Source organism: Vipera ursinii (assembly GCF_947247035.1).
Source record: "Vipera ursinii genome assembly, chromosome: 7".
Classification (NCBI taxonomy): Eukaryota; Metazoa; Chordata; class Lepidosauria; order Squamata; family Viperidae; genus Vipera; species Vipera ursinii.
Genome location: NC_139521.1, coordinates 13,529,496 through 13,601,584, shown reverse-complemented (window position 1 = coordinate 13,601,584; position 72,089 = coordinate 13,529,496). Strand labels below are relative to the sequence as shown.

The 72,089-nt window shown below is 38.7% G+C and overlaps 3 protein-coding genes across 3 annotated transcripts in view; 2 read left to right on the top strand and 1 right to left on the bottom strand.

Annotated features, from left to right (window-relative positions):
* Nucleotides 1-24,681: 24,681 nt before the first annotated feature.
* On the top strand, nucleotides 24,682-31,301 carry FGG (fibrinogen gamma chain; the record flags this gene model as incomplete). Its single annotated transcript, XM_083367524.1, has 9 exons — nucleotides 24,682-24,744; nucleotides 24,855-24,899; nucleotides 25,207-25,390; nucleotides 25,487-25,580; nucleotides 26,897-27,027; nucleotides 28,495-28,628; nucleotides 28,717-28,901; nucleotides 29,777-30,054; nucleotides 31,105-31,301. The coding sequence occupies 9 exons, from the start codon at nucleotides 24,682-24,684 to the stop codon at nucleotides 31,299-31,301; spliced, it is 1,311 nt and encodes a 436-aa protein (XP_083223650.1).
* A 7,686-nt stretch (nucleotides 31,302-38,987) lies between these two features.
* On the top strand, nucleotides 38,988-50,882 carry FGA (fibrinogen alpha chain; the record flags this gene model as incomplete). Its single annotated transcript, XM_083368069.1, has 6 exons — nucleotides 38,988-39,173; nucleotides 44,404-44,532; nucleotides 45,557-45,740; nucleotides 46,622-46,767; nucleotides 48,933-49,785; nucleotides 50,173-50,882. 6 exons carry the CDS (start codon nucleotides 38,988-38,990, stop codon nucleotides 50,880-50,882), a joined length of 2,208 nt encoding a protein of 735 aa, XP_083224195.1.
* Nucleotides 50,883-62,884: 12,002 nt separating this feature from the next.
* Nucleotides 62,885-72,089, bottom strand: part of FGB (fibrinogen beta chain) — a 12,076-nt gene continuing 2,871 nt past the window's right edge. The window contains exons 3-9 of the mRNA XM_083366984.1: nucleotides 71,371-71,583; nucleotides 70,247-70,430; nucleotides 68,815-69,042; nucleotides 67,429-67,542; nucleotides 66,494-66,616; nucleotides 64,327-64,612; nucleotides 62,885-63,473 (exon numbers count right to left, since the gene is read on the bottom strand). Coding sequence (XP_083223110.1) covers nucleotides 63,245-63,473; nucleotides 64,327-64,612; nucleotides 66,494-66,616; nucleotides 67,429-67,542; nucleotides 68,815-69,042; nucleotides 70,247-70,430; nucleotides 71,371-71,583 — 1,377 coding nt within the window. The 3' untranslated portion in view covers nucleotides 62,885-63,244. The remainder of the gene's footprint in view (nucleotides 63,474-64,326; nucleotides 64,613-66,493; nucleotides 66,617-67,428; nucleotides 67,543-68,814; nucleotides 69,043-70,246; nucleotides 70,431-71,370; nucleotides 71,584-72,089) is intronic.

The window sequence follows — 72,089 nt, the reverse complement described above, 5'->3', positions numbered from 1 at the left end:
TTCTGAGGTTTTTGCAGGTGTTTGTATGTGGATCTTTGGTCATTCGGGTTTTTCCCCGCGTAGAACTAAAGGTGTAGGAGCAACGTTTCGACAGAATCCCATCCGTCATCATCAGGCTGGTGGCTTCAGTTTCCTTCTTCTGGGAGAAGCATGTGGCTGTTTGTTCCTCTTTTTTAAACTGCCAGAGGGGGTGTGTTCTGTGGGTGGAGGTGTGCTCTGATTGGGTGGGGGATTAAGTGTGTTCTGATTGGGTGGGAGTGTGTTTTGAATGGTGGGTGTGTTCTGATTGGGTGGGGGTGTGTTTTGAGTGGATGGGCTGGTCTATATATTGTGCCTTGATTACTGCAATGCACTGGAGCTGCTCTTGAAGATCACTCAGAAGATTTAACTGCTCCAGAATGCAATGGGCAAGCAATAATGGATCTGCCTCGGTTTGCCCATATAACGTAATTGCTTTTTGAACTGCACCAGGTGTCAGTTTGCTTTCAGGTGCTATTCAAGATGCTAATTGTTGCCTATAAATCCTTACATGACATAGGTAAAGGTAAAGGTTACCCCGCACATGCGTGCTAGTTGTTTCCAACTCTAGGGACCGGTGCTCAATCTCTGTTTCAAAGCCGAAGAGCCAGCGCTTGTCCGAGGATGTCTTCGTGGTCATGTGGCTGGCACGACTAGACGCCAAAGTTGCATGAAGCGCTGTTACCTTCCCACCGTAGTGGTCCCTATTTTTCTACTTGCATTTTTATGTGCTTTCAAACTGCTAAATTGGCAGAAGCTGGGATGAATAACAGGCATTCACTCTGTTACGCGGCACTCGGGATTCGACCCACCAAACCGCCGACCTTCTGATCGACAAGCTCAGCGTCCTAACCCTCTGAGCCACCATGTCCCTCTTACACGACATAGGCCCTGGTTAGTTCAGGGACTGCCTGTCTTCCATAACACCTGCCCAGCCAATTGTATCCTGTAGTTTGTATGCTGAGTTACTTTGATTAAACAATATTATCTATCAACCTCTTTTCTGTAGCAACACCTGTCCTCTGGAATGAGGTTCCCAATAAGGTTTGGATGGGTCTACTCTCTACAGTTCTTTAGAAGAGGCCTTTGGCAAAGGAAAGCGAGATCCTCGCTTCATTCCATCTATGGTGATTGACATTTTTGTTACCTTTATCTTTTATTAATTTTATGGTAATTTCTCTGATTGTTGTTGAGAGTCAGATGGCATATTCAATATTTTTTTTATCATTATTAACATTATTTTCAAAATATAGGTTAGGACTGTAACAAAATTCTATGTTTATTTTCTTCCCAATGTGGACATTTGTAATACAGAATTGATTTTGTACTGAATCACAAAAGCAAGAGTTATTATGAAAAAAAAATGTGATTTGGTTTTGAATTAGCTATTGAATGTACTCAACTGAATCAGTGTGTTTTGCAAATCACAGGTAATGGATTAACGTAGTGTATGAACCAAGCCCATAAATCCTTTCTGAATAAATTAGAGTCCACTAAACCATAGTTTGATCTTATAAATTAATCTAGCCAGTTATTCAGAGTGAATGTAATTAAAAACGATAATATGTAGCTAGCATAGTTCGAATCCAACAAGAAATGCATTTAGATATTGATGCAGCAGTATGGAAAGTTCTTGTGCATCATTTCCTGAGTCACACTGAACACAATATTATTGCTTGCGCTATATGAACTGTAGTTTATAGTTATAGTTTATAGTTTAGTTTATAAACTATATAGTTTAACTATAGATCAAATTCTTATATTACTAATTTATGAAAATTGAGAAATTGTGGCAATCCAGTTAATAAATGTTAATCCATCATTGCATTGGCCTAAAATGTTCCTATCAAGTGCTTGCAAAAGAAGAAAAATGACCCCCAAATGGGATTGAATCCAGGTCAGCAGTAATCTGCTGGACTAAGAAAGGTGGACTCATTTGTCTTTTGTTTTTCAAAAAGAAATTATCTCTGTCACAAAATTACACCTCTGTACATACAATGTATACCCCCCTTCCATTACAGCAGACATGTCAAACACAAGGCTCAGGGGCCAGATCCGGCCCGCAAAGTGGTTTCATGTGGCCCCCAAAGCCATCCTGAAAACAGTGAAGGAACGGTCCCCGCTGCCTTGGCCCTGGCCCAGAGACCCTCCTTCTGCCAGAGACCCCCAGATCTGTCCCACTCCTGCCCAGTCCCCCATAGGCACCCTTGATGCCAATCATGTAGAGCTGGCCATGCCCACCCAGTAGGCCATACGCACTCCAGCTGTGCCCACCCAGTAGGCCATGCCCACCCTGGCCATACCCACCCAGCCCCCCGAGGGCAACCACAATGCTGATGTGGCCCTCAATGAAATTGAGTTTGACACCCCTGCATTACAGCATTCTTTTTTCCTTGTTACTTGTTTTTCCCTTCTAGCTACAGAGCTCTCAATAGATAAGGCAATAATGTACTGAAAGCTAGCTTGGCCTTCTGTAATTGCTGAATTTCATGTACTTCACTCTGCAAAAAAAAACAGTCTTCAAAAAAAAAGTCCTTCCTTTCCATTAGATTGTTACACTGGTAATCCAAATTAACAAATATTTTTTTTCAGTGGAGCATGATGTGATCACACAGACAGTGTGCCTGTCTTGGCAGATGGATATCAGAAAAAGAAAAGATCCTGCTATGCTTTGGCTGCTAGATTGGCAAAGATACTGCAAATGTAGTGTGACTTTTACTGGACTTAGCTCTGTTTATTTGTAGTGCTTGAGGAAACTGTTGATTGTTAGACTAAATCAAGTGTCGTATAGGTTCTTGTAATAATAAATAATAATAATAATAATAATAAAACCTTTATTGTCAAAGTACAACATGTGTACATTGAGATTAGCTGAGCCTCCCCACGTGCTCTCTCCCCACAACACACAGTGACAACAAACCCTCCATCCTACCACACCATGTGAACCAACTACACCACACACCGGCCTCCCAAGTCAATTCTGCATAAAATTATGTCCCATTTAAAAGCCTAACAGCCCACGGATAAAAGCTATTTTTCAGCCTGTTAGTACGGCTGGCTATATTCCTATATCTCCTACCGGATGGTAGAAGAGTAAAGAGATACCGTCCAGGGTGTGAGTCATCCCTGAGAATCTTCCTCACTCTTCCAAGGCAACGAGCCCTGGCAATGTCATCCAGTGGTGTCAGGGAACAGCCCACAATGTCTTGTGCTGTGCTCACTACCCCTCTGTAATACTTTCCTGTCCGTGGCTGTCAGACCAGCATACCAAACCACAATACCATACGAGAGGATGCTCTCTATAGTAGACCGGTAAAAGAGGGTCATTAACCGTTGTTCTACCCTGTTCTTCCGCAAGACCCTAAGAAAGTGAAGCCTCTGTTGGGCCTTTCTATCCACCTGGGTTGTGTTAACTTTACAGGTCAGATCTTCACATAATTTTTTTGTAACAAAAGCAGCCTCCATCTACCCCCATTAGCTCATTTTGGGTGGTGTTCAAATTATATTTTAAGGACTCTTATCATCAAAGCATTTAGATCAGAACATTATGTTTTGCTGCTTGGCTTAATTTCATCTATCAAGTTTCACAAATGCCTTTCACCACTCACCTGAAAATGTTAAGAATACACACCTACTAAATTGTATTTTTTTAAAAAAAAGACTCTTAATATATGTCCAATACTGCCCAGATTTATATTCATCTTTCAAAAATGCAACTTAGGGTCAAATAAATAGAATAATAAATGACTTATAAGGGACTTTAAGTTTCACACTTGCTCTGTCAACTGAAATTCAATCTCTCCACAAAGAGATACCATTTCATCTACCTGATGGTTGTTAAAAATGACAGGTGAAATATCTTCAAGCAGCTTCATTTGGCTCTCCAGAGAACCTAAGTCAAATTCATGGTACTTGCAGCAAAAACTATTGTATGTATGCAAAACTGGAATTGACAGGTTGAAACGAAGTCTCCATAGACTCAGAAAAAATCAACTGAAATCAGTCAAATCCCATTAAACCACAGTGGTTACTTTACACTCATGGTATAAATGACAGAACATTAACTGTTTTTCCCTACTCATATCAATAATTCAGCTAATTTGATGAAAGCAATCACCGTGATTCAGTATTTGTTCCTCTGTGATAATTACTGCTTGGGACATGCTTAAAAGACCTAAGGTCTAATTATAAAATGCCAAGGCAAATTGTGAAGATGATTTTAGGTAGAATATAAAAAAGAGAAATAGATTTCCTTATCTATGATTAATTGTACTTGCTATTAAGCAAGTATGCTGTTGTGCAAGTCTACATAGAAAATGAAATCTGGAAAATAATTGTTGAGCTATGTTATTAGCAGCTGTATCTATTATTTAGGCTGTTATCAATCTGCACAATGATGGGTTTAATAATCATTGAACTCAGATTTATTTCTTAATATAATTGCGAATGATGCAAAGCAGTAAAGCTGACATTTTGTACTAAAGCAAAAGCTACAAACACAATACATGACTGGATAGTTAATTCCTAATTATAGAAACCAAGTTATTGATGAAAGTAAATTGTTCAGTAATCCTTTAAATAGGACAGAAATTGTGCCTTTTCTTGGTTGATTACACTCATAGATTATAGATCTTATGGCTGTTAATGCTGGAGTCTCATACTAGATGTCTCAAAACTTTCCCCCAATGGGGAGAGGGGCGATTAAAACCTTTCTTGTAAGTTGTTACATTTGTTATTAACTATATTTATTATTTGTTATTGACCACTTAACCAGTGGCACTGGTTTCATCCTTATATTGGGACTCATCAGGCATAGATAGCCTTCGTATATGAGATTATCTATCTGTATCTGTAGACCGTTCTCATTTAGCACCCATGTTCTGTTTCAATGACTTGATCATTATATGATATTCACTAAGTGAATACATGACAGACAGAGATGCTTGAAAGATCACTGGTTACTGCTGTCCCATTCAGATAATATTATTTCATACAATGTCCTGTAAATGCCTTGTTCTATCCCTTATTTCATCCTTTGCAAGGTGTAACAATTGCTTAAACTAGCTGTTTCTTCCTGAACTGCCTTTCTCTGAAATGCAGTGCTTCTATAAATTACAAGTTAACATGCTCAGCTCTATGATCTCAATTTGTTGAGATGGCTGGCTCAGCTGCTGCCTGAAACTGACGAGTTTCACAATGAAGCCCTCTGTTAACAGGCATATGAAATTTGATCATAAATGCATATTGGTCAGAAAACGAATGTTTAAATTTTTACTGGTTTGTCACAAAGTCAGCCAGATTTTTAGACCAGATTTGGCATTTTTATCAATCTGTATTATTATTATTATAACCATACTGTAGTATTTTGAATAGTCACTAAAAGAAATAGCCAACAAATGAGGAGTGGCTGTATCCATGTGTATATGTTCGTCTATGTGTGTGTTTAGTTCTTTATTAAATTCTTAACCCTATGTTAAATTATAGTTGGACTTACATTGTAAATAATATTACCTAACATGGCAACAATTTCATATTTTTCTGTCCATATCTGCATTAATAGATCTTTGCTGAGTATGATTGAGGCCCCATTGAAATCTGAGAGAAATTTTCAAGCTTTTGAAAGAGATGTGTAATCTAAACAAATCTTGCCTGATTTTACGACGTAGGTAATACTGAAAACATGAGAGAGTTAATACAATATGCAGTGGTAAAACACCTATGACTTTGGTAAATTATATGTTCCATAACACATATGGATAGTCCTTGACTTACAACAATTTAGTGACTCTTCGAAGTTACAACAGTACTGAAAAAAGTGGCTTATGACCATTTTTCTACACTTATGACCATTGCAACATCCCCACAGGCATATAATCAAAATTTAGATGCTTGGCAACTGACTCATATTTATGACTGTTGCTATTTCCCGAGGACATCTGATCACCTTTTGTGACCTTCTGAGGAGCAAAGTAAATGGGAAAGCCAGATTCACTTAATAACCATATAATTAACTTAACAATTGCACTGATTCACTTAACAACTATGGGACAAGACTCCCTTAAGAAATGTCTCACTTATCAATAGAAATTTTGGGCTTAATAGATAAGATAAAATAAGATAACCCTTATTGTCATTTTTTTACTGTGGGCACAATGGCACACATCAAAAATGAAATTTAGTGGCCCGCTCTCAAAGTGGATATGCAGATGATACTGTTCTAATGGCAGAAAGTGAAGAGGAACTAAAGAACCTCTTGTTGAGAGTGAAGAAGGAGAGTGCAAAAGTTGGGTTGAAACTAAACATTAAGAAAACCAAGATTATGGCATCCGTCCTTCTCAATTCCTGGCAAATAGATGGGGAAGAAATGGAGGTAGTGACAGATTTTATTTTCCTGGGCTCCAAGATCACCGCAGATGGGGACTGTACCCAAGAAATTAAAAGACGCTTGCTCCTCGGTTGGAAAGCAATGGCAAATCTAGACAGCACACTAAAAAGCAGAGACATCACCCTGCCAACAAAAGTGCGTATAGTCAAGGCTATGGTCTTTCCAGTTGCAATGTATAGCTGTGAAAGTTGGACCATAAGAAAGGCTGAGTGCCAAAAAATTGAGGCCTTTGAACTATGGTGCTGGAGAAGTCCTGCGAGTCCCTTGGACTGCAAGGCATTCAAACCGGTCAGTCCTAGAGGAGATCAACCCTGACTGCTCTTTAGAAGGCCAGATCCTGAAGTTGAAACTCAAATACTTTGGCCACCTAATGAGAAGGAAGGACTCACTGGAGAAGAGCCTAATGCTGGGAAAGGTTGAGGGCAAGAGAAGAAGGGGACGACAGAGAATGAGGTGGCTGGATGGAGTCACTGAAGCAGTAGGTGTGAGCCTAAATGGACTCCAGAAGATGGTAGAGGACAGGAAGGCTTGGAGGAACGTTGTCCATGGCATCACGATGGGTTGGACACGGCTTCGCAACTAACAACAACAACTCAAATTGGAACACATACATGACATAGTTAATAACAAATGTAACATATATTGTATACAATATATTATAATATGATATAATAATTATTATATATTATAATATAATTATAATATATAATTGTGGTTGTAAGTTGAGGACTACCTGTAATTGTACATTATGTGTTCCATGTTTCCAAACAACTGTTCTGTGGCAATGTTTTCAAGATTATGAAAGTACTTGTTTTCTTCCAGCTACTGTATGACATCTCTTGGAAAATACATCATGCACAACACTAAGGGTCATAAATGAGTGGCAGAACATGAGGCTTCTATTATGGCAACACATTTAAAGGTAAAAAAAAATCCTATCCAACTCTTCAAAAAGCCACTGCTACTTCCAGTAGAAAATCTTTCTGGCTAAATAGACAAAGGCTGTCATGCCCAAGAATATTATTTAGGAAGGTCTTGGATCAAAGTTCACATGAGCCATCATTCATGAACCTAGTGCTCCTCATTTAGATTTCCTATTCACTGTTTGAGAACATATATATCCAGCAGGTTTATTTCTTTGGTGAATAACATGACCCCTCTTCTTTCCAGTATTTGAGAGGCTGACACAATGAAGAGGGGATCACAATATTCACTAAAGCACCAGAGGGAAGGACAAGAAAAAATGGTTGGAAACTGACCAAAGAGAGAAGCAACCTGGAATTAAGGACAAACTTCCTGACAGTGAGGACAATTAATCAGTGGAACAGTTTGCCTCCAGAAATCGTGGGTGCTCCATCACTGGAGATTTTTAAGGACAGACTGGACAGTCACTTGACTGAGATAGTATAGGTTCTCCTGCTTGAGCAGGGGGCTGGACTAGAAGACCTCCAAGGTCCCTTCCTATTCTATTCTATTCTATTCTATTCTATTCTATTCTATTCTATTCTATTCTATTCTATTCTATTCTATTCTGTTCTGTTCTGTTCTGTTCTGTTCTGTTCTGTTCTGTTCTGATCTGTTCTGTTCTGTTCTAATTTGGAAAACATCATCATCATCATCATCAGAAGAAGAAGAAGAAGAAGAAGAAGAAGAAGAAGAAGAAGAAGAAGAAGAAGAAGAAGAAGAAGAAGAAAAAGTTGGAAGGGACCTTGGAGGTCATGTAGTCCAAGCCCCTGCTAAGGCAGGAAACCCTACACCATTTCAGACAAATGGCTGTCCAGTCTCTTCTTAAAAACTTCCAGTGTTGGAGCATTCACCACTTCTGGATGCAGGTTGTTCCACTGGTTAGTTGTTCTAACCGTCAGGAAGTTTCTCCTTAGTTCTAGGTTGCTTCTCTCCTTGACTAGTTTCCATCCATTGCTTCTTGTCCTGCTTTCAGCTGCTTTGGAGAATAGCTTGGCTCCCTCTTCTTTGTGGCGGCCCCTGAGATATTGGAACACTGCTATCATGTCACCCCTCACCCTTCTCTTCATTAAACTACACATACCCAATTCCAGCAACCGTTCCCGATATGTTTTAGCCTCCAGTCCCCAATCATCTTTGTTGCTCTTCTCTGTACTCTTTCTAGAGTCTCGACATCTTTTTTACATCGTGGTGACCAAAATATTTGGAATATAATTGTAGTGTTTCCCACAAAAGGGCCATTGGCAATTGGGTCCTTCTATTCCTTCCCAGTGACCAGTCCGACTTGGCTCAGGCACAACAACATACCTTAGAGGGAGTTATAGGTTTCAATTAAAAATAATGGCTGTTAAGATAAAAATCAAATTAAACACAATAATATAAAAACATTATGGTGAGCAGGTTGCTCAAGCTAAAAATGTCCCAAAGGCTGTTCTTTTTGGCCAATGAGAAACCTATTGAGTCCACCTCTCATGGCAGCCAGGATACAGTCTCTCTATATATAACAGTGTGTTATGTATTTAATGTTATACTGTTATGTTCAATAACACACGTTAGAAATGTATAATCTGTGAGGAAAAACCAATGACAGGAACACACGCGGCAGCTTTTGATAGCTGTGAAAAGCTGCCGCAGGCAACTGCGCATGCGCGGCAGCTGACAGCTCTCAGCTCTTAGCTGTCAGCTCAGCTGTGGATGTGTCTGGTGGTGAAAGGAAAGTCCGATGCTGTAAAGATTTTTTCTCCATAGGAACCTGGAATGTAAGATCCATGAATCAAGGAAAGCTGGACATGGTCAAACAAGAGATGACAAGACTGAACATCGACATCTTAGGTATCAGCGAACTAAAATGGACAGGAATGGGTGAATTTAATTCAGATGACCATCAGGTATACTACTGCGGACAAGAATCCCTCAGAAGAAATGGAGTAGCCTTCATAGTCAATAAAAGAGTAGGAAAAGCAATACTGGGATACAATCCCCAAAATGACAGAATGATCTCAGTTCGAATCCAAGGCAAACCATTCAATATCACAGTAGTCCAAGTCTATGCCCCAACCACCAGTGCTGAAGAGGATGAAATTGACAGGTTCTATGAAGCCCTACAGCACCTTATAGAACTAACACCAAAAAATGATGTCCTTATCATCATGGGGGATTGGAATGCTAAAGTAGGAAGCCAAAAGATAACTGGAATAACGGGCAAGTTTGGCCTTGGAGTACAAAATGAAGCAGGGCACAGGCTGATAGAATTTTGTCAAGAGAATACAATGGTCATAGCAAACACTCTTTTCCAACAACCCAAGAGACGGCTCTACACATGGACATCACCAGACGGTCAACACAGAAATCAGATTGACTATATGCTCAGCAGCCAAAGATGGAGAAGCTCTATACAGTCAGTAAAAACAAGACCAGGAGCTGACTGTGGCTCAGACCATGAGCTTCTCCTTGCAAAGTTTAGGCTTAAACTGAAGAAAGTAGGGAAAAGCACTAGGCCACTCAGGTATGAATTAAATCATATCCCTGTTGAATATACAGTAGAGGTGACAAATAGATTTAAGGAATTAGATCTGATAGACAGAGTGTCTGAAGAACTATGGACAGAGGTTCGCGACATTGTACAACAGGTAGCAACCAAAACCATCCCAAAGAAAAAGAAATGCAAGAAAGCAAAATGGCTGTCTGACGAAGCTTTGCAAATAGCTGAGGAAAGGAGGGAAGCGAAAGGCAAGGGAGAAAAACTTAGATATGCCCAATTGAATGCAGAATTCCAGAGAATAGCTAGAAGAGATAAGAATGCCTTCTTAAATGAACAGTGCAAAGAAATAGAAGAAAACAATAGAATAGGGAGGACCAGAGATCTTTTCAAGAAAATTGGAGAGATGAAGGGAACGTTTAATTCAAAAATGGGCATGATAAAGGACCAAAATGGCAGGGACCTAACAGAGGCAGAAGAGATTAAGAAGAGGTGGCAAAATTACACAGAAGAACTATACAAGAATGAGCTTAACGTCCCAGATAATCACAATGAGGTGGTCACTGACCTCGAGCCAGACATCCTAGAATGTGAAGTGAAGTGGGCCTTAGAAAAGCTGAGCAACAACAAAGCTAGTGGAGGTGACAGTATTCCAGCTGAGCTATTCAAAATCTTAAAAGACAGTGCAGTAAAAGTGCTACACTCAATTTGCCAGCAAATTTGGAAAACTCAACAGTGGCCACAGGATTGGAAAAGATCAGTTTACATTCCAATTCCAAAGAAAGGCAGTGCCAAAGAATGTTCAAACTATCGCACCATTGCACTCATTTCTCATGCTAGTAAAGTCATGCTTAAAATCCTACAAGCTAGACTTCAGCAGTATGTGGATCAAGAACTACCAGAAGTACAGGCAGGATTTCGAAGAGGCAGAGGAACTAGAGATCAAATTGCCAACATACGCTGGATCATGGAGAAAGCTAGGGAGTTCCAGAAAAACATCTACTTCTGCTTCATTGACTATGCTAAAGCCTTTGATTGTGTGGATCATAACAAACTGTGGCAAGTTCTTAAAGAGATGGGAGTACCAGACCATCTTATTTGTCTCTTAAGAAACCTATATGCGGGTCAAGAAGCAACAGTGAGAACTGGACACGGAACCACTGATTGGTTCAAAATTGGGAAAGGAGTCCGGCAAAGCTGTATACTGTCGCCCTGCCTATTTAACTTATATGCAGAGCACATCATGAGAAAGGCAGGACTAGATGAATCAAAAGTTGGAATTAAGATTGCCGGAAGAAACATCAACAACCTAAGATACGCAGATGATACCACTCTAATGGCAGAAAGTGAAGAAGAACTAAAGAGCCTCTTGTTGCGGGTGAAGAAGGAGAGTGCAAAACTTGGGTTGAAACTTAACATTAAGAAAACCAAGATCATGGCATCTGGCCCTCTCAATTCCTGGCAAATAGATGGGGAAGAAATGGAGGTAGTGACAGATTTTATTTTCCTGGGCTCCAAGATCACTGCAAATGGGGACTGTAGCCAAGAAATTAAAAGACGCTTGCTCCTGGGGAGGAAAGCCATGGCAAATCTAGACAGCACACTGAAAAGCAGAGACATTACCCTGTCAACAAAAGTGCGTATAGTCAAGTTGCAATGTATGGCAGTGAAAGTTGGACCATAAGAAAGGCTGAGCGCCAAAGAATTGAGGCCTTTGAACTCTGGTGCTGGAGAATACTCCTGCGAGTCCCTTGGACTGCAAGGCGATCAAACAGGTCAGTCCTAGAGGAGATCAATCCTGACTGCTCTTTAGAAGGCCAGATCCTGAAGCTAGAACTCAAATACTTTGGCCACCTAATGAGAAGGAAGGACTCACTGGAGAAGAGCCTAATGCTGGGAAAGATCGAGGGCAATCGAAGAAGGGGACGACAGAGAATGAGGTGGCTGGATGGAGTCACTGAAGCAGTAGGTGTGAGCTTAAATGGACTCCAGATGATGGTAGAGGACAGGAAGGCCTGGAGGAATGTTGTCCATAGGGTCGCGATGGGTCGGACACGACTTCGCAGCTAACAACAACAAAATTATTTGATATGTAACTCAAGGTGGCAAACATAAACCATACTCATTTCTCCTCTTATTTTGTCCTCAAGAACAACCCTGTGAAGTGAGTTGGGCTGAGAAAGAGATTGGCCCAAAGTCACCCAAACAGCTCTCATGCCTAAGGCAGGATTAGAATTTACAGGCTGGTGGTGTTTATGGAAGCACCTTAGCCAGTGGTGGGATTCAGCCGGTTTGCACCAGTTCTGCAGAACCAGTAGCTAAATTTTGCTGCATTTGGAGAACCGGCTGGCTTCCAGAAGTCCAGTCTAGGCCTCAGAGGCCTGGAAGAGGCCTCCCAGGTCTAGAATGGCCCGCTTGGATGCCCCTTCTGGAAGTCCGTTCTAGGCCTCGGAGGCCCAGACCTGCATCGAATAAGAGAACCAATTGTTCTTAGCCACTACACCAAGTGACTCTCTGTATATAGCAATTACAAAGAAAAGAAAACATGCAGAGTGGAGGGCTGTTTTGGAGCTATATGTTTTCTCCCCAAATGAATACAAGCAGCTTCCCATGGGTAACATTCAGCATTAAGATGACTTTCCCCATCACTGTAAAAAATTTCCCCAGGAATGTTTTTCAGAGGATACAAAAGAATATAATAAAAACAACTGATGAAAAGCAGTCAGTTGTACGTGGAGAGTCACAATGCCCTTTAGAAAAGATTTTAAAAGGAACTGCTTTATTTCTCTTTAAACTGCAGGCACAACCATTTTCTGAGAAAGGATTACTTTGGAGGGAGGGTTACAATATAATGCCTCCCTCCCAATATCCACATATTTCTTTTCAGACCATCTATGAAGCAGTTACAGTGCATCATTTATTTACTTTCCATTCCAGCAGGTACTCTTGAAACCCGCTGTAAAGCTTCTTATTTTAAAAGTGTCTGAGGCACATCATTTTGATGTTACCATCTCCGTGAGTGACAAATTCCACTTAAACAGCTTTATTGAGTCTATACAAAACCCTTTTGGAAATCTTAGCAAAGAACTTACCTCTTACGTACTTCCAGAAGGTATCTGAAGGCCTATTAGGCCAAAGCACAGTCAAGATTATAGATTAGTGAGAGGTGATGGTAAAATAGATCATGATGACCCCTTATGGTGACAGTCATATTTATTTTAAGAACAAGCAAAAATGCCATCTATATTTTAGCCTCATGACATGAATCATAGGAAGGAAAATATTAGAAAAGGGAGGGAGGGAGAAAACTGTTCAGATCCAGAAAAGCAAAAGGTCTTTTGCTGCCCTCACCTGGAATAAATGAAACCAGAATAATAAAGTTAGATTTTTTTAAAAATGCCAACTCTAAGAATTTAATTTGGAAAAATATTTGGCTTAGGTTTGGAAAAGATGTGAAACAAGAACATATGCCATCTGCATATCTATTTAGCTTTATAAGAATGGTAGATTGGCCACCTAATGAGAAGGAAGGACTCACTGGAGAAGAGCCTAATGCTGGGAAAGATTAAGGGCAAGAGAAGAAGGGGACGACAGAGAATGAGGTGGCTGGATGGAGTCACTGAAGCAGTAGGCGTGAGCCTAAATGGACTCCAGAAGATGGTAGAGGACAGGAAGGCCTGGAGGAATGTTGTCCATAGGGTCGCGATGGGTCGGACACGACTTTGCAACTAACAACAACAACAAGGATTGGAAGAGATGACAGCTGTAGTCATATTTGAAGGTGAAAATGCTAACAGTCTGAGATATGCAGATGCCACTTTTGTTGACTAAAAGCAAAGAACAGGGTGCTCATTATGAAAGTACAAAGTGAACATGATAAGTATTAATAGTGAACATTCTAATGAATCTACTGTTAAAGAAATAAATGTGATAAACAGTTTTCTTTGTTCTCAGGAATAGACAAAATATAAAAAGAGAAATAAAGATAACAAACCTGGAATCATGGCTCCAGACACGATTATCAGGAATGTCATGGATCAGAAGTGTCATGAATCAGTATCAATAAAGATTAACTGCCTCCTTTAGACAATGATCAGCAAGTAGAAATTATCATAATTTAGCCATGCAGTATTAATTGTTGATGGATTAGGGGGAGGGGAAATGACTTACCATTCCTGGCAGTTACAAAAAAAGAAGACAATGAATAAATCAATGGATAGGATTAAAGCAATTACAAGACTGCCTTAGGATAGTTAAACATTATTCCTAGAGATCAGCTGAGATAGCAAGCATTTGTCCATTGTGTCATCAAGTTTCTATCTAATTTGGAAGGATATATCATTTCACAATACATGTTAGTGTAAACTAGGAAGAATTGTTAAGGACAAAATATACAATTGCCCACACACAAGCTCCTGAGTTCAATCTCCAAGTAAACTGATGGGAGGAGGGATGTCCAACTCCTGAGAATCATTTAGTGAAAACTCACTAGGCAGGGATGGCTAGAGACATGTTCAACATATCTAGAAGGCACTGGGCTAGCATAGACTGGCAAAACCAATATGATAATACAAGAAAATCATGAGAAAAAGATTACAAATAGAAAGTAATTTAAGATGCGGCCTTTCATTAAGCGAACAAATTAACACTGTGTTGAAAACTGACTTTAATATGGACAAAGATCTAGAAATTACCTTTACATAACATGATAAAAAAGCATTTCTACTTATCCTTAATAAATTGAATTCTCAATGCATGAAGCCCAACAGTTGCTCATCCCTGTGTTATATAGAATTATAAAAATGTAGTTCAATATAAATATACATGAGAGGAATACTTTTTAAAACTTGATTGCAAAGCTCAAAGATTCCTGACTGGTATGTAAACTCTGGCTTTCGATTCAAGGGTTATGTAGCAATGACAACACATTTCTCAAATACCCATGAAGCTTTTTGTTAAGATACAGGCCAGTAGTTTTGTCTCATATTAACAGGCTGGCCATGCAAACATTATTAGTAAAACATCTAGTAAAACAGATGGAATTTCATCTTACCTATCAAATGTGTCTTTAGCTACAATCTAATCCACTTCTTTGGGTAAAAGCACCACTGCCTAAAGCCATGTTTTTCTAACCTGAAAACTTTTAAGATGTTCAACACCCAGAATTCTTATCTTAAAAGTTGTCAAGTTTGAAAAACACTGGCTTAAAGAGTCTTACCCATGAAAATAGATTTTCACTTAGATTTTGTCCATGCTAACCTGAGATATCACTCTTATGAACTTTGCCTTCATTCTTAAGATGATTACAAAATTACATTGTGCATATCATTTGACTTGCTCATACTGTTCATCCCAAACATTACTGCCCTCTCCTGTTCTGTGTTTCCTAAATTCACCAGAATGTTGTATGAGGATAAAGCAGCTTTCAGCCTTGCTTCTTGTTTACTCACGGTATCCCTTCTTAGACATGTGCTTTCTCATGGTTTCAAATTATTGTACACCCTCTGAAAATCATCTTGTTGAAGGTGAACATTCACCCTTTCAGAGCTTATACAGTATAAGGCGAATGATTCAACAACTCTCCCAAACTGCTCTAAAAATGATAGCAGGCAGGTACTCCAATTTACTTTCAGATCACCCATGTGAAAAAAAGTTAGATTGAAAGTTCTGGTCTATGGGAAGATTTGAGTTTTGACTTCTCCAAACTTCAAGATTTCCAGTTCTTTCACTCAGCTTAGGGTGAGAGTCATTTTAAGAGTGGCATAATAAAGTGAATGGAAGTTTTGGAAGAGGAGACCTATTGGAGAGCCCGTGGTGGAAACACGCATTAATACAGAAGGGCTTCCATTAGGATTCTTGAAGAATTGTAAAGTTGGGCAAATTGATAACTGCATAACCGCAGAGAGTTATAAGTCAGGAGGCAGAATTGTCAAAGACACGTAAGCTAAAGGCATGTATTCGAAAGCCAGTTCATTCTGAGATGCTGATGAGTTCTCTTCCCATCATAGGAATGTGAGAATGCAGTTGCGAGTGTTTTCTGTCCCCCACTTTTTCGAATTAGATTCAGTTTGCGGGGGTCTTGCCATATAAACAGGCCCAGCAACTGCCTGACAGAAAGAAAGCCTGCGCTTTGCGATCAAGACAGCTGATCCATACCAACGCATGGCTGAAGGGTGCCCAGCTGGTTTCTCCAAGGACAGCTGCAGCTACTGCTGCTTCCTGCCCACAGATGGAGAGGACGATGGCCTGAAGCCCCAAGAATGCGCGACAGGGCCTATAGATGCGGCCTGGGTGGGCTCCTCCTCAGAAAGTTTTGTGGAAAAGGCCCGCCTGCGGTTCCTATCACCCTCAACACAGAAATCCTCTCCCCGTCTTTTTGCCATTGGATGATTACTGTTTTTTGGCACTGAATTTCAGAAATGGCTGCTGCTTGACAGGCAGACGAGAAGTTGAAATCAGACACTGAAAGTGTTGCCTAGAAACTCAGGCACCAAGTCTGCATGGAGCCAGAGTGTGCTGAACCAGTGTATAGCCATCTGGTCCTTTATATAGGTAGCTTAGGAATTAAGAACAGTGTTAGAGTATTTAGCATAAAGGGTTAAATGCTGTTTCCTTAAGAGATGGCTTCTGAGAAATGTAGTCTAGTTGTTAGTCAGTCCTATATCTTATCTAGTCAGTGCGAGGAGTTCCAAAGTTTATTGTGGGACATCCTGGCTACGTGCCAGGCTGCAAAAATCTTTTTGTTTTAATCAACCATGGTGCATGTATTAATTAGCATCCATAACAATGCTAAGCTGAGATGGAGAAATCACTCCTTTTTTACACTATGAGAATGAACAAATATGGACATGAATATGTTGCTATGACCAGATGTCTCTACTACAAATGTAAGTCTTTGCTTAGAATTCCTGGACAATAAATATTTGTTTTACAATCATTTACGTTCAGTTATGCTGTCTGGAATCTGGGACCACAAAGCATTTTGGTTCACAGTTCCAGAACACGGAGGAATCCTACCCCCTGAATTTGGAAGATAAAATATTAACCTGTAGGGGTCCTTGGTGCTTTCTGGTTGTGTTCCTCAGATGTTTCATTACCCAAACTAGATGACATCATCAGTGCTAGTGACTAACAAGCAAGCAACCAAGCTCAGAGAAGCACCAAGGACCCTCCATTTCAACTCTTGAGCTACACATATTGTCTTTTATTGGTAACGACCTTTGAAAATGGCTTTTTCTGCCTTCCCTCAGGGACTCATCTTTCTAAAGAGTACAGAAACAAATGACACGTACATTTTATATGTGATGCCTTAGGAAGCAACAAGAAAAAATATTGATTAAAGCAATGGTAAAAAATATTAATTACATGTGAGAAAAGACATATTGTTTCACCTTTATAGTTTTTGCATGTTAAAAACTGGCTAAAAAGAAAACATGGCCTCTTGAACTTCAGAAGGAAGCATGGCTGCCATTCCAAAGTGCTAATATCAGCTTGGTTAAAAAGTTAGCAATGAAGCCTAAAATTCTAAGTAGCAGAAGCAGGCTGCCACATTTTCTCAGAATTCTTCCTGCTGCTGAATATCCTCATAAATGGCATCCATGTAGAATTCTTGAAGATAGTTTTCTTAGTATGGAAACATAAAGGGAACTCCTGCCTCTTAGGAATGCTTTGCTTACCTTGCAGCTGTTAAAGACAAACCAAACCTGGTCTCTTGGAGCTGAGCTTTATTTTCTTTTTCCCTTTGATGACAAGAGGAAATAAGCAAAGTTGTGGAGCGGGGTTGGGCTTCAGCATTAGTGACCGGACTAGACAAAAGAGTTGACATTTCACTGGTTGACATCTTCAGAGGCAAGGTAGCCTCCTATGCAGAGCCCCCAAAACTGAGCAGGAACCTAGTCAATCTCTGTCAATGACAATTGTCAGAAGGTCTGTTGTTTAGACTACTGACTTTTAACTCAGATGTCCAACCACTTCTCCAACAGATAATGGTCATGAAAGCCTACAGTAGAATATTGACCAAAGCTTTAATTGCAAAAGGAACTGCAATTTATTTGGGACTACAAGAAGCTAATCTTCATAAAAACAGATATTTCTGAGACAATGAAGATTGAACCTAGGGTTTCTGTATATAAATCATATGTTCCAATTTGTCTCTAACATACCTTTCATAGGAGCTGGTGGGAGATCTTTAAAGAAACCAGGAGCTGTGAGCTAGACTGGAATGCTGAAGAAAAAAACAAATAAAGCAAAGTGAACTGTTTATTTGAGGCAAAATAAAAACAAAATTGGATGTCTTACAAAGTTGTGCAAAATTGAGCTCAACTGGAAGATTGTTACTTTTACTCATATAGACAAGAAAGGGTATATGAATAATAAAACATTTCGGGGGGGGGGGGAATCCAGTATCAGGTCAGGGCTGGATACAGCTTATTTTGCTATTGGGATTTTAAAAGAAAACATGTATGGAAACTATCTAGACTAGCAATTTTAACAAGAAAATGGACAGAACCATTCTTGGCTATCAGCATCAGTTGGTTAAATTCAGTTTGTCCAGTAGTCTGTTCAGTCCATGTCACTCCTCCATGGTCACCATTCTTTTTCTCGAAGTAGTTACCAGTATGGCTTGCCTAAAACACAGCAAAGCAAAAGGGAAATGCAAATTTAAATTACTGCCTTCCCCCCCCCCCCTTAATTGATTATATGTCATTAAGTCAGTACTGATGACCACATACATAGATTTTCTCCAGGATGACTTGTTCCCAACGTGGTTGTCCAGATCTTCCAATGTGTGCCCATCACCTGGTAATTAAGTCTATTTGTGTGTTACCATCAGTGGTAAAGAAAATTAAAGTTACATATTTTATAAATAAAATGAAATTGCAACTTTCTCTTTGAAAAAGGTCTAGGCCATTATTAGCTCAAAATTTCCCTTGATTGAGATGCTATATACTTGATGAGTATTAAGAGAGAAATGAAAAGTTCAAGCCCATTGTCCAAAGCAGTAGTTTTATTTTGTTTTTACGTATACCATTTAAAAAAAGGTCCATTTTGAAGAGAGTCCCCAATTACTATCAAAGAGTTTGTAATGTGGGCAATGACAAACAGACCCAAATACAGACCCATATACTTGCTTGTAGGAACATGTCACTGACCACTCAGACCAGTTGTGCTTATAACAACATTCTGGCTGTATAAAGTAATTATATTCAGTGCCTTAAATTATATAGCTGCTCCATTGCACCTGCACTTAAAGTAAGATGTTAACAAATTGCTTTGTTTGCCAAACAGTTTATAAATAGACTTGTATCTACTGTACTCCATTTCTCCATTTCTCACAGGTCATCTGGCCAGTAGGGGACCCTGTTGTATTTGTAATACACATGCATAGGCCTCATGCTTTTCTCTTTCAAGATAAACATTGGGCAGACCACAGAAAAGAAGCAAGGAAGAAGTTAAAGGTACACAATAAAGAGAGAGTTAAAACAACTTTATTCCAACACCATTCACTATACATCTTCCTAATTTTCTGTCCTAACAAACAGTCACTGCTTCCACCATATCCGTACAGCATCCATATTTTTCTTGCTTTAACTTCTCATCTTTCTGAATCTCTCTCCTCTCTCCTGTCACTTGATTTTTCCTCTTTTTCACAGTTCATTCACTCTTCCTCACATACGTATTTTCTGATTTGCTCCTCATTTATTTTCTCTATTAGCAAATTAACTCTGTACATCTCTGCTACTAGTCACTGAATCCATATTCATTTATTCATTCCTTCTTAATCTTGTATCTTAATTTACCATAGACATTAAGCAACACATTACCTCTGCATTGATTTGGAAATGATCCATTTTGGCAATTATTTTCCTCTCTATTTTTGGTTCCTAATGTCCTTGTTTAGTAGAGTGTTTTTAATTATCCCCATTTCATATCCCGGAAATGTTGTATTATTCATTTATGTGGGCTGTCCCTGTTTGCCTCTACTGCATCATTATTACCCACAAACAATTCAATTTGTTCTAATTCTTATCTTCACATAATTGCAATGTATTCCACAAATATTTGAGCTGATTATTTACCTTCCACTTGCATCTTTGTTAACAAATGGAGTTCACTGTTCTGCTCAAGGTAAAGCATACACTGCAATCTGTTTGAAATAACTTTTTTTAAAGGAAAATAACCTTTTATAAATATACCAAAGTCCCTTCAATAGCTGTACAACTGCACTGTGATACAAATTCACCAGGAAATAAATCTCATTGGTCTCAAGTTAATTTTAAAATATAAAATTATAGGAACTGAAAAATTGGCCTGCAGATTACCCATCTCAAGTAGATGTGGTTCTATCTCACCTCCTAAAAATAAACTGATCATCTCTGTCCTTCAGATATTTGTCATTTCTTCTGCCTCCACACCCTCATGTTTTCATTCTAACAGAAATAGATTGTTTTATTCATAATGCCTAGCCTGATCTATAAAATAGAAACAACTGAACAAATAAAACAAAATGAAGCAAAACCAATAAAACAACATGGTGGGAGAACAGCTAAAATAATACAATACTGAATCAAAGATGTTTTTAAAATTGAGAAAAACATTTGTCTCAAATAGTTGGATTTATATATCATATGCGTCTTGCTTTAGTATGTTGTGATTTACATTATTATTATTATTATTATTATTATTATTATTATTATTATTATTATTATATTATTATTATTATTATTATTATTATTATTATTATTATTATGATTTACGATAATTAGTAAATTGTAACCTGTTTAGTACAGTATAAAAAACCAGCAATTATTTGTTCACTAACGCCATGGTTAAATCAACCATGATTTAGTGATATGCAAAGCATATTATTGAAAGGGTGCATGAATATATGGGGAAAATAGGAAGATGAAGCAGTATTTGTTTTTTTAAAATAATAAAGGCAGGATAAACATAAATAATTTTAAAAAATGATTCTCCTTTAAAAAAACTTTTCCTACACCATTTTCCATTTGATGCATTTTCTACTTGGCACTCATTTCAGTAGAAAAAAAAGAGCTATCAAAGCAGTACATATGTAGGCAAAGAGGTTGGATTTATATCTGAAATTTTAAAAATACTGTGGAAAAATAATGTAACCGTTTGCAAAAAATATTTTTCTTTATCTTTGACATAGTGTGCAGAGAGAGAATTCAAGATTCTCCCTCTCAAATTTCTATCCTATTATATCGTGCTTGGAAAATATAATAATTTAAATGTAATATCTCATGACTTTGTGAGTGCTGCAACAGTCATAAATCTGCAAGGCAGTCATAAATCACTTTTTTCAGTGAGGTGTGTAACTTTGAACAATCACTAAATGTAAGTCAAGGACTATCTCTACCATGTTGATGTATAACAACATCCTAGGTTCTTGGAAAGAACTGGATATTTATGGAGGCTTTTACCAGCTAAGGAACTGGCCGCTGTGAGTTTATATTTTTGCATATATAATAATATATAAAACTTGTAAAATAAATGTTTGCAGTTCTTTGCATGTGTACATATTCTCAGAGCATCCTGCCTTGGTTACCAAAATCAGCCTTGATTCCATTCTAAATCTAAATCCAATAATGGACTATAAAGTTGGTAATAATGTATTTAAATGTTCTACCAATATCCTGAACTATTTCCCAAGTTTGGTGGTGTAGGAAAAGTTTGAAAATATGTTACAGACTGCTAACATCTCATTGTTTTTGTTAACCTAAAATGTTCACCTCACTGAGAACATTTTGCATCACTGGAATTGAATTAAAGTGGTATTTGCATAACAAATACAATTTAGACATTTTGAACAAGCCTAATAATTTCACCTTTCTTATCAGCTTGAAAGGGACACGGTAATCTAGACCTAATCTTCTTTGTCTCTCCACGTATATAATCATTTAGAAGTTCTTGAGAAATCGGTAAGCAAACTGCAAGAAAGTTCAAAATTGCTCAATTGGGATATACTAGGATTCATTTTGTCCTCTAAAAATGCATTGCACATTATTTTATTATTGTTTTCTTTCTGGAAAAACGTTTCTAAGGACACATTTGAGAGAGCAAAAACAAATGGGAAGAATATCTTATCTCCTTTACCTTTCTGATATATTGTGACATATTCTTTTTCTTGGGCTACTTATTATTGAAAAGTAATGATTTTATTGTGTTTTTATTCTTCTTGTTAGTAATCTGTCAGACAATATTTCTTTGTTCGTTTATTTATATAATTAATATGATGTACTGTCAATTACAAAAGTCCTTTGATAACTTTCTGTTCATATTATAAATAATGTAAATAAATGTATAGTCATTGTCTGGGATAAATTTAACAATCCTTATATTACAATAATGAAAATAGTATGTTTGTTTTGCATTCCAATATGATTCGATTCACCTTTATCCAAGATTTCTGTTGCTAAGTGAAACAGTTATTAAGTGAATTTTGCTTCATTTTATGACCTTTTTTGCCAGTTGTTAAGTTAGTTAGGCATTTGTAAAGTCAATCTGGCTTTCCCATTGACTTACTTTGTCAGTAAGTCACAAAAAGTGATCATATGATCCCGGGACACTGCACATTTATAAATATGAGTCAGTTGCCAAGCATCTGAAGTTTGATCATGTAACCATGGCCATAAACCACTTTTTTTTAATGCTACTGTGACTTTGAACGGTCGCTGAATGAACTGTTCTAAATCCAGGACTATTTGATTTACCCCAGATTAGAAGTCATTCAAGGAAAGTTTCAAGGGAAAATATTAACATAATTATGTTGTGAGATTATACAATTATAGAAAATTGGTTAATAAATATCTGTGGTTTATAAGAAGATGAGAAATTGATGTCTTATTTCTGATATAATTTTGAGTTTCATTTTTATTATAGGCCACTCTGACTTCAAGTTGCAAGTTCTAAATTACAATTGTTGCAATCTTATCCTGAGTCGATTTACCTCCTTCTTGAGGAATTAAAAACTGATAAGTGATTATAAAGTTGCATGAGGCTAAAATCCCTGCATGAGTACTTAAACTTTAACTGTTTTAGTTTTAGTTTTCAAATTATTATGTGCTGCTGCCTTAACTGAAGGCAATATATGTAGAAAATACCAAATTTTTGCACATCTCAGTGGGCCCTAGGACATATATAACACAAAGCTTACATTTCTATGATGTTATTTATGTTCATCTCTACCTATGAGAAGCTAAGACTAATAAGAGCTATTTTTCTGCTATAGCACCTTACTTGATCAATCAATCGATCAATCAATCAATCAGAATACAGCTGGAAGGGATATAGGAGGTCTTCTAGTCCAATCCCTCAAGCAGGAGACCCTATACCATTTCGGACTGGTGACTGTCCAATCTTTTTTTAAAAAAGCTCCAGCAATGAAGCCCCTACAAGTTCTGAAGGCAAGCTGCTCCACTGGTTAATTATTTTCACTATTAGGAAATTTCTCCTTAATTCCAGGTTGCTTCTCTGCTTGATTAGTTTCCATCCATAGTTTCTTGATTTACTTTCTGGTGCTTTGGAAAATAAGTTAACCCCTTCTTCTTGGTGGTGGCCCCTTATGGAACTAATGGAGTTTCTTCCCTCTAGAAATTAAACTGGCTACTTCCTGAATGTTTTTAAAGCCTGAACTTTAAAGGGAGAATTATTGTGATTGTTCCTAACCAGATGTCCTTTTTTATTATCGGGCTGTTATTATTATAATTAAATGTTGTGTTTTAATATGGGTGCTTTCCTTGGTTTTTAGTATGTTGTAACCCACTGTGAATATTTGCCAATGTACAAATACACAAAGAAATTAATAAGTAAAATACATCTGGTGCTAGCCCCGAATAATGGTAGGGTGGTATATTATTTTTTGGTAATAAGAGATATCTTACTATATATGTATATCAGAATTTTTATTCACTGAAAAAACAGGATCTGCTAGTCAATGGAAAACCTTAGCACCTATATAATATGCAACTTAAATGCTTGTAGCTGAAGGATAAAAAGCAATAGAATCATTTCTGCATTGTAGAAATTAATCTTGCTTCATACTTCCTAGATTATCTTTCACTATAATTCTGTTGCTCTTAATGCAATAAAACAATTTTACCATTCTGAGCTCTCTGATCATCAGGGAGTATTAGAAAGATGCAGAAATACTGTTTGTCCTGTGACTTAACCCAATATGACTGATATTTTTAAACTGATAGTCAGTGCAAGATCAGGGGAGCTAGAAGAAATTAGAGGCAATGTAGACAAAGAAAAGAGCCATTTTCCTTTCACTCCTAATTAACAAAACTGCTTTCTTGTGCTGCACTCAGAAACTTTTAATATTGCTATGCCTTGAAGTTTTGTTTTGTTTTTTCACATGAGTCATGTTTACCAAAATTTAGCTTTTCCCCTAAGAGCAGGGTGGAAATTGTGAGAGCCAGCTACTCTTGAAATATTTGTTATCTTTTGCATTCAGGTCCTTCAAACAAGCAAGTCAGCTTTGTTGCAAATGATTACTGGAACTCATTGCTTCATAGGGCAAGTTATCCTTCCACAGGTTTTTCTGGCAGAGGTAAGTGAGAAACACCTAGTATTAAAAAAAAATACAATGAATGGGTGCCAGCAAATTCTGGAAACACTCCCACTACGGCCCGGAAGAGACTGCCCTCCTTATGTCTCAGCCCCACCTATTTTCACCCGCTAAATGTCACATGATCTCTTAAACTGCCCCTGCACAGTTTAGAGAATAAGTTCAGTTCTCCGAAGTCCACAAACTCACACTGGTTACATACTGCCTGTCCTCTGTTTGGCGGTTCTGGAAGCAACAGACACAATGCTGCCAAAGTTTAACAAGTGGCTGCCTCTGCTATTTTACTTCTTTTCAACTTGTACTGCAGTAAGTTTAACTGGGCAGGGTATGGATCTGTGTAAAATATGTAGTCACCAAAATATCATAACCACTGAAATGCTATGTTGATTTTTTCTTTCTTTCTTTCTTTTATTCAGTATTTTGCCACGCGTGAAAACTGCTGTATCTTGGACGAACGATTCGTAAGTCAATATCTGTGTTATTTCTGCAGTCCTTTCTAATCAGGTGGTCATTATAGATTGTTAGCTGTAAACATGAAGTTCTTACTAAAGTGCATGATTCTTTTTAGACTAACAACTGGCAATCCAGTATAGGCGTATTACTCATCTTGTTTTTTTTTATTTCTCCTGTGTTTAGACTTTTATTTATTGCAAATCACTTTATTGTACCACATCAACTCATGTGGATAGAAAAAAAAACCTCTACTGTCAAGCTATAAAACATTTCTTGTTAGTTGCTAAGATTTAAAAGAATTCTCTTTTTCTTCAGGGCAACTTTTGTCCTACGACATGCGGCATTGCAGATTTCATAACTAGATATCATTCGGATGTTGAACGAGATCTGCAGATCCTTGAACGATTGTTGGAGGATATTTCTAATTCTTCAGGAGTAACTGACAATTTGATACGCCACATCCAACAAGTGCATGTCTCACAGCCCACAGCTCAGTCAAGTGAGAATAAAAGGCTACAATAAACAGTTTTGCTATCTCAATTATTTAGTTTGGTATCCTTAATGTTTTATGCATCCCTGGTTGTTTTTTTTACAGATGTAATTCCAGGTTATGCACAGAAGTCCAGACAAATCATTGATGAGATTATCAGATATGAAAACATCGTTGTGGGCCATGAAAATCTAATACAGTAGGTTTAATTATTTTTTTCAGTGCTGAGAATGCAAAAACATTTTGTGAATATAATTAAAGGGTTTCCATCTATTATTCCAACAGAATTTCTGCTGATGTATAAAAAGCAAAGTTTTCTTCCTTTCTTCATGTTTTCCATGTCATATTAGTTGCCTATTTTAAAATCAGTCATTGGGGAAAGTTAAACTGTTTATATTGTAGTTTATATATATATATATATATATATATATATATATATATATATATATATATATATATATATATATATATATATATATATATATATATATATATATATATATATATATATATTGTTTATATTGTAGTTTATATATATATATATATATATATATATATATATATATATATATACACACATACACACACACACACACACACACACACACACACACACACACACACACACACACATATATATATATATATATATATATATATATATATATATATATATATATATATATATTACAGTATGTACTTAATTGGAGAGGTAAATATGAATAGAGCCAGACTTCACCAGACAGTTCTTGTTCATCTAAAAGAAGCATAGAGTTTGTTCTGTATTTTAACTAAAGCAGAATTACTTACTTTTAAAATAACCTTTACATTTTACAAACGATAAAGAATAGCAAAAATGCTGAGAGAGTATCGGTTTGTTATCTCACAATATACATGACTTACTTATCTAGCATGCCTTATCCATGTGGCAATCCTTTGGGATAGGGAAAGAACAAACTTGGCATTCTCCAGATATGTTGAATTTTAGCTCCCAATATTCTCCTTTGTTGGCTACAATGGTTGGGACCTCTTAAAGTTATAGTTACCAATTTTTAATAGTTTTCAGGCTCCCCATATCAGCTTAAGAGAGAATTATTTATCCATTTTAGAACCTTTATAATTCCCTTAGTTTGAATTATATCTTTATATTTCCATTTTTTTCATTATAACTACTGGGCCTTCCTTGTGTAATGTGAGAAGAAAAATAGTATACAAACTGAAAAATATTAGTAGAGGGCCTCACGTAAGCATATATACAGGAGTTGATCTTCACATTGATAGTCCCATTCAGGAATTCTCTGGTTAAACAGTGAATACATAAAGAGGCGAGGATTATTTTAGAATCCCATCTCAATCTGTAAATTCAGTGGATAGATGATATAGTTCAGTGCATACTCATATTTTCCCTTCCATTACTTTCATTCCTCACTGCTTTCTTTCATAGAAGGAAAGGCCATCATATGTGAGTTTCAAGTGCTTCTATGATCAATCTATATTATACTTTTTAAACTCCAGGCAATTGACAGACATACTGATATCAAACAATAACAAGATTCAGTTGCTAAAGCAGAAAACTGTTCAGCTCGAAGCACAATGTCAACAGCCATGTAAAGACACTGTTCAGATACAAGAATTAACTGGAAGAGGTAAGAGTAACAAGCTGTTTGCTAACACTAAATTCTATCCGTTTTTCTCTGAAGAATTGTTTACCAAGCCAAAAGTACATTTTGATCCACATTCATTATAATCTAATCTGCAGTTGATTTTTAAAAGCATGTCTTTAACATATTATAAATTAACAGAAATAATTTGTTGATTCATCTTTTTCAGGTTAAATTTATTTTTTGAGAAGATATTAAATTAAGAGCAATTAGACATAGAGGCAAAATCTTAACAAAACAAATTTGAAAGGTGCTTTACTTATTTTTAAAGTGACAGAAATGTTGATTTCAGTGGATATTAACAGATTTCAGCTGTAGATGTTACTGCTATAATTACCTTTTGACCTCAATTCCAAGCATGCTTATTTATAGAACAATTCATTTGGTATTAGTTACATTCTTCATTTTAATAGTCAAATATCTTTATAACTAGAATTTTGGATATTATGATCTGGTGTATCATGTTAAATTAATGGTATTTAAAATTATTGTGAAATAGAAGTAATCCAAAAATAAGCCAGTAAGAAACTGTGTATGCAGAAGCACTTTAACTGTGGCTTCAAATGTTGTGAAAAACATGTTGGTATAGGGATAATGCAAATATTCTATGCAGAAATCTGGTTTATCATGACTGCATGCATATCATATTATGCCCCACTAAATGTTCCCTCTAAGTCAGGGGTGTCAAACTGCCGGCCCATAGGCCAGAGCATCATGGAGAAACCGTGCCCATCCCATTGCCGGCAATGGGAAAAAGTTCCGATACGTCGTGCAACGTCACATGACGTCGCGAGCTTGACATGTCTGCTCTAGGTTGTAATAAGTTGTAAATGGGAGAAATATTAATTGTATTTAGCTCATTTAATTTCAAATTAATTACATGTAAATGACATAAAAGCACTGATTATTGCCTTTGAACTACTCACTTCCTGGTCCTGGAAGCACCAATTTCTTAATTATTAAGTATGACTTCCAACATGTCACTCAAAGGCTGATTAAGGCCAAAAGAAGTTGGCCATTTCCCCCCCAGATGGATTCTCATCAACAGCAGATGAGAAGCTAAAAGAAGATAATTATTTCCATAACCTTAAGGCTAAAGATAGGAAACATACCATTGCCACTGGTCATTGGTTGAGATGGATGGCTATAGAAACTGGATAAATAAGTAAGCAAATAAGTAAGTGAGTAAGTAAGTAAGTAAGTAGGGGAAGAGTGGTAGTTTCACATAACATGCTACATCACAAATACAGTTGCTATTTCCATAACATAGTAAGGTGCAGAAATAAACCAAGTTATAGCTTCTTCCTTCATTCAGTATGCTAAGGCAAAGATTGGTTCCAATTGTTTTCAGCTAAGCTATCACTTAAAATAAAGGAGGTTTTTATTAATTAACAATGAATATAGTAGATTGCAGTTATTACTAGCCACTTCTCTCTTACATGTTAATTATAGATTGTCAAGACATTGCTAATAAAGGTGCAAGGCAGAGTGGGCTGTACTTCATAAAACCCCTGAAAGCCAAGCAACAGTTCCTGGTGTACTGTGAAATCGACAATCTGGGCAATGGGTGGACAGTTTTACAGAGGGTAAGCATATCACAGAAAAGAAATTACAACAAAGGAACGCTGGGTCCAGTAATATATAATCTCTCTCCTTCTTCTGTTTTATTTACAGAGGCTTGATGGCAGTGAAGACTTTAACAAAAACTGGATTCAGTATAAGGAAGGATTTGGACATCTGTCACCAAATGACAATACAGAATTCTGGTTGGGAAATGAAAAGATTCATTTAATAACTACGCAGACTACAGTTCCATATGCCTTGAGAGTAGAGGTGGAGGATTGGGATAACCAAAAAAGGTATAAATTTCTTTATCAGCCCAAGGTTCATAGCTAATGATTTTAATTATGTTTACAATTTTTAACTCTAATCTTTAATTTATTGTAATTTTTAATTTTAATTTATTGTACAGAGACCTTTAATTTTGTTGTTGTTAGCCGCCCTGAGTCCTTCAGGAGATAGGGTGGGATATAAGTCCCATTAATAAATAAATAAATAAATAAATAAATAAATAAATAAATAAATAAATAAATAAATAAATAATGTGACGGTGATCAGCAAAAATGGCTATTTTAGCTAGCTGCCCTTTACAAGTAGTGGTACGATAAGATGACTGCAACTTGTAATGCTTCTACAAGCTAAACATATTTAAAATCCATTCAAATTAGTGGAGCTTAAATTGCTTTTAGCCTTATAATATTACCTAGGGCAGGGGTCTCCAACCCCTGGTCCGTGGGCCAGTACCGGGCCACAGCATGCCAGCAACCAGTCCACACAAATAAGAAAGCCCCATCCGCAGGCTGCAGGCAGCACACAAAACCACATCCCTCCAGTCCACAAAAAAAACCTCTTTCCACGTAACCGGTCCCTGGTGCCCAAAAGGTTGGGGACCTCTGACCTAGGGTTAGTTTGCTCCATTAGTTTCAAATAAATAGTTGTTTGTTTCCGCAGTGTCTGCAGCAAGAATGATCATATATTTTCCCCCATTATTTGCTTGTCTATGTATATCCTGTGTATTTGTATAACTCCTGAAATTAAGTGTTTTAATAATCTTTCAGGAATGAGTGCAAACCCTTGAAATATTTGCATCATGTCGCGCAACTGAATGTCCAGGAAATAGAAGGCCACAAAAAGTTAATAGTGATTTTCTTTTCTTCCCCCTCCCCCCTCACAGCTATGCAGATTATGCCCATTTCAGGTTGGGAAATGAAGATGACAAATACCGTTTGTTCTATGCCTTCTTTGTTGGGGGCGAAGCTGGGGATGCCTTTGATGGGTTTGATTTTGGACGTGATCCGAGTGACAAATTTTTTACTTCTCACAATGGCATTCAGTTTAGCACGCATGACAATGATAATGATAAATATGAAGGCAACTGCGCTGAACAAGATGGATCTGGGTGGTGGATGAACAAATGCCATGCTGCGCATCTGAATGGCAAATATTATCAAGGTACGGTAATGTTTGGAAGTTCCCCACATACACAATGCAATCTCTGAGTGAAACATCCCGGGATATTCAGGATATCCCACCCCTCATTATGGGGGGTGAGTCATTACCTCCTGTAGATAGGGCTCGCAACTTGGGAGTCCTCCTAGATTCACAGCTCTCTTTAGAAGATCATATTGTAGCTGTAACTAGGGGGGCGTTCGCCCAGGTTCGCCTGGTGCGCCAGTTGCGGCCCTATCTAGACCGGGATGGCTTGCGCACGGTCACTCATGCGCTCGTGACCTCTCGTCTTGATTACTGCAACGCTCTCTACATGGGGCTACCCTTGAAGACCACTTGGAGGCTCCAGCTGGCACAGAATGCAGCCGCGAGAGTTGTGTCGGGGGTCTCCCGATACTCCCGTGTTACACCTTTGCTCCGCGAGCTGCATTGGTTGCCAGTTGTCTTCCGGGTGAGGTTCAAGGTGTTGGTAATGACCTACAAAGCCCTCCATGGCATGGGTCCAGAATACCTTGGGGAGCACCTGCAGCCGGCGTCAACTTCCCTCCGCCCAGTACGCTCCCACAGAGAGGGCCTCCTCAGGGTGCCGCCGGTCAAAGAATGCTGACTGGTGGCCCCCAGGGGGAGAGCGTTCTCTGTGGGTGCACCGGACTTATGGAACCATCTTCCGGTAGAGCTCCGGATGGCGCCCGACCTCCGCTCCTTCCGGCGCGACCTTAAAACCCATCTCTTTAAGGAAGCGGGCCTGGCCTGATGGGATGGGGTGGGTTTGTTATTATGACTTTAATTTTAAATTTGTACTATGGGCATTGTTTAATCATGTTTTAATAATTTTAACTTTTGTATCTGTCTTTTACGTATTGCCCTGTTAACCGCCCTGAGTCTCTTGAGAGAAGGGCGGTATATAAATTAAATAAATAAATAAATAAATAAATAAATTAAATAATGCTCACTTAGCATGGTCTTTAAAATTACTACTTATCTATGTATCTCAAAGCTATGTAAAAGTATTTCTTGGATCAATTACATTTTACATTTTTTTTCACATTGTAGGAGGTGTTTATAGCGAGAAAGATTCTGGTCCACATAGCTATGACAATGGCATTATCTGGGCAACCTGGCGTAATCAATGGTATTCCTTGAAGAAAACAGTTATGAAAGTCATTCCTTTCAGCAGACTTGCAATTGTAACAGGGCAGCAAAGTGGAGGAGCAAAAGATATTGACCTCACAAACCGTGGAGACATTTAGAAAGATAAAAACAACTGCCTATGGAAAGGCAACAATGAACATAAACACTTTTTGTTCTTATATCCTATGTAAAAATGTCAGAGCTATTGAACTTTGAGCATATTGTTTACAATAAAACTGCAGGTTCATGACAAAAGGCATTTTTTAAAAGAAAAAAGATCATCTTAAATTTTCTGATAAAAATATATATGACATTATTCATGTACGTTCTGGTGGTGTCTACTACTTTAATTGGCTTTAAAAGCAGATGCTATAATTACTGAGATTGGTTTAAAACTTAGTCATATTTTGAGGACATCAATTTAAATCAATTGCCTTTATGTATGCTATCATTGTTTGGTTCCCACAATGAGCAAAGCCACAGCCTATTTAGTCATGTCCAACAGCAATTGGCTGGATGTATGTTGGCTGGATTTATAGGTTATAAATCATGATTAATAAACTAGAACAGTTAAGTGCACAAGAGCCAAAGCCAAATAAATTACTTTATGACTTAGACGAAAATTTGCACCTAGCCATTTAAACCTATAATACCTTTGTCTTGTCCCAGTCAAATCATGAGGAAAAATGAGTTCTGCTGATAATCTGGCTTCAATAAGTGTAAATTCTTATAAACCCAAAGAGATTTAAATTAGGAATGTGGTTACTGTTTGCTGAGGATGTCAGATACATGAATAAAAATCTTCATGGAATCCTATTTGCAGATATTAAAAACCCAATATTCTTCTCAGGAGAAAAAAAAATGTGTTTGTTTTCATTTTTATTGCAAGTTAGAGATGCTTTTAAAAACATAAGATGGAAATGAAGCAAACTTAGTTCAGCCAGTAATTTTCTCTGTCACTGGAATAAAAGACATTCATTATCTATTTTTTGCACACACTGCATAAACATATGTGTGTATAGTTGGGTAGACTGTACATCAGGTTTTGGAAAACTGAATAGCTGATTGGTGTAGCAGTCGACAGGTCAAAACTCTGAATCCTGATGTTTTCTGAATTGTCTCACAGTATTTACAAGTTGTCAAAACCCATTCCTATTTTATTTCATTTCCCTTCTATTTCATTCCACCTCTCCTGGGTTTTGCCATGCTTCCAAGGGGGAGGGGGGATGTGCCTGCAGGGCATTGCTTTCACTTCCTCCCCTTACTACAATGTAATCCCTTACTTTGTTTATTGGGTCTGTAGCCTGTTTCTTGCATTATCTCTCTCTCTGAACTCTATCTTTTAAACCATCAATTAAGAACAAAGGAGGAGATAGAACAAAGGAAGAGATAGGAATCTAACCTCAATGCCTGGATTTTATCTGCGCTCCAAGAGAAGGTGTGAAGAGCCACTGACGCTCACATTAGCTGGAGATGGACCGATATTATCTCCTCAGTTCCCACAACAGACTTAACACTTGGGGATTGGCTATTCCACATGGGCGGGGGTCAATCTATGGGGTGGGATCCTGCTTGGGAGACACTATAATCTACTGTGGTGCGCAGGAAATCACAGATCTTGTCTATTATGCCCGCTATCTCCTATTCTTAATAAAAGTTCCTGCTTGGAAGAAATTGTTTCCAAGAGTTCTGGTTTCTTAAGATGTGGGCTTGAAGTAGGTCCTGACAGAAGTATGATATTGAGATTTCCATGTGTGAGTAAATCTCCTACACAATGCAGAACTGTACCGTATATCCACTATCATTTCTAGTTATTTTGCAATATGTCTTATATGAATCAATTTAATGTGTGGCTAATGGCTTCTCGGCTGCCATAAAAAACATAGCAACATTAATTTTGCTTATTCTATTAAAGATGGACAACTCAATGTAAAATGCAAATTTATGTGTGAATAAAAATTCCAAATATGTTAATCTGATCAAATTTAACTGGTTTTCTTACCATACTAAAAATATCCATGTGGCTATAAATATCACATGCATTCAGACTGAAAACCAGATTAGTTTTTCCTTTTTAATTTTTTAAAAATACTTGCTATGTATTGGAACTTTGCTATGTGACCCATATTTTTTAAAAATGACTAGTAAAACAGTTACACATTTTACAGTGGCTTCTAGCCTGACAATCCTCTACTGCTTTTCATGCTGGTGAGTTTTGTGCAAAACCAATTGGAACCCACTGAAGTGGTAGGATTCGGCCAGTTCGCACCAGTTCAGCAGAACCGGTAGCTAATTTTTTGTTGCCCAGGACCAGAATGGACTTCTGGAAGTGGCATCCACACAGAGAACTGGTTGTTCACATATCTGAATCCCACCACTGACCCACTGTTGGAGGCATCTCTCTGGGTGTGGCTGAGCTGACAGCTTCCCCATGCCTGATCATGCTTGCCCTTGTAGAAGACACTTCTACTAGTCTACGATTGTGATCAAAGACAAATACTAGTATCTATTATATTCACTATTTTACTATATTATCAGTGGGCATTAGCATCCTTTACTAGGTTTTTAATTTTAGCTTCATTTTTATTCTTATTTCTATTTTGTATTCTGTATTTAAAGTCAAATTACAAAGAAGGCTTATATGGCTTAAAACATGTATAACTGATTGACTACGAGAAGGAGGGAGGGAGAGATAATCAACCCCTCCTTCCAGCTAACTCATTGTTTCAGAAACATTGGTATCAGTTTAGGTCAGAGGTAGGCAACCTCGGCTCTTTTATGACTCATGGACTTCAACTCCCAGAATTCCTGAGTCAGCATAGCTGACTCAGGAATTCTGGGAGTTGAAGTCCATGAGTCATAAAAGAGCCGAGGTTGCCTACCCCTGGTTTAGGTCATCAACCTGTTGCCAAGTGAGGTAAAATTCAATGGCAATCCTCAGCTGTGGTTCCCTTTTTAAGGGCTTTTAACAGTGATACAATTAACAGGAATAAAACAACGTTTTCAAAGCTTCATTTGCAAATATATTTATTTCAAAACTATATGCAAAAACACAGAATGGATTGACATATTTGTGGTAAACAGGCCTACATTTGGTCTTCTGCCTTTCTGCATTTCTCACCTCCAAGAAAGACTTCACCAATGCAGCTATGTTCCCTGCATGGAGGGTGAATTCAGGTAACTCCTGTATGGACAGTATTTGTGCAGCATGGGCTGGATCAGGATCAATAGACTGGAAGGGAAGCCTACTTAGGCCATCAGCATGGCCCGTTTCTTTTCCAGGTTTGTGAATTATTTTAAAATTATAGGCAGACAAAAATATGGACCACCTGAGCATTCTAGGTGATAATATGTGGGGCGTTTGCTTTTCTGTTGTGAACAAGCCCAAGAGGGCCTTGTGATCAGTGAACACAGTAAATTTTCTACCATATAGATAATCGTGAATTTTTTTGATCCCTGCTACTATGGCTAAGGGACGCGGTGGCTCAGTGGGTTAGGATGCTGAGCTTGTTGATTAGAAGGTCGGCAGTTTGGCGGGTCGAATCCCGAGCACCACGTAACAGAGTGAGCACTTGTTACTCGTCCCAGCTTCTGTCAACCTAGCAGTTCGAAAGCACGTAAAAATGTAAGTAGAAAAACAGGGACCACTACGGTGGGAAGGTAACAGCGTTCTGTGCGCCTTTGGCATCTAGTCATGCTGGCCACATGGCCACGGTCTCCGTGGCTGGCTCTTCGGCTTTGAAACGGAGATGAGCACCGGCCCCTAGAGTTGGAAACAACTAGCATGCATGTGTGGGGCAACCTTTACCTTTACCTTTACTATGGCTAAGGCTTCCTTATCTATTTGTGCATAATTTCTTTCAGCCACTGATAAAGTTCTGGAATAAAATGCTATGGGAACTTGCTTCCCATTTTTCTCTAAATGGTTCAATACAGCTCCCACTCCATAGGGAGAAGCATCACAAGCGATGCAGACAGGCTTGGATTCAATGTAGTGGGTGACAGTAGATTTGTCAGACAGCAGACCCTTAAGGTACTGGAAACGTCTCTCATGCAGGCTAGTCCACTTCCAAACAGCTTTTTTATCAAGAAGCTTATGTAGTGGCTCAGCTATAGCAGCTTTGTGTGGTAGGAAAGTATGGTAAAAGTTTAATAAGCCTAAAAATGTTTGTAGTTCAGCTTTATTCTTGGGACTGGGGGCCATTTTAATTGCCCTAATCTTTGATTCTGCGGGGTGGATTCCATTTGCATCTCTTTGGAATCCCAGAAATTCTGTAGAATCAACCCCAATGCTGCATTTATCTCTTTTTAATTTGAGACCTGTGGAATGAAGCCTACTCAGTACAGCCCTGAGTCTATTAGCTAAAATTTCTTCTGTTTCACCTGTGATGAGAACATCATCAAAGTATGGGCACACACCCTGGATGCCCTTTAATGTTCGTTCCATGATTTCCTGAAATAGCCCTGGTGCCACACTGATGCCAAATTGCAAACAATTCACTCTGAATGCTCCCTTGTGTGTAACGATAGTTTGAGCTGCTGCTGTAGCCACGCTAACAGGCAGATGCTGGTATGCCTGTGCCAAGTGTAGCTTTGCGAAAATGGTGCCACCCTGAAGGGAAGCGAGAACATGGCCGACCATTGGGACCGGGTAAGCATGCTTATTTAAAGCCTTATTTAGGGTGCACTTATAATTTGCGCAGATACAGATTTCCCCATTAGGTTTAAGTGGGGTAACTATAGGGGCCTCCCATTCCCCCCCATCTACAGGCTGCAATACTCCTTGTTCAATTAATTTGTCCAATTCTGCTTCAATTTTATGTTTCAATGAGAATGGGACTCTTCTGGGTTTAATCCTGATGGGCATAACGTTTGGGTCTAATTTAAATGAAATTGGGGCCCCTGTTTACGTTCCTAGCTTCGAATCGAACATGTCTGCAAATTCTTCGCAGACAGATTTGATGTTACCCCCATGCGTTCAATTAATGTCGGTAATTAAGATTCCTAATGCCTCAAACCAATCTAACCCTATTAAACTGGTTCGTTGGCCCTCTACCACAATGACATCCAGGTGCCCATGAAACTTTTTAAACTTAACAGACAGGGTGGCCTGCCCCTTAATTCTAACCTTGTTGTTCTGAAAATCGGTCAGTATGATACTAAAGGTAAAGGTTCCCCCGCACATGCGTGCTAGTCATTTCCAACTCTAGGGGCCGGTGCTCATCTTTGTTTCAAAGCCGAGCCAGCGCTTGTCCGAGGACATCTCTGTGGTCATGTGGCCGGCATGACTAGATGCCAAAGGCACACAGAACACTGTCTTCAAGGAAAAACAAAGTCCACTTATCTTTTGAAAAAGCACCTTTGGGATAACCATAACCTCAGTCATTTTCTATGGCTGAAAATCTCCATAGACAATTAGCTCATTAAGCAACTTCATCTGAAGCTACAGATCATTAGGAAAGAGTGTGAACATAAAAATACTACTAATCATGGGCTTTGTGGTAGAAAAGTACAATACATTTTGAAAGCTAATTTTCTGGTTGCCTCAATTCAGACAGTAATCAAAGACCTGGACACCAATTCTAAAAGGAAAAAGTATTGGAAGTCTTTGTTCACAGGAACAACTAAGCTAAGGAACATGAGAGCAGTATAGTTAGTTTTACGTGGTAAAACAAGAGTAGACTGTCCAAAGGCTTTTATAGTGGAGAGGCAAAGAGGACAGATGTAAAAATATTCATTGAGACGCATGCTCCATACATTATATATTTTCATGGAATATTGCAGCATAAATGTGAAAGAAAGTTACTTGTGTGATCAAAGCACACTTCATCATTTGAGCATCGTCATGAGGAGGAACAGCATCCCTTCTCTCTTCTCCATGTTAATAGAATATGAAATTGATTAAATGTAGGACAAAAGAAATAATTCTACAAACAATGAAGAAACCATCCAAGTGATGAATGTGGAGAGAAACATGCTGGACCTGACAGATTTAAATTTGCTTTTATCAGGTCAAAATTGTTTTGAACAGATCATAAATCTACCTAAAATTATAAATATTAATAGTAGCATACTAATAGGCCACTTTAAACCCAACATGTGTTAAATGATTATTCTATAGTGTCCTTGATATGAAATGAAAGGAACATATCATATAACTTTTTTAAAAAACAGGTCTAGGACTAATTTATCTTAACTCAAATATTGGTTTTCAGCTTCCTCTTAGATTTTTTGCTGGGTCTGTAAGGAACAAATTTAGAGAGCTGCTGTCTTCCTAACCCTGCTTTTAATGAGTCATTTTTCAATAGTATGTTACGCCTATCATTAATGGCAGCAGATAATAGTATCTTGTTTATTAAATCCCAAACAATGGCAGTCTGTAATCACTTAAAAATCAAGTTTCTGATATAGAATAACCTTTACCATCAAAGAAATGAACAAAAGCTTAGAGTAGAAGAAGTCATCAAAGCAGAGATTATACCTGACTCTAACCAGCTGGACATCTATTGCCAGTATTAGCATTGATACTACAAGGCTAGGTAGACTAACTTCATGGGGTTCAAACAGTCCTTTCAGAAATATAAAAAGGTAAAGGTTTTCCCTACCAGTCATGCCTGACTGTAGGGGGCAGTACTCAAGTATTACCCAAAGACACTTCTGTGGCTACCAGTATGTGGCTAGCAAGACTATATGCAGGGCACACAGAACACTGTTACCTTCCCACCAAAGTGGTACCTATTTATCTACTTGCATTTGTATGCTTTCAAACGGCTAAGCTGGCAGGAGCTAAGGAAAGTAATGGAAGCTCACCTTATCACATGTTACTTAGGTTTTGAACTGCCAACCTTTAACATGTGTCCAGTTAATAATTCCAGCAGTGTATCACATCACAGGTATGACCTAGATTTTGATGACTTTAATGGTGTTTCCACAGTTCAGTTTTATCTTTAGCATTTTTCTCATTATTTGGATGCATTATTTGCTAATCATATTTCTAACTTGTCTGTGCTTGATTCACTGCAAAATGCCCGGATAGCTGTAGGCATTATTCTGATGACTCCTGATGGCCTGACTATCTGGCATTTCAATTCCCATTACTGTTTGTGCTACTGTAGCACATTAAATTGGGAACCCCTGGTTTAATCCTTTTCATTACAAAAAGAACATCATCTGCTGTTGTTTGTTACATGCTGAATGTTGACTTTCCTGCAAAACCTGCTCTTGAGCTGCTAAAATAAAGCTAAAATAACATCAGTTTTTCAATGGTTTCTTTTCTATACTGAGCCTTCACCTTTTGTCCTGTCCTGCTCCTCATAGGCACATACTCCGAGGATTGAAGCTTTATTGAGGTTTTGCCAACACCAAATATTATTCCCAGGATTCACCTCCAGACAGGAATTAGTGCAAAATCCAACAAGTCCAATTCTCCCATCCAGAAGCATAGAGCAAGTCCATAAAACCCCCTCACTGAGCAAGTTCAGAGTCCAAAGACAAGTCTACAGTCCAAGCACAAATCATCAAAACAAAATCCAAGTTCAAGGTCCAAGAAGCAAGTCCAAAGTCCAAAAAGCAGCAACCAAGTCCAGTAGCAGAATCAAGGTTTAAGTCTACGGCAAGAATCACGATGGCTGAACGAACACATTGCAAGAAACTGATGCATTGTTCCCAGCCACATTGTGCTCCATGTGCTGAGCTAAAGAGCCGCTGACCAGTGCAAGCTCATCAGGAGGGGAAAGATTGCTGCCTTGTAAGTAGCCTTGCTGACCTCCATTGTGCTGCCTCATCTCAGCCCAGCACAATCAGGGATGGAGGCAATTCCTCCTCTTCCTCATTGGCCAGCTACAGCTGTGCAGGTTTTCTCCCCTGCTCTTCCTGTGGAGCCTCTGCTCTCTCCAGCTGCAGCTGTGCCTCACCTTTTCCTTCATCAGCTGGCTGTTCATCCAGTCACCCCTCCAGCAACCTCTCCACTGACCCTGGCCTGTCCACTCCTGGTCTGGAATCCTTGGCAACTTCTTGGTGTACCCCACACCCCTCTCCAAAGTCCCCGGAGCCATCTCTTCCTCCTCATCTGAGCTAGCATCTGGAGAGGCCATCACACCTCTGGTTCACAAAGCCAAAAAGGTTGGGGAGCTCTGTGCCATAGTTATGGCATAGCGCTTGTTCTATCCCACAGGGACACACTTTGGAGCATTCTGTATTTTGTCCCATTCTTTTTAACATACATACAAAACATTCCTGAAATAAATTAACATGAAGTCTGAGCTGAAAGGGCAACAAATCATAGTAACATACAGCTCTATCTTTTGTTTCCATCATTTAATCCAAACAAAGTTGTAGAAACCTTGAGCACATGCTTGGGAGCAATTTGGGGATGGATGGCACAAATGAAATTTAATCCAGACAAGTAGGAAAATGCCTGTGGAGATTTTCAATCATCCAGGTCATCATTGTCCCAAGGTGCTTTTCAAAAGACAACTGGGCTTTCTTTGTTTTTTTCTTTGAAAAGGTTTTGCTTCTTATCCAAGAAGCTTCTTCAGTTTTGACTGAATCAAAACTCATAGATGGAAGCGGCAAATTAATACTAAGGGGGAAAGAAATATATTGAAATTAAATTTACAATATTACAGTCTGGACAAATCTAGAAACTAAAAAAAAACCTGTTTAGACTATATCCTAAAGGGTTTTGATGAAATTATAAAAAAAATATACAACAATAATAACTTTTTGTCTGAAAAAACTGGAAAAATAAACAACTACTGATACCTAGTGGACAATCAGAGCACAGAACATTAACAATAATGACTCAGAAATTGGCAGGACACCTAGAAACAAAAAATAATCTGTTCCCTTGACCCTTAAATAATCTTAAGGAAGACAGCTGGGAACAAAGAACAAGCTGGGCCAGCCATAAGATTAAAAAGTGTCTGAAAGAAAAATACCTGGAGTGTTGTCTAAATCTAAGAACTTCTTTATAGAATAAGAAAAACTTCAGCTCTTGGCTAATCTTTTAGAGGAGAAGAAGGCTAGAGACAGATTCAAGAGATTTGACTCGCCCTAACAGATGGAGTATTACATGAGCAAACACTTGTTTCAATATGGTTAAAAGAATGGAGAACTTTGAACATAAAGGGGCCCTATTACAAGAGGGATAAAAGATTTAAGTAGTATAGTAAGATTTACAATATATGGAATGTAAAAATATTGGGACGGTGTAACTTTTATAAATATAAGTGAATTATAAGCTTATCAGAAAGGGTGTTATACACAGATGCTATAAGATAGATAACAAAGTACAGTACTTTTTATAATGCATGAAATATGAAAATAATGGGATGGTGTACTTAAATGGAAAAATTTGGATAGTTTAATTGACTAGCATTGCGAGAATCATGATTGATAAGAATGGATTGAATATAAAGGGGAAATTAAGCTTAAACAAAAATCACAAACATAGGATGCATGGTGAATTAATGAGATGATTTTTATAAGAATAATATAAGATGATTAAGAATATATATATATATATATATGTGTGTGTGTGTGTGTGTGTGTGTGTGTGTGTGTGTGTGTCTGTGTGTGTGTGTTATCATTATCTGTACAAATATGAAAAAAATGTCTATATTTAATCATTTATACATTGAAAATATTAAGAATTATATTTGTTTAAAGTTGAAGGAGAATATAATTGGGAGAAGGGAAGATCAAAGAAATATATTATTAATTAATATACTAATTATGGAATTATTAAAATCAATCATTATTGATTGTTAATTAATTATTATTGCTTTTTTTCAAATATATAAACCAAGACAACACCCTGTACACTAGGCACTGGAGATTGTTATGGTAAAAAACCAATAATGTTTTTTTTTTAAAGAAAATCCTCCTGAGCTTTTCAGATATTCCAGCAATGTGGCTTCAACAACTCTCAAACAGCTTAACTATTGATCTTCAGAGTGCAAAATGCTGACCATCAGATGACCTCAATGATTATAAATCCTTCCATTCCCCACCATTCATTCAGCACTGAAGAAGCTTCTTGAATGAAAAGCGAAATGTTTTCAAAGAAAAAAACAAGTCCTATTGCCTTTTGAAAAGCACCTTTTGAAAGGTAGGAAAGTATGTCAACATGAATAGAAATGGAAACAATCCTATTTATGTGCCAAATGTAATTGGGCTGCATGGGAAATATAAAAACATGTTTCTGGTTCTTGCAAATAATTTACTTAGCTAGTTCAGGTGCAGTTATATTTGACCATCTTACCAGTGTCAGGGGGCAGGGGGAGATAAATTAACTCCTGCCCCAGATATCTAACTTTTTAAAATTTCATGTTAAATTGACCCTTGTTTTTATTCTGAGATAGCATTGAAAAGATCCCCTCAAAAAGGTTGTTTAGAAACTTGTGTGTTTTCACCTCCGTCTCATATGATGGGGTAAGGAGAGGAGAGAGACGGGGTGGGGGGGAGAGAGACACAGACAAAAGGTTTGGGGATAGGTAAATTCTCCAAAAGGGACGCGGTGGCTCAGTGGGTTAGGACGCTGAGCTTGTCGATCAGAAGGTCGGCAGTTTGGCGGGTCAAATCCCGAGTGCCGCGTAACAGAGTGAGCGCCTGTTACTCGTCCCAGCTTCTGCCAACCTAGCAGTTCGAAAGCACGTAAAAAATGCAAGTAGAAAAATAGGGACCACTATGGTGGGAAGGTAACAGCGTTCCGTGCGCCTTTGGCGTCTAGTCATGCCGGCCACATGATCACGGAGATGTCCTCGGACAAACGCTGGCTCTTCGGCTTTGAAACAGAGATGAGCACCGGCCCCTAGAGTCAGAAATGACTAGCATGCATGTGCAGGGGAACCTTTACCTTTACCTTTAAATTCTCCAAAATTTGTACAAATATTTTTCTATTCCAGAGATCTCTTAGATTTGGACATTACAATGAGATACAAAAGATTGAGAACATATTATCTTTTGCAATATATTCCTGTAATGCAGGAAACATCATCTGTTTGTCATTATATTTGTTTTGTGCTTAATGTTGGATTCCTCTCTAGAATTTACCTTGAAATGACTCATTTCAACCTTTAGATAATCTCAGTTCCAGAAATATGGCTGGCTTGTCTTCCATTCTTGAGCAACTAGAGTGTCAAAAAACAAATTGCAGAGCTTGTGCAAGAGCTGCTCAGTCCCTGAACTCAGAGGTTGCAATATGCCTCTGTAAACAAAAGGAAACCAATGATTAATGGAAGAGGAGGGGGGTTGACAAAACAAAGATTGAAATACAACTCAAAATGCCTAAGTGAAGGAGATTCCTTTGTGCCACATCCATACCTTTCTGAAGATGTTTCAGCTAAGAATTCTTTGTGCACTGCTGTCCTTCAGCATCGCCTTGGTATGAATATTTTTATGTAGTTCTTTCTTTACTGGTTGTATTGATTTGTGCTCCCTTTATCACTTGCCTATTTGAGGAGCATCATATTTTATCCCTTACTATCAAATGCACAGTAATATGATCAAGAACAAGCTTTTCCACTTCAAATATCCTCTTAAGGGTGGCATAATTCTTGGACCAACTTGCAAGCTTGTTGATAAAATTTGTATTTTACTTTTGCTTGCACATGGGCAAAACTCTCAGTGCCACATTTAGCTCCTACTTACGTTCAATGACTTGTATGTAGTAAGTAATTCAATCTCTGGACAGTTGAGGGATACCCCGAAGAATGTTGAGATGCAGCATATACCCTAATGTGTCTGTGTTTTTAAATGCTCACAAAGTCTGTTTATCATCTTGCTTGATTAGAAACAGTGGGTGCTTTATAAATTTTTGATTAAAAATACAGTATATATTATTCATATGCATTTCCCTCATATTTTTATACAAAATCCAGATGACATGTTTGAATGTGTTATGGTATCTATAATATTATTAAAGACAAATATTTTAATGTACTTACATTTGTTCACATAATTATCAGAGGTCAGGCTCACACAAGGATACTTAATTATAAATGCATTACAGTCCCATTGATTTCAAAGATTTCTGCTATATTCTAAACAAAAAAGCTGTGACAATAAAACTCAGGTAGGCAGCATATTACAGTCATTTTGATAGACACTGTTTAAGTCCAGGTCTCGTGAGATATAGCATTGTCAGCATTCACTGACTCATTGATGACTTTGTAATCTCTGATGACGTTGGAACAAGACTATTGTTGATTTTAATCTTTTATTTTAGATTTAATTACTTGTTATCAATAATCCAATAATTGTATTCATAGGACATGATCTATATTTACATCAAAACCAACATAGTTCTAGGAAATGTCCCAGTGCAGAGTAATTTGTGATGCCATGGTTTGTATTATAAGCCATTTTTTAAATAGTATTTTGAAATTCTTTGGATTGAAGTTAGAGATCATTTTGTATTTGAAATAAACTACCGTATACAATTCTGATGTTCATATGCATTTTGATGTAGTCACCATCAAAACATAGAAAGCTGTTCTTCATTTAATGTTCTGTTTTTCTATTTTTACTATAATAGTTAACATTAAGGAAGAATTCTCTGTACTGTATATCAATCCATTCTCTTCACATCTTAAAAGTCCCATGACAGAAATTAAAATACGTCTTCTAATTAAATGAAGAGTCAAGTTAAGCTGACATACTTGTACTGCAATCAGTATTGCAATTGCTAATTTCAATATCTAACTCATAATGTTTAATATATTTTGTAACATGTTAATTTACCACTTAGGCTCTATGGCCTGGACCCAAAGAAGGGACCTACATTGAAATGCTATAGAAATCAGTGGGATTTAAATTAATCTGCATTAGATGTTAATGTGTACTTCCATGGGTCCTAATCAAGCAATCTAATGCAATGTCATCCATTTGTAGGAAAAGGGTGGTGTGTTTTTTTTTAGGATTCAAGTAGTGAAAATAATTACTCAACCCATATTGAGTATGGAAGTAGGTACCTATTGCCAGAGATGGGCTGTCTCTTTGAGACTTCATGGGCTTTGTTTCTTTGAACGACTGTTATCTATTTATTTAAAAAAATAGTACATTAATTTGAAGCACATGTCTAAATGTAGTTGATTATTTTTTAGCAAATACTAGGGTTGTGAATTATGTATCAAAGGAATTGTTACTGCACAAGTTTTCAGTCTTTAATTTCAGCCTTAATTGGGTCTTTTTTACCCTTCTTTACTTATTTCATGACAGGTGGCAAGTAATGACCCTTCCATTCAAGAAATGGGAGAAGTAATGCGTGGTCCCAGAATAGTAGAGCATAAAACTCAATCTGACTGCAAATCTGATAAGGATTGGCCAATATGTGTTGATGACGATTGGGTAAGCCAACAGAGAACAAAATGCCAATGGCAGACTAATCATGGTGTTTTTCATGCAAAACAGCTATTTCCCTCATTGTAATACTATACTGTAATAGGCTAAAAAGAGTGGAGAAACACATTTATGATTCAGTAGTTTTCACAAAAAAACTACTTTGAATATCCAGTTCATTGATTTTTTATATATTTATTGGGGAGTAATTTATCAGCTCCTATAGAAAGTTCCCGGGTGGAAAATGTTATCCTAAGTTAATCAAATATTATTATAAGTTAAACAAAATATTAAAGAAATATTTTTTAGAAATGGCTTGAACAGGAACAGTTCAGGCCACAGTTCTGCTCACTTTCCTAAGAGTCAGTTGCAACACAGCTAACCTGATCACTGGCTGATAATTGTTTTGTGAGAACTAGCAAAGAAGCAAATGAGTTAATTTAATTACTCCAGAAGAAAAACTGGAGTATAGTACATTCTTTGCCACACAAGTGAAGAAAGAAATGGAATTTAATAAGTCTATTTATTCTGGATTGTCCCATCATGGATATTATAACTGTTTTCATTTCCAGAATACAAAATAACTAACTAACCAGAAAGTAGATTTTTTGATTTTTTTTGAAGAACTTTAAAAAATACTCATCACATGACAAACAAAGTCATATTGAATTGTGCATTTCCACACAGATATGAATTTATGAATTAAGAGAAAGGATAATGGAGTCACAAAAGGTTGCACAAAACTTCAAGATTTACTTTTGAGTAAATGTGCGTAGATAATTATACAAATCTGTACAAGAGGTTTTAACCACAGATTGTGTGCACATAGTAAACCACAATGACTGAGTGCACATGTCAGTCTAAAGCTGGATTCACGTGAGTGATTTAACCATATTGCTTAGCGACCAAAATTCTGGCTCCAATTGTGCTTGTAACATGACGACTACCTATACTATGCTTTGCAACATCTGAAAAATTATCAATCATTTGTCAATTATTTTATGTATCCTTTTATTTTGTTTCTGTTATTTAGGGAACTAAATGTCCCTCAGGTTGCAGGATGCAAGGACTGGTAGATGAAACAAATTATGATTTTCAAAACAGGATAGAAAAGATTAAGAAGATGATCTTGGATAACCAAAATAGTTACAAGTCATCCAATATTGTAAAACAAGAAATTTTTAACTATCTGGAAAGATATCTGCCCAGTGAACAAGGTAAGCTTAATCCAAGTTAGATGAAGATTTATAAAATGCCTGTGAAATGTAAAGGTATCTGAAATTCTTTGAATTCTCTAACCTCAATGTGTCTGGAAATCAAATTGAATTTAAATACTGTTAGCTGTTTCTTTTTTTAAAAAAACCATACTTCTTTTACCACAGGATTAAAGCTATTTGACATAAATTGGTAAAAAGCATTATTATCTCATTCTGGGCTATTTCAGGTTCTTGCAAATCACAACAAATGTTTTCACCAATTACTTAACAAAATCTTCCAGTACATTATTTTTTTCACTTTCCCTTTTGAAAATTATTTGTCATGCTTTCAGACCGATATATTTATTTTCCACTGCCATCTCTGGAATACCTGGGTTGGTACTGGGTTTAATGAGAAAGGCAGGAAATCCCATTCCAAATTATGCATGCTTAATATGCTCTATTTCTAAGCTACTTGCTCATTATTGGATAAGCTGCACCTTAAACAGAAATAAAGGTTTCTTAGAAATAATGTTGTATTCCAATATTAATTGGGACCACAGTGAATGGGACAATTTTTTTTGAGATGATAGACTAAGAAAAAAAGGTACAAGAGAATAGAATGAACTCTTTCCTTGACTAATAGAGAAATTTTTGTAAAAGAAAATGTAGAAGGGAGAGGAAAGTACATTAAGGAGAAATTGGAGCTATAGTATTCTATCTCTAAGTCTCTATCCAGTCTTATAAAGACATTCAGAGTACTACTGACTATCATACAGATGATTCCTTCTGATTTTACAGACATCAAACTAGGAAGGCTGTGCAGTTTTGGTTAATGCATATTTTTTAGATCACCTACCCTACATAGCGGGCTGTGGCTATACTAACCTCTTTTATTTCAGAATTAAATAAGAACTATGGACAAATATCTGATGATCTAAGAAAGAGGTTGGTGACACTGAAACAGAGAGTTGCTGACAAAGTTGAAAGGATTAAAACCTTGCAGAATTCGATCCAGAATCAGGTTGGAGAGTTGAAACGTTTAGAGGTGAGTTGTGTTATTTATTTATTTTTTATTTTTTTTAAAAAAAAAAAGGCTTATCTTTTTAAAAACACTGGAGCAAATATCTGTCTATGCTCCTTTTGATCAGTTATATGTTTTAATGAATAAGGCAGTTTCAGCAACCATTGTGGGATTAGAAAACAATTGTTTGTACGATTTGATTGATTTAATTTGATTTATTAAATTTATATGCCGCCCTTCTCCCTAAGGACTCAGGGTGGCTCACAACAACAAAAAATTAAGAAAAATAAAGTACAAAAATTAAAAAAGAATTAAACAATAAATATGATAAATACATGACAATTTAATCCAATAAAAGCCTAATTTAAACCATAATCAGTCCAGAACCGCTTGTTGAAATAACCAGGTCTTCAGGTCACGGTGGAAGGTTAGGGGCCATCTGCAGCTCCGGAGGCAGTTCATTCCAGAGCGTCGGCGTGCCCAGAGAGAAGTCTCTCCCCCTGGGGGTTGCCAGCCAGCATTGCCTGGCCGATGGCACCCTGAGGAGGCCGACTCTGTGGGAGTGAACCGGGCGATGGGAGGTTGACAATGGCAGCAGGTGGTCTCGCAAGTACCTAAGCCATGTAGGGCTTTAAAGGTTATTACCAGCACCTTGAATCACACCCGGAGGGTAACCGGAAGCCAATGCAGCTCACGCAGGAGTGGTGTAACATGGGAGTATTGAGATACTCCCATAAGCACCCATGCGGCCACATTTTGCACCAGTTGAAGCCTCCGGGTGCACTTCAAGGGAAGCCCCATGTAGTGAGCATTGCAGTAATCCACGCAAGAAGTGATGAGGGCATGGGTAACCGTGCATAGGGCATCTCGGTCCAAAAAGGGGTGCAACTGGTGCACTAGGCAAACCTGTGCGAAGGCCCCCCTGGTCACAGCCGTTAGATGATCTTCCAAGTTAAGCGATGAATCCAGGAGGACACCCTTTCTGGGGGCAGCAGTACCTCCTCCCCATTAAAAGAGATGGAACTTGTTGGACAATACGAGATGCCAGTATCCACAGTACGATTGATGCTCTCTCCCTCCCTCCTTCCTGTTTTACAGCAGTTTTACAGCAGTAACATTTTGCTATGTTATTTTACTATGTTAAATAATCCATTGGTAGGTAAGATCAAAAATTTGAATCAGCATGAACATAGATGGGCTATAACAGAGGTAGGTAACCCTGGCTCTTTTATGATTCGTGGACTTCAACTCCCAGAATTACTGAGCCAGCCATGCTGAGGGAAAAGGAAGAGGCTTCCAAGCTGAGCCAAGCTGGCTCAGGAATTCTGGGAGTTGAAGTCCACGAATCATAAAAGAGCCAAGGGTGCCTACCCCTGGGCTATAGTCTCTTCTCCTTTTTAAACTTTATAACCAACTATTAGGGAAAGTATATTAAAAATCTGCAATCTGTTTGCAGAGAACTTTTCAAATTACATCAAGGGTATATGAAGTGAAGCCAAAGGCCACATATAATTCAATGGCTGCAGACAGCCCATCTAAATGGGCTGGTGATGACCTATAAAGTCCTAAATGGCTTGGGTCCGGGATATCTGAGGGAACACCTGCTGCCGGCATCAAGTTCCCTTCGTCCAGTGCGCTCCCACAGGGAGGGTCTTCTCAGGGTGCCACCGGTAAGAGATTGCCGGAGGACGACACCCAGGGATAGGGCCTTCTCAGTGGGGGCGCCTGCCCTTTGGAACCAGCTGCCAGTGGAGCTGAGGACTGCCCCCGACCTCCGTTCATTCCGCCGGGACCTGAAGACCTGGCTCTTCGAGCTCTCTGGCCCAGGCTGAGGATTAATCTTAATTTTAACTGGGGTTTTATTTATGCAGGGACAAATATATTTTTTTTTAAATTTGTTTTTAACTTTTGTATCTTGGTTTTTTAATTACCCTGTAAACCGCCCTGAGTCCTTCGGGAAAGGGCGGTATATAAATGTAATAAAATATAAAATATAAATATAAATATAAATTTATGGTAGAAATTGGCCTCACTTCAAGTAGTAGTGGAGTTACAATCAGCAGTGGCTTGACAAGAGTTCCTTATTTTTCATGTTATGTGGCAGCAACTAGGGCTACAACCCTGAGAGATTTAGGAATCAGTCTACTTACAAATTTCTATATTTTTTTCTCCAAATCCTCATGGCCTAGGTGGACATTGATATTAAAATACGTGCCTGCAAAGGATCTTGTGCTCGTATTTTCAACTACAATCTGGACACCGAGAGTTATGAAAACATACAGAAGCAGCTCGTACAAGTTAATACCGTTAAATTGGAATCAGAAGAGGAAGCTGTTCCCCTCAAATCACTGAAAATAACACAAGTGAAGGATGCCACTGCTCCCAGTCACTATAAATCTGGTCCCCTTACTGATCAGGAAGCAAGTGTACTTGACAGTATAAAGGTGTTTAAGGTAGTATTGGAAGATTCTAAAGGATCCTTACCAGACACAAAATATGCTGTGTCTGGACCAGGGGTAGCTGGAAAACCATCTACAAACAAAGCAATAATAAGACCATCTACTGATGTTCATACCAGCCATACATGTATCAGAACCATCACTAAAAAAGTCATTCGTGGTCCTGATGGCTTAAGAGAAGAGACAGTTGAAGAATTTAAAACTCCTGATGGTTCAGATTGTTCTCATTTGCAAGGCTTCATTAAAGAAGCTATCAGTGGTGGAGGTGGGGGAAGTGGCTCTCATGACTTTGTTCCCCACCATCCAGATGTAGATTCCAGATTCAGCCACGCAACAAAAATACAGGAAGGGGACATTTTCTCAGAAATAGGGGAGGGAGAATTTGATGACTTCTCAAGATTAGACCATTTATCCCATGGAGGCAATACCAAGACAATTGTAGAGACCAAGTCAAGAAGAATCGTTGAAACAAGTCATATTGTAGAAGAATTACAACATGATGAAAATGCAGAGCACAATACTGATTTAGAAGAACAAAGCTTGAATGCAGAGGAGAAGCTTGGGAAAGGCAACGTCGGGAAAGGTATCCATCCAGTTCATGGAAAATAATTGTGGAGGGAGCAAAAAATGAAGTTTGCAACCAAACTGACACAGATACTGCAATCCATGACATTGTTTAGTTAATAAAAGCCATGTGTCTGTTTGTTGCCATTTAAGAAAGGTGGGGTACATTGAGTTTTTTTATCATGAGTCATTGGTTAGCAAGGCAGTTCCATACAGAATGCCAGTGGTAATAAATTTAAACATAAGTGTTCCTTTCGGGTGGGGGAATAGTGCAAAATGTCTTTTCATGTAGCACAACATTGAGTGTAGACAGTTGACTTCAGCAATAATACTGTTGGATGCCTCTGAGCTTGTAATAAAACTTAACTGAAAACTTCTGTCAACTTGATCAACTTTGTTTTTTTAGACTGTGAGGATATCCACCAAAAACACACTTCTGGTGCCCAAAGTGGCATTTTCAGAATCGCGCCAGCAGGATCCGCTAAGGTTTTTTCAGTTTATTGCGACCAAGAGACTACTTTGGGAGGATGGCTTCTGATCCAACAGAGATTGGATGGGTCATTGAATTTTAACCGGACCTGGGAAGACTACAAGAAAGGTTTTGGCAGTTTGGATGTCAAAGGGAGGGGAGAATTCTGGTTGGGCAATGAAAATCTCCATATCCTGACCCAGAAAGATACTGTCCTTCGGGTTGAACTAGAAGACTGGGAGGGTGATAAAGTTTATGCAGAATATAATATACACATAGACTCTGAGTCAGAAGGTTATAGACTTAGAGTCTCCAATTATAAAGGTACAGCAGGGGATGCCCTGATCAAAGGATCAGAGGAAGATGGCCCTGAATATACAGCTCACACTAACATGAAATTTAGTACTTATGACCGAGACAGTGATCGATGGGAGGAGAATTGTGCTGAGGTGTATGGAGGTGGCTGGTGGTATAACAACTGTCAAGCTGCTAATCTCAATGGTATTTACTACTCAGGTGGTCAGTATGATCCAAGGAACAATGTTCCTTACGAGATTGAAAATGGAGTGATTTGGTTGCCCTTTAGGCCAACAGATTATTCTCTCAAAGTTGTGCGAATGAAAATTCGGCCAGTAGAAACAGAGTAGAGATAAGAGTCCTAAAATTTAATCCAACTTCCAAAACAATATATACCTCAAACTTATTATACCTGTGTGTATGTGTGTGTGTTTGTTTCTTTACTATCTGAATGCAACTGAGTGATACCTATTAAATAAAATAAACAGATTCACTCTAATAATTTTTTTCTGGTGTATTTAACTTATTTTGCAAAATAAAAAGGAAGGCTCTCTATATTTTGTAACTGTGTGAAGAATATACAATGAAACCAGATAAACAATTTCAGAGGGGAAAAAATATTGACAGTGCAAAGAATTGAGCCCTATATTTAAATATGACAGAAATCCAGGAGAAAAGTAGAAAGAAACAGAACTGTACTTTTATTATTTTATAAATGGGATAAGATCCTGATTTGTAAAATAAAGAAGCAAAATCTTAGAAAGGAAGGATTGTTAATGTAACATTTTGAAATGTGGGACAGGAGCATTTATTAGCAGTGTGATGAAACAATATTACAGGGTAACCGACAATTACATAGTAAATCTGCCCCCAACCCTATCTCAAACTGTAATAATCCCGTACAGTGATCAAACTGTAGCCATTCAAGAAGCAAAACTTCTTCAAAGAAAAAAAAACAAGAAAGCCCAACGATCTCTTGAAAAAGCACCTTTGGGATAACTATGACCTGGATGATTGAGAATTTCCATAGATATTCAATGAGGAAATGTAATAATCTTCAACACCTGAAAAATTATCTTGATGACTTCCATTAAATTCTCAAATAGCTGCTCATGCGGCCTCTAGGATGTGCTAGCACTGTTAAAAAAAACATTTTTGGAGTTCTCGAAGACCCATTGAGAAACATGCGTGCCCTTTTTTGTCCAACTTCATACTGACTTTTTTTTTATTGAAAAGTTTTACAATACATTTTATCTTTAACAATCCCTCCCCCCCTCCCTCCACCCAACCCTTCCTAACCCTCCCTAACCCTCCCCCCTTTCCCCCCTCCCCGACTTCCCAGAGCTAAATACAAGGTATAAAAGTAAAAACAATCATAAACAACCATATGTTAACAACAATAAACTATTAAGTCTATCGCACTCTAGTTCATGTAAAATGACTACAAGCAATACTAATATCACATAAAAAAACTTATACAAATGCTAAATGAAACTTTTTGGTCCCATATTTGTTCTGGATATAATCAATCCACTTTTTCCACTCCATAATATAACGTCGTTGCGAATGGTCTTTCAAATAAGCCGAAATCTTTGACATTTCCGCCAGGTCAGAAACTTTTAGAGTCCATTCTTCTATAGTCGGCAGTTCCTCCTTCTTCCAATATTGACCTACTAGAAGTCTTGCTGCCGTAATTAAGTTCAGCATCAACTTGGTGTCCACAACAGTAGTATCTGTAATTATGCCCAATAAGAACAATTGCGGACAAAACTTTATCCTTTGCTTAAATATCTTCTGCATATTCCACCAGATTTTAATCCAAAAAGCTTTAACCTTTTTACAGGTCCACCAACTTCATACTGACTTGAACACTGCACTTAATGGCAATCATCCACCATCTGCTCTAATTGTATGGGAACATTTTCAACTCTGAGGCTATAACTATTTATCGCTGCTGCATCATCACATGCTTACTTGACCCTTAACTGTCTTGGTTTATTTGAGCTAGCTAAAAAAAGGCTGACTGGACGAATCCAGAAAAAGGTCACCACCTTGCAGTTCCACTGTCCTGAATTGTCCTGCAATTCCACTGTCCTCACCTGAAAAAAGGTTTTCACCAACTATACTGCCCACTCCAAAACATTCTTTTGGAGAGCAATACTCTTAAGATGGGGATTTTGTGCCGTTGCGTTTGTTCATGACTGCTTATCTCAATCATTTTAGCGTTGATTTGGGACAAATCAGCCATAGCCTCCCACACTTCTTAGCAATAGAGACAGAGAATATGAATTCTAATTCATCTCTCTGTGCCTTGGGAATAACAATGGCACTGAAAGAAGTAACTTATGACCATTTTTGACACTTACAACCATGGTCAAATCAGCATCCCCAAGGTCACTTGATCAGAATTCAGATGCTTGGCAACTGACTCATGCTTATGATGGTTTCAGTGTACCAAGATTATGGGAACACCTTTTGTAACCTTCTGACAAGCAAAGTCAGCATGGGGAAGCCACATTCACTTAGCAACCATGTTATAAGTAGCCCTCAGCTTCCAATTACACTTTTCCAAAATTTATATTGATAAAAGAAGCATTTGTTAAGTGGGTTTTGCCACATTTTATGACCTTTCTTGCCACAGTTGTTAAGTGAATCACGGCAGTTGTTAAAGTTAGTTATATGTTTGTTGAGAGAATCTGGTTTACCCATTGACTCTGCTTGTCAGAAGGTGATCATGTGATCCCGGCACACTGCAACCATCGTAAATGTGAGTCAGTTGTCAACTGTCTGAATTTTGTTCATGCAGTGGTGTAGCGTGGGGGGTGCAGGGGGGCCCGGCCGCACCGGGCACAACATCTGGGGGGGCGCGCTCGCACTGAGCTGCTCAGGGAGCCCCAAGGGCTGCACAGAGTTGGCTTGGCTCCGCTCTCGAGCTGCTCTTTCTTGCAAAGCGAAATGAGTCTGGCAGGTGAGATGGGCGGCCACATAAACTGAATAAAATAAATAGAAGCGGCCAACTCTCCGCCCAGGCTCAGGCCAACCGCAAGCGCCCCGCAGGTGCCTTGGCAGGTTTGGCCGAGCGAAGACGGACCCGCTGGCCGGCCGGCCTAGCTTTGTGCGCATGCGTGGCTTTATTTAGCGGGGCTCACGTGTGAGCTTGAATGCAGCGGCTCTTGCAGGTCGGAGCCCCGCCCAGCCGCCCTCGAGAGGGACCTGGAAGCATCCCGCATGCGCGCAACTCTTCTTGGAAAGTCTACGCCGCTGCGGGGCGCGTCTTTTCAGCAGTGCCGTGACGTCACCGCCCGCCCGCCCCTCTATTTCCGCTTCCGGTTGCCTTGCCCCGGGTGCTGACAACCCACGCTGCGCCACTGTGTTCATGTGACCGTGGGGAGGCTGCAACAGTCATAAGTGTGAAAAATGATCATAAGTCGCTTTTTCAGTGATGTTGTAACTTTGAATGGTCACTAAATGAACTGTTGTAAGTCGAGGACTACCTGTACTACAACAGCTAAGTGATTCACTTAGCAAGAAAGGTGATAGAATGGGACAAAACTCACGTAACAAATGTCTCACTTAGCAACAGAAATTATGGGCTCAATTGTGGTCATAAGTCATAGACTACCTGTAATATCAGATCACTGTGGCCCTGACCTTTCAGTTCCCTGGCTTTTCCCTTCTTTCATTTTCCTGCTCCAGAGTACGGACTGAACCCAGAGTCACAAGAAGTAGTAGTATATAGGGGATGAAATGTTTTAGGTCTTTCCCCCCCAAGGACAAATTAAATGAAAATATATTGTGGGGTCTTGGGCCTTTTGAAAAGATGCCATTTATCTCTCATGGTCAAGGACATCCATCGTTAGGAATTGTTCCATTCTCTCCTTTACAAGTTAAGGATTAACTATGTTCACACAGATCCTTAAGAAATAACATGTTTTGTTTTGGCTAAGGGTATTGTGTGATCTCCATCAATTGTGGCTTTCTCAGCAAATCATGTTTACATAAACCATGGCTTCTGCAAAGTGTGAATCCAGTCCAAAGTTAATACTAAGGCCCATTTCAAATATTAGAGCAGACATGTGAGGTACACATAAAAAAGAAAAGCCAGAAACTCAAAGGTTAGTTTACAAAACCCTGTTGCTTAATATTTGCAGAGAAGTAAACTCCAAAAACTTTCTAATCAGTTCAGTTAATCAGGTACAACAATTATAAGTGTAGTTAAGATGTGTTTCTGTATGGCAGCAACTGTGGGCAAACATTAATTTATATATAAGCACATCCTCTCAAATAACAATGGCATAATTATAAACTGAGTTATCATGACAACTGTTCCATTTCTCTTAGTTTAAGGCCAAATCCAGATTTTGCTTAGCATTTCAAGGGCTTTCAAAAATGAACAATGGACAAAGCAACTTTCAGAAGTCTGAAAAACTGAAAAGGGTCCCTTGAACACCCACAAGCCTTGTGGTTCCCATTTTGCCCATTAAACCTTCTGCTCAAAGTTGCCAGAAAACAAAACATTTGGCCTATCTAAACTGGAAACCACAATACAGATCCTGGCATAATAGATAACCAATAGTTTCTGATTGATAATGTTCATTTAGAGCCTATATACATAGCTAGCTTTCAAACATTTAAAGGACACTTTAATGTCCTTTTTAATGTCTAGCCCATTAATGATCAATTCTTGTTCACATCTCTGCATTCCTGCTTTTTTTTCTGTTTCTAAACAGAACACAGAAGCATATTTTGTTCCATATTAATTAGGCATAAGATTGGATGAATTGATACAAATAGAGGTAAGGGGTGAAGTTGTAAATTACAAGGGATGACAAACTAAGCAACAAATTGGTCCACAGGTCCACAATATCCAATGATATTCTCTCAAAAATATTTCAAGGATTTAAATAAAAATAGCTGATCTTTTTTAAAAAATAACTTTTGCACTTGCTGTAAAAAAACTGAAAAATATCCAATATGGCTCTGATTTTTGAAAGGGTTGCTAAAGAAATAGTAAGCAAGCTAGCTCAACATCTGTTATAGGAAAAATGGTTGTTAATGTACAATAAAAATAAGCAAAGAAAACTACATGGTTTTTCCAAAGATAAAGCTGCGTCACATTCTAGATTTTTTGAGGACATCAGCAAATATGTACACAAGAGCATTTCAACATATATTGTAAGTGTTATGTATTAAGCTTTTTAGGAACACCTAAAGCTTTGTATAAGAGCCACCACCAGGAGGCGTTGAACTGTAACTGTTTTGGCGGAAAGCAGTTTTGGCGGGAAACAGAGGTTCAATTCGATTGGTTGGCTGTGTACCTGGCCAGGTACTGGCCAGGTATATAAACAGTGCAGGTAGCCCCTATTCCCCAGTACAGTCACTTCCACCTAATAAAGAGCTGTTATGCTGTACTTATCAGCCTGGTGTCCTTCCTACTCTCCAGAACCCACTACACAACACTGGCGACAAAGGTGGGATCCTGCTTTGCCTTAAAGAGCTGAATTCACGAGGGGACGGCTTCACATGCTGGAGGAAAGAGGCATCTTTCCCCCCACTTCTATGGCCGGCTAGTCACCATGCTAGCAGCCACACATACTCAGAACCAACCATCTGAGTCGGTGGAGCACGATCCGAGAACAAGAGGAAGAAGATGCCAAAGGTCAGCCAGCCCAGAGAATTCGACATCCGCCATCCTGAATGGTGGCCATCACACCTGGGGCAAGTCGAGAACTATCTCTGGGTGAACCAAATCACTGAGGACAGCCTAAAAGCAGCAATCTTGCTTTGCATAAGTGGGCCTGCCACATTCTATTTGGCTGAAAGCCTATTCGCACTGATGCCAATCGAAACCGTCTCATACAGAGACCTCACGCAAAAGCTGAACGGGCATTTCAAGCCCCGAATGTCCAAGCTGGCCTGGCGGTTCCGTTTTCACCAGAGGGTACAACAGCCGGGCGAATCTGCATCAGAGTTCATCACGGCCTTGTGACAGGCCGCCAGCCTCTGCAAGTTTTCTAACCTGTACAAGAGACTATGGGACAGGCTGGTGTGCAGCCTAAGAGACAAGTGACTGCAACAGAGGCTTTTTGCAAGGCCCGATATAACTCTCCAATATGCTCAAGATGAGATTTTGGCCGACGAGGCGGCCGGAGGTGCGGTGCAAGCAGTACAGACTCCCCTGCCCAGCAGCCCAGAGGAAGCAATACACTACGAAGGCGCTACGTACGGCAAGCACACAGACGAGCAAGAAACCGACATCGACCAGATCCAGTGAAAAATGGAACAATGGGATCAACAACGCGAGCACAGGGAGAGCCAGCAAAAGGCAGCTCCCTCCCTGAAATACGGAGGCTGTGGAGGCAACCACGCACGGGTGAGCTGCAAGTTCCAGTCGGCCACGTGGCGGGCCTGCGGAAAATTGGGCCACATCACAGCGGTCTGCTGTAGCCGTTTCCGAGAGGGCCTACCCAAGCGACAGTCAGAGAACTCATCGTGGAAAGGTACCGGGGCCCAGAGCTCGACAAGCATGGGGGTTTTCGAAAGCCGGAGAGCCATCTGCTGAACCGGGGCCCGCTGGCCACTTAAACCCAAACTAAAGTTGGAAGTCCATTTACAAGGCATTCCTTGTAAAATGGAGCTAGACTCTAGCTCTGCAGTCTCGATTATTTCCGACAAGACGTTTAAGCTTGTTTGCGGCCGGAGCAAGCAGTGGGTTAAATTGAGGCCCTCCAGTATCATGTTAACCGATTTCCAAAATGCCCCAGTAAAAGTTAAGGAGGAGGCCACCCTTTTCATGCGGTTTAAGAGGTTTCAGGGGCACTTGGATGTTATCGTAGTTGAAGTCCGTAGGACCAGTTTAGTCGGGTTGTACTGGTTTGAGGCATTGGGCATTGTAATATCTGGCATCCACAGATTGCAGGGAAACAACACTGAATCTGTTTGCAAAGAGTTTGCAGACATATTCGATAGTAAGCTGGGAAGGTACACAGGGCCCCCCATTTCATTTAAATGAGGACCCAGATTGTTGGGGGCAATAAGCTGACTTTTTAATAATGCCGCTTGGGGGGGGCGAAAGCCCTAATAAGCAGGCATATACATAGAATGAAAGCTATTGCTAAGCACATTGATTTGTGCTTTAGATTGTAAACTGCCCTGAGTCTTTGGAGAAGGGCGGGATATAAATGGGATTAAAAAAAAACAAAAAACCCCAGTGTCTTACCCATTAGAATTAAACCCAGGAGAGTCCCCTTCGCACTGAAACACAAAATTGAAAAAGAGCTAGACAAACTAGTAGAACAGGGGTTCCTGCAGCCAGCAGACGTGGGAGAGTGGGAGACCCTGATAGTCACCCACCTCAAAGCTAACAGGGAGATCTGTATCTATGCAGATTATAAATTTACCCTAAATAAGGCCCTAAACCAGCACACTTACCCGGTCCCCATGGTCAGCCACGTTCTCGCTTCCCTCCAAGGCGGCGCCATCTTTGCTAAGCTAGACCTCGTGCAGGTATACCAGCAGCTGCCAGTTACCATGGAGATAGCAGCAGCACAAACAATTGTAACTCATAAGGGAGCCTTCAGAGTTAACCGCCTGCAGTTTGGTGTAAGTGTAGCACCAGGAATATTTCAGGAGGTAATGGAGCGAACACTTAAGGGCATCCAAGGTATATGCCCTTACTTTGACGATGTCCTCATTGCAGGAGAAACAGAGGAAGTGTTAGCAGACAGACTTAGGGCAGTTTTAAAGAGGCTTCGCACTGCAGGTCTCAAGCTAAAAAATAAATGCAGCATAGGGGTTGCATCCACAGAATTTTGGGGGTTCAGAATCGATGCCAAGGGGATTCACTCCGCAGAATCAAAAGTGAAGGCAATTAAGATGGCCCCAACTCCCAAAAACAAGGCTGAACTGCAAGCCTTTCTGGGATTATTAAACTTTTACCACTCCTTCCTACTCCACAAAGCAGCCATAGCTGAACCCCTGCATAGGCTCCTTGATAAAAAAGCTGCATGGAAATGGACCAATGTCCATGAGAAAAGCTTCCAGGACCTAAAGGCTTTACTGTCCAACAAGTCCACAGTCACCCATTTCATTGAAACGAGGCCTATCTGCATTGCTTGCGATGCTTCACCTTATGGAGTGGGAGCAGTGCTAAGCCATCTGGTGGAAAATGGTACACAGGTTCCCATAGCCTACTACTCTAGAACCTTGTCAGGGGCAGAGAGGAACTATGCACAGATTGACAAGGAAGCCCTGGCAATAGTGGCTGGGGTCAAAAAATTCCATGACTATCTGTATGGTAGGGAATTCACAGTGTTTACGGACCATAAGCCTCTATTAGGCTTATTCACCACTGACAAACAAACCCCACAAATACTCTCCCCAAGGATGCTCAGGTGGTCCATATTCATAACGGCTTACAATTTTAAACTGATTCATAAGCCGGGGAAAGAAATGGGCCATGCAGATGGGTTACGTAGGCTACCCCTAGCAAACATAGAACCAGATCCGGCGCCCGCTGCACAGATACTGGCAATCCAAGAGCTACCGGAATGCCCTCTCCAAGCAAGGGACGTTGCAGCTGAGACAGCCTCAGACAAAATCCTGAGCAGAGTTCAGTCTTGGGTATTCACGGGGTGGCAGGATAAAAGTCCAGGCCCAGAATTCCAAGCATATTTTGTAAGGAGGCATAAATTGTCTGCACATAAAGGATGCCTATTGTGGGGTAGTAGGGTTATTATACCATCAACACTGAGAGAGAGAGAGTTCTGCAGTCTCTACATGAAGGACACCCTGGCATAGTTCGCATGAAGGCTTTAGCAAGGAGCTACCTTTGGTGGCCAGGGTTAGATAAGGCAGTGGAAGAGCAGGTACATGGATGCTACACTTGTCAAAGGTCCAGACCTGAGATGCCCCAAGCGCCTGTCCACAAATGGGAGGCAACACATATACCCTGGTCCAGGGTCCATATAGACTATGCTGGTCCATTCCAAGGACAGCTTTTCCTAATAGTAGTAGATAGCCACTCAAAATGGCTGGAGGTAGTGCCAGTCCCAAATATGACTATGGCCAGAACAATCCAAGTGCTCAGGAGACTTTTTGCCACACATGGTCTGCCTGACGTTGTGGTATCAGATAATGGGGCTCAATTTACCGCTGCTGAATTTCAGGCCTTTATGAGAGCAAACTTGATTAGACACACCACATCTGCGCCCTTCCACCCGTTGACTAATGGAAAAGCAGAAAGGATGGTGAGAACAACCAAAGACGCATTCAGGCGCATTATCGTCAGTGACTGGCACCACAGGTTGGTGGAATTCCTATTGTCTCAACGCTCCACACCATGTACAGCCACGGGGAAGAGTCCTGCGGAGCTCCGTTGGGGCAGACGCCTCATCACCAAACTGGACAGGCTTCACCCCGACAGAGTGGCTTCTGAGGCTGTGCAACCCAAAACCCCAAGAGAACTACACCCCAGTGACTTGGTTTGGGCCAGGAACTATGGTCCGGGACACTTGTGGATTTCGGGGGTGGTGGTTGACAAAACTGGGCCCTTATCTTACATAATAGGGGTGGAGGGTGGTCGTCAGGTCAGACGGCACATAGACCAAGTAAGGAAAAGAGTTCCAGAATGGTCACCAAGCGACCACAGGAAGAATTACCCCTCATTGAGTTTTCAAGCTGGCACAGAAGCTAGCTCACATTCCCCCTACCAGCACCACCAAGAAACAACCATGTCCGAGCCGAAGGAGGACCATGTTGACACAGAGCTGCATCGGGAGAACCCCGGTCAACCAGGACAGCAACCCTCCCAGGACCGCTGGGCTAACCCTGCCACAGGGTCTGACTATGGGGTGGGTCTACCAGAAACGGTCATCCAGAGCTTACCTGCTGACTCTCCAGTTCAGGAGAACTTTGACGTCCAGGATACGCCAAGTAGGGCGCCAGCCCACAAGGGGGTAGAAACCCTAAGACGTTCATCTCGGCCCCATAGGCCACCCGCGTACCTCACTGACTATGTGCGCAAATAAGGGAAGCCGGGTGGCTAGGTCCATTGGGAAGATTGGTTGTCATGAATGTAAGTTCATTGTATATGTATATTGTTTCATCCTTAAGGGGGAATGGGTGTTATGTATTAGGCTTTTTAGGAACACCTAAAGCTTTGTATAACAGTCATCACCAGGAGGCGTTGAACAGTAACTGTTTTGGTGGGAAGCAGTTTTGGCAGGAAACAGAGGTTCAATTCGATTGGTTGGCTGTGTACCTGGCCAGGTACTGGCCAGGTATATAAAGAGTGTAGGTAGCCCCTATTCCCCAGTACAGTCACTTCCACCTAATAAAGAGCTGTTATGCTGTACTCATCGGCCTGGCGTCCTTCCTACTCTCCAGAACCCACTACACAACAGTAAGCATGGACTTTTTAAGAGTCTTTGACAAAATATTTTACAAAAGACCTCCAAACAAACTCAGATGTGGAATAGTATTTTGACAAAACCCAGTTTCAGGTCCATTTAAGCCAGGGAAACTCACTGAATAGGAATCCATTGGTGGTGATAGCTGTATGTTACACTCCAGCTGTATGTTACAAATGACTATGAACCAGCGGAACAATTATTCTTGTTAGAGATGCAATGAATGGGTGAAAACAAGATGAATAAGGACCAAAAATGGGGGGAAAGGTTGCTGTTCTAAAAAATGTGAAGGGAGATAAATAAACATCCAGAAGACTGAATAGAATTTTTTTTAAATGAAAACATTTGGGATGAATCTGAAATGAACAAATAGTTCAAGGATCTACATGAAAATGAGAGTGATGTACTGAAAAGTGGAATTGAAAATAACGCAATTAGTTTCTATTTTAAAAAGGGATAAATAGGAAATAATAAATGCTATGAGAATGGCAAGACTGGTACATCCAAAGAAATAGTGACTGGAAACATGTTAAAATATGGATGTGCTTTATTTGAGGAGGGTGGGCATAGTTTATTCAACATACAAGACTGCACATATGACTCATGGCTGGAAGAATGTTAATTGCTCTTCTTCTATATAAAAGGAATAACAGCCAGAGGGAATACAAAAAGAAAAAGAAAACCCTACAAAAACTACAAGAGATTTAAACAGCCTTGGTGGAGCAGTGGGCTAATGCCTCCTTAAGTAACACCAGCTGCCTGCAATTAGTGCAGGTTCGCATCCCACCAGGCTCAAGGTTGACTCAGCCTTCCATCCTTCCGAGGTAGGTAAAATGAGGACCCAGATTGTTGGGGGCAATTAAGCTGACTTTGTAATAATGCCGCTGGGGTGTGTGTGAAAGCCCTAATAAGCAGGCATATACATAGAATGAAGGCTACTGCTAAGCTTGTAAGCCGCCCTGAGTCTTCGGAGAAGGGCGGGATATAAATGGAATTAAAATAAATAAAATAAATAAATATGTGCCTGGGAAAAAGTTTAATAGAATTCCAACTGAAAGGGCACTATATGTAACAATGAACGATACTTTGTGAATGTAGCTATGGCTTTATAAATTTTTACATTTTTATCTCAAGCTTTTAATGACTTTGTCTTAGTGTTTCTTGTTTTTGCACGACATTCAATGGAAATAGTGTGATGGGTATGTATGTATGATAGATGTAGATGAATAGTGGAAGGGGTATGCCCTTTAACCCAGATCTGTGCATTCTCCAAATGCAACCGGTTGGCCACCATGTAACACAGACTTCTAGCCTTGAGGGAACAATGGCCTGATCCAGCAAGGCACTTCCTATCTTACTGTTGGAACCAAGAGGCTAGAGGCTAATCATCATTTCAATTTACCTCCTCTGAGGAAATGTTATGGTAGCATTTTTGGAGCACTGGGGAAAATGACAGAAAACTTCCAAGCTGTCAAAGGATCGAAGAGACAACCAAGCTAACAGTATCCTGAAAATACTAAACTCTATTATCTGCTAAGTATTAACCTATCAACTAGATAATGAGGCTATACTTCTAGAGAATAATCTCACTGATGACAGTAGGACTTACTTAGAAGATATGTGTTGTTTGTAAAACCATTACAATCTGCTGACAAGGATGACATGAATCTATGAATTTATCTCATACCCAGTCTAAACATAGCGTGTGTGTGTTACAAATATATTGAAAATGAAACTCCCAACCTTAATAGTTTTCTAACATGCCTTTGCAGGACTTGAGAAGTTGCGGTATAAAATCCAGAAGAGTCTCCAATGATTAAAAGAAAATCAGAAACATACTAAGAGCTTTGAAAACAACGTTAAAAAAAGATATGAAGATATTGTTTGAAACTGATGGTATAATCATTTTTGCATACTAAGAAGGAAGCTAGAAAGACAAAGCATCCTGTCCATAGAACGTGGCTCCTTTTATTAAAAAAAAAATGTGAAACAAAAACTCACTGCTATGAATATACTTTTCAATAAGTGAGCTAATGGGCAGACATTAGGATAAAATATTTATTTAGCAAAACATAGGTTTCAGTACTGCCCTTCCGTACTTCACGTGGAACATTGTTTTAATGGGTTGGTAGATTCATTTGCAGCGTAGTCTTTCCATTTTTATCAAAATGCATTTAAACAGATCCATCAAGGAAGAATTGCTTTATTGTTCTTTGCTGCTCTTATGCAAAGTAAAAGTTGAGTATCATGAAACAGATGTAAACACAGAAACTTGCAATTATTTCTTTAAATAATCATTGTGACTAAGACTGGGAAATTGGTCTCAGCTTCAGGCTCGCTTCTTTGAGTGAATACCAGGATCCTTTCCAATTCATCCATACAACCCCATCATCTGTTCCATGTTTTGCCATTTCTGGGGTGTAGTGTCCACCCCAGTAGTATCTGCCATTTGGATTGGCTGAATGACAACGATTATACCACCATCCACCACCATCTTCTTTAGAGCATTGCTTTTTGGGATCTGGGTGTATCCTATGAATTAATTACACAAAACATTTAAAAGAATAGATACCATAATTGAAATGTAAATACATATTATGAATCTTGCCTTATCTTACTATGTGTATATATTCACTGCTGTGACACATATAACAAAACTAATAGAAACATTCTAGTTTTGGCTTCCTTGATTTGAGTTGTTGCACTTTTAAATATCTGTGTTTCCCAATAAATTGGATTCATTTAATATTTACTGTACCTGAAACCTTCTTAAACCCTAAACAAAGCAATGTGATGTATTGCTTTAACATAATTTTTATATATATGGAATAGCAAATTCAGAAACAGTTATATTTTACCTAGATAAGGTTAGTTTTTTTAATTGATTTAGCTGCTCTAGGAGATCAGTTGTCCCAAAAATGAATACTGGATACTCATAATTTTACTTTTGGGCTACCCTTTATAATCTTTCCCAGATAGAAAAGCAACACTATACACCTCTAATGGAGAATTAGATTGGTAATGGTGTTGGATTAAAATCAAACAGACTGAGATTCAAGTCCATCTCAACCACGGAAACTCACTAGATAAATTTCAGTCAGTCACTTTTTCACAACATACATGTGCTGGGGAGAAAAACGGAAGAAATAATACTTTTCACCCCATCATGAGTTCCCACAGGAAAAGTGGGATAAAAACTGGACAAATCATATGAATTTCAGTAATGAATTTCACCGAGTTCAACAGAGCTTATTCATAAGGAACTATGGAAAAAAAATTACCCCAAAATCCTCTGTAGGAGGATGATTTGCAAATAAATTTCAAAAACATTTTGCAGGTGCTATATAAAACTATAAGGAAACCAAGTGAAAAAGCATATACTTACCATCCATCATTGTCTCTGTCAAAAGTACTGAAGAACATGCTATTATGGATTGTCATTGTTCTGTTTTCACCAAATAGCTGTGAAGCTCCTTCTAAAAGTGCATTTCCGGCTGTGCCCCTGTAGTTACTAACAGAGAGCTGGTATTTGCTGTTTTCATTCTGAATACTGAAACCTCTATAGTGGGCTGTAACTTTAGCTCCTTCCCAATCTTCCAGTTCAATTAAAAGTTCAGTAGGCCCCAATTTGGAAATCTGGTTGATTTTGTCATTTCCAAGCCAATATTCACCTGTGACACAAAATAAATCCCCTGAAGCTCTTTTCATCAAATTTTAAGCAGTCTCTTCAACCTGTCATAAACCTATACCATAATAACTGAATCAAAGTCATTCTGAATGTATGGGGGGGAAAAACTGATTTACATGTACTTATTTACCTTTTTGCAGTATTCTGACTCCATACTTAAAAGAATGGCATGGCAACTTGCTGGGGACTAGTGGCTTGAATGTTCTTTTTAATTGAGGTCAAGGCAACTTGACAAAGATTCTGAAATGCAGGTCTAACCAAAACTGAACCAAACTGCAGCTGATAGAAATTGACAACTGTCATAGAGAAAATCCCCCTCCCTGTCCTTTCCACAAAGTTTGGCTCATTTTGAAGTGAGACGACAATGCATGGAAAGCTAGTAGCAGGGGATATTTCTAAACTGATACATGGCAAGAATGAAGAATTAAACCTTACTTTTTTTCTGAACATGGCAGTCTATATCAAAACAGAGATTCTCTCTGCATTAATTATATTAACATCAAACCACTTTACACTAGATTGCAGGTAATGTATTTAACTTCAGATGTAGCTTGGAAGTCTCTAAGGAAACTCTAGGGAAGGAAAAGTTCCACAACTATTAGGCAATTAAGGAAAAATGTTTCTTGACATTCCTTTAATTTATGCACTAATAGAAAATTCAAGCAAACACTGACAAATTTAAAAGATGAAAGGCCAAAACTGACACTTTGATTTGTATTCCCACCTGAAAGAAGAGTACAAATGTAGATAATAGAACAGTCTAAAATAAACATCAAAATAACAAAGACTACAAAAGGAAATATAGTCTCAGACTCCTCCCCAAAATGGCTGCTGAAGAGTAAGGTTGTTGTTTTTTTCTCCTGCTGATGATCTGCTAATTTTGCTGCCAAGCTTTGGCAGGTTGGTGCCTGGATTTGAATGGCAGCACTTAGGAATCACCCAAGATGGTTATCAAACAACCATGGACCCACCCAGGATGAGAGATCTTGAAGATTACACTTTCTAGTGAGAACTGCGGAAAACCAAAGTACAGGCTTGCCCTCTTTTATAACAGGAGAAAACTGACCAAATTGGTTTTCTCTAAGAAGATTAAAAGAGATTGGGGAATGGATTTATTATAATTAACTCAAAAACAACTTCAGTTTGAAGAATGGATCTATTATATTTAACCAGGGCTTTTTTCTCATAGAACGCTCAGAATGGAGTTCCAGCACCTTTTTTGGATGGAACCTTGTAGGGTAGGCAAGGTGGGTTGTATGACATGTGTGAGTTCTGGCACCTTTTTCTTTTACAAAAAAAGCACTGTATTTAACCAAACAACAATTGATAAGAGATGGTATTAAGAAACAATCGTGGATATTTGATATTTAACTGTTTGGGATGACTTCGGATAGATTAAAGTATAAAGAGCTAGTACACTTTCTATGAGTTGAATACAATAATAGTTTGTTAACAGAGGGTTTTGAAATTTTAATATTGTTTTTGGTTTGTTTGTTGTTCTTCCTATTAACTATTTGGCCATTAATATAGTAGATACAGGACACATTAATAATTTGTAAATAGAATTAGAAGTTTGAAAAAAAATGAGCCTGTTTTGCAAGGGGTGGGAAACTAATATTGCTGTAATATATTTATCAGTATTCAATGTGGGGGGGTTAATATATTTATATGTGTTTGTGTTTTTAATGCACTTTTAATTGCTTTGTTTTTTTATTTGCTTCTGCGAATTATTTTTTTGAGTTTTGTATTTTAACTTTTGAATCAAAAAAAATTATTTCACAAGAAAATATTATGTTTCATTTTGCTTAGCAGAGACAATGGTTAATTATGTATTGATAAACACTGCTGGAAAACAGATTCTTACCTGGGGTGTCACAGTAGTTTTTACCACCACTGTAAGCAATATTTCCAAACCCTTTTTTATATGCATCCCATTTTCTTCCAAAGCCAACACTCCCATCTTGGCGGTTTTGAATTAGAAGCCAACCTGTTCAAAATGATAAATTATAGTTTTAAGTTTTATAATCATAAAACAATTATATAGTCCACTTTCCTGAAATATTTCCATAAAGCTCCAGAACTAGAGGATGGGGAAGGGACCAGATGACCTTTGTAGGTTTCCCACTCTGAATGGACTCCACCTTGTTAACACTGTTATGCTTAGCCAATCATTTGCCCTTCCCTTCCATGCTCAGTCTATTGCCTAGAACAGGGGTGTCAAACTCAATTTCATTGAGGGCCACATCAGCATTGCAGTTGCCCTCAGGGGGCCGGGTGGGTGTGGCCAGGGTGGGCGTGACCTACTGGGTGGGCATGGCTAGAGTGCGTATGGCCTACTGGGTGGGCGTGGCCAGCTCTACATCGTTCGCATCAAGGGTGCCTATGGGGGCCTGGGCAGGAGTGGGACAGATCTGAGGGTCTCTGGTAGAAGGAGATGGGACTGGGGCAAGTGCCAAGGCAGTGGGGGCCGTTCCCTCACTGTTTCCAGGATGGCTTTGTGGGCCACATGAAACCACTTTGCGGGCCGGATCTGGCCCCCAGGCCTTGTGTTTGACATGTCTGGCCTAGAACATGCTGACTCAGGAATTCTGGGAGTTGAAGTCCATGAGTCATAAAAGAGCCGAGGTTGCCTACCCCTGGCCTAAAAAAATAAGATCCCAGCATTTAGAAGTGGGTGTTCTTGTTTTTTTTGCTCTTATCATGGTATACATACAGTACCTGAAGAGGTACTGACTTTATAAAGGCAATGGATCCATCATGTGAAACAATTTTGATTAAGAATACTAGCTTAACAGTTACCTCCATCTTCTGTAGTCATATCACAATACACTCTGAATGGCTTAAAGAAAGGATCGGGCTGAACAAGGTACAACTCAGACGTTTCACCTCCTTTTCTATATATGTCTTCACACTCTGCAAACAGAAATCCATTATTCAGTTTAGCGAGCAACAAAAATGTTCTGAACAGAGGAATAAGGCATTGTCTCAACTACATAAATTTATAATATAATTTAAACTGCGCGGGAAGACTTGAAGATTTTATCTGCAATAAACATCTATCAGAGTATTTTAAAGGGTCCGTTTGCTTCTGGGATCTCTGCCTTACCTAGGACTAAATGCATATTGAGAAATGCTGACTTGGAAATTCTTTTGTCCATCCCACTGTAAGGCTTGAGTTTGGCCATACAGAAGCCATCAGTGCTGAGGTAAAAAATAACTATTATATAAACATGGAACTTATGTATCCAACTCTCAAGGCTAAGGGAAGAATAACCAGGCAAGGGGGGGAGGAAAATGACTAGGATGTAAAATTTGAGACTGATAGATCTTTATTTATTTCTTCTGCATTAGACAAATCTTCTCTATATTCATGACTTCTTTCTTATCCGAACGAATGGAATTTATCAAGCCATGTCACATCGATGATGCACTTGTTATTTCTGAATATGACAATGAGTTTATGGAGTCAAGATTTCTGTTGGGTTTGTTGTCTAACTTCAAACAACATCTGAGTGCAATCTTTCCTGACAAAGTACCTGTGCAGATGAGCCCATGAGATACAGTACAAGTGATAGATACTTTTAAAATATCTACTATTAACTTAAAAGTCCAAGAATTAGTTCTCACGTATTCCTTTAGATAGTTGAGTAATAAGAGGAAGGAAAACCACAAACAGTCAGGTTGCTACAGGCTAGAAAGGATAACTTGTGGAGTTATAAATACAGCATTTCTTAACCTAATTTCAAAGGTTCTCCGTAGTCACAAAAAACCTTCATTTCCAGGAAGGAAGGAAAGAAGGAGGTTATCAAAGTGTAAAGGTAGCCCATCCACACATAACTCTAGTTTCATACATCACAGGCCTCACATCTAACCAGATTGGCATGTAGTCCTTGAAGATTCTCATTTCCATCTCAGAACTGTCAATGGCCAGTTACAAGGGCCATAAGGGACAACATGAGAATCTAGGGATGTTGGATTCAAAAGGTGCATCAGTATTATGTAGTGCAATTATCCAGGATAAATGTCGGTAATCCAGTGATACAAAGCAATGGGCAATGTTGACTTTGCAGGAAGTCTCTCAGAGGAGACTGAAATGTAAGGATCTCCCCATATAGTGGTATCCAAAGTTGTCTAAGAATCTGTCCCATTTCTAGAGCAAAGCAAGTGGGAGAATTGAAACATTACCTTTGCCACTCACGACTGGGATATTGCAAGAAACTGTGCAAGAGGTTTGGCATTCAGACAACTGTGCTGTAATGGCGTTTTCTAGTTTTTGTAATTTTTTGTTCAGAGTATCCACAACTGAACGAAGAAGTCGTAAACTGGATGGAATACTGTTATCTAATTTCTCTTTGATGAAAATGTAGTGCTCATCAAGTTCTCTGTTATATTGGGAAATTAAATTCTGATTATCTGGAGAAAAAAAAGAAATTAATGTAAAGAGGTGGTAGGCTTTTTAAAAAGAACAACAACAAAATACATTGAACAAGATATTAAGACTTTCCATTTTCTTCTAATTCCTCTACTACACTCCAGGATATAAGAAGACAGGTTTTCTAATCTTTGTAAATTTCTATGAACAGGTGGCACTATGTGCAAAATAAATAACTGCAAATTAGTTTTATAAATCAGGTCCAAAACTTTCTTCCCCTTTTCCTCTTTGACAAAGATCACCAATGATTGAGGCAAACATATGCTTACTGGATCCAGCACCCAAGACAGATACTATTATTAATTTAAGTAGTTTTCACTCTTGGGTTCCTAGATTATTATAGGTCTCATCATTCCCAGGAAGAATAGTTAATGGTCACAAATGAAAGAAAATGTCATCAAAAGCATTTAATAACCCAGGATTTGGAATCACTAGTTACTCAGATTGAGAACCAATTGAAGTGACTAACTTGACGTACTGATATGCATGACAAATTTCACAAGCAGATTTTGCAACCAAAGATATGCAAGTCTATTTAAAAGATTGCAAGTAGACTGTGGACTGGAATGCCACAGCTCTAATTTTGTTAGTTTAGTAGGACTCACTTTTAAATAAATACATACAGGATTATACTAGTAAACTGTTATTTACATTACATAATGTATAACTATAAAGAAAAGGCAACAGTGATTACAATTATTTTTTATAGATATTATAGCAAAGACACAGAAAGTAGAAAATTGTTGCGTCTCTACCATATAAGGTTTATTGATTAAGTCTACATCACTTCTCAACCTTTTGGCTTAAATCACGTGTCTATGGAGATTCTCCATCATCCAGCTCATAGTAGTTCCAAAACTGCTTTTTCAAAAGGCAACTGGACTTTGTTTTTACTTGAAGCCATTTCGCTTCTCATCCAAGAAGCTGCTTCAGTTCTGTACAAGCAAAACGTCTCGAAGGAAAAAGAAAGTCCAGTTGTCGTCTGAAAAAGAACGGTTGGGACTTAAATCACGGGATTTAAGTGTACTTGACTCATGTGTACGTATTTTGTAGAATGTGGTTGCAGGTTCATATTGTTTGCTACCCTTCATTTAAAAAAAAAAACCAAAACTTTCATGATGAAAACAAGGTAGTTTTGCCTACATATTAATTTACTGCTTGACACATTACTCTATTAGGCGTTACCCTTATATTGTTTCTGTCTTTTGGCTAAACGTTCGTCCAATAAATGGGCATAGTTATTAATAGTTGTAGAGGATTGGTGTAGGTTCTGTGCTTTGTCTGCTAGATCCTTAATAGCTGGCTTCACTGTATTTTCTTGCTTCAACAGTTCAGTTCTCAGCTCACAACCAGTGGGACATAATACACCCTTAAAAAGAACAACAAATTCAATAGGTTAATTCAAAATTATAAATGATTAAAAAAACCTTTAAAAAGCTTCTGTTGGGATAGCTCTCTTTAGTATCAAAACTGCACTAAACGAGATGATTGCGATTAGTCCTTTTCTGTTTTTGCTGTGAGCTTTATAAAAATCTCTCCTCTTAAACAACACCTCGCACCAATACAAGTAATGTTTCCCATGTAATAATTCTTTATGACATGTAGGGTATCAATGGATCTAGTGAGACAAAGGGTGCTATTCATGGAGGTTTGCAGAAATATGGAAGCCTTTTCCCCAGAGTGGGGGAGGAGCCCTAAAGGATTTTAAAAAAATATATATGAATCAGACTCAGCTATCTGGTCCTGTCCTTTCCTTCTTCAAGCAGAGTTACGTGGTAAGGAAATGAGCCTAACAGCATTCTGAATTTGGTGCCAAGAAAGGACAAATAAATCAGTTGACATCTCTGCCGCTTATTGAATCATATCAGGCAAATAGTGAAAGAGATGATATACTCAAGCAATTGTCGAAACCACCTAATTTGAGTACAAAAAAGTTCTAAAACAATCTTCCTAGGAATCAATGTTTGTGTGCGTGTATGCGTGAATTCTATTTGAGATGGTTTATTATTATTATAGCAAATGGTCACATAATAAATGGACATGCATATAAACATTCAATGTAATATAACACACAATAAATCTGCAAAGGAAACTTTAATGAAAGCAATGTATTATTTATTCTTAAATATTCTAGCCCAGGGATAGGCAACCTTGGCTCTGTTATGACTTGTTGACTTCAACTCCCAGAGTTCCTCAGTCAACATGGTTGGCTCAGGAATTCTGGGTATTGAAGTCCACAAGTCATAAAAGAGCCAAGGTTGCCTATCCCTGTTCTAGCCCAACTTTACCTCAGTACAACTAACACCTACCAGTTCCTCTGCCAAGTGTTTGCAGCCTCCGCTATCAGGATAAACGATTGGGCCTGGCTTTGCACCAGTAACAGGTTTTTTGGTTGGACGAGCTCGATACCTTACACCACCAACCGGAGGAAGGGGAGCTGGTCTGAGAGTCGGAAGTGGCTCGTGTTTCTTGTTCAATGGCCTGTGTCCTCGTGCATCTGCCCCCCCATGTTTTCCTTCAATCTATTTAACAGAAAGGAAAAATACTATTACGAACTGCAAACAGACAGAATTTTCAAGACAAAAAATTTTCTAGCAAAAAACATGGACAATCAAATTCTCAAAAAAAGGGATGCAAACTCATGTGAAAACAAGCTGTGCCATATTTCTGTGTATTGTATTTTTCTTGGGTTTATTATTTTGTTAGATTTATATCCTGAGTTTCCTTGGGATATCAAGTTGGCACCAAAATAAGTGTGCATTCTTTCCATTAGGCTTAGCTCATTCTATCCACAGAAAAATATTAAGGCACAAACAAGTAATTATCCATCATTCCACAGAATAATACCACCTCTTCTTTCAAAGGGCTGTTGTATTCTATTATTATACTGTAGTATGCACAGCTGCAGAGTCCTAATTCACACTATATACCTACTCAGAAAAAAGCTCTATTACTCTCAGAAAAAAGGATTCATGATTGCAAGCATGATGTGGTTGAGCTATGGTTTTACAAAATTAACATTAACAAA